Below are 56,033 nucleotides of genomic sequence, written 5' to 3' on the forward strand. Positions count from 1 at the left end.
GGAAAACTGGGATTGATCGCCGGCGGGTACCGCCACGTGGTACCCGCTTGGCACCCAAAAATTTCTCTTCTATCATGTTGCACGTGTGGAGTATTCTTCTAATATTTTACGCATGCTGTTTTATTCTTATTCAAATAGTCTAATGTAGGGCGGTGAAATTAGGCCTCCACAATTAATAGAAGTGTGTGTAAGTTGACTCGGCCCAAACGCACGAGTTATCAAATAATGTAACGTGGACATCCCATGATCATTGTAGAGACACTTCCCGTGACCTTTGTCTACGACAATGCAGTTTAAGAACAAATATTGATGGAAGATTATTACACTGAATACGATTTGTCTCACTACTTATTATTCGATTGTTACTATCAACTCATCTAAAAGCTTAAGCTATTAGAGAGATGGACAACTTTATTATTTATACATTCAACACGTCCACTCATGTGTAAACTTATGTGTAGCAGACTCTCAAACTTATAAGCGGGCTAAACACATGTAAATATTTTGAACACTTATGAACTCTAACTTAATGCCACTATCGGACTTCGAACCACATGGTCACCCTCAACCTCAACCCAAGTCAGATACCCAAACGCCAACGTACCCTCCTTCATTGTTTTCGGTCCTTGAATACTCACCTTGTAGCTCTGCTTCTCGCTCCTCTCTCTAAAAACCAGTTTCTCAGGCACAACCTTAAGTATGAACCCCTCCATTGGTGTCACTTTCGCTATATAATTCGTCATTCCCACTCCAATGTTGGTCACCGTACGAGAAAATTCTTGCACAGTTTCGGGCGCATCTGCGTTGAAAAATGCAATGAAAGAAGGGTAGTTGATGTCCAAAGTCGGGTTTGAACAATTATAAGGAGTCCCCCTCGTGATGGTTTGTATTTGTTTTGCGGTGAAATTTAATCCACAAAGAAGATTCACGTAGTCTGTGATGTTCGCATCGTATATTAGACCGGGGTCTAGCGCCTTGTTTGGGTCAACATGGCCGGACCCGATGGATAAAGGAGTAGCAACTTTGTCGTTATTTCCAAGGTCTTTAATCGGGTTGAAATCGTTGTCGTTCGAATAAGAAGTGGTCATCATGGCGGAACGAATGGCGGCCGAGCCCCAATCAGGCCTAGCCGCCTTGAGAAGCGCTGCGACCCCTGCACCATGAGGGCAGGCCATGGACGTGCCCGACAAGATATTGAACTGACCGAAAAGCGGCCCGGTGGCCAAATCCCCCGTTGGAATATTTGGAGGCCATGCGGCTAGGATCAATGAGCCAGGGGCCATAAGGTCAGGCTTGAGCACAAATGGGCAGCTTGGGGATGGGCCTCTTGAGCTATAGCTAGCCACTTTAGGTGCTGGTTTAGTCCCCAGTCCCGTTTGATGAAAATCGATTTTCGCCGTTGGGTCGTCACCGTTTTTGATGTAGTCCAAAACAATCTCTCCCTTTTCAAGATTGAGAAAAATTGCGGGAAATGTGGTCTGAATGTAGAATTCCAAATCCTTCGTGTTGGTAACGAAGATCGCCATGGTCACACTTGAATTTTGGGCATAGTAAACTTGCTCGCCTAGGGAATCGTCCTTGTCTTGGCACACAATAATCTTGTGCCCAACATTTTTCAATTCCTCGGTATTATTGCAGAAACCCTTGAAAACAAGTGGGAATTGAGATGGATTTGAATTCCCTGGAAAGAGAGAAGAGCCTGAGATTGAAACGTTGTTGCCAAGGGTAATAAGCCCTTGGAATTCCCGGTCCACGGTGCCAGCAGCAACAGTGACGACCCAAGGGGTCCCATTGTGGAGTGACGCAATGTCAGGCCCCTCGTTTCCTGCTGATGTAGAGACAAAAATACCCTTCTCCATAGCTGCAAATGTAGCTATGGCGATGGGGTCTTCGTACAATTCGAGACCGTCCGAGCCAAAGGAGAGGGAGAGAACATCAACGCCATCGATCATCGCCTGATCAATCGCGGCGATGATGTCGGATGAGTACGGACCTTCGTCCCACAAGGCCTTGTACATGGCCACGTGAGCCCTTGGAGCCACGCCTCGGGCAGTTCCCGAAGCATAGCCGAAATACGACGCGCCCTCGACGTAGTTCCCGGCTGCCGTGGAAGAAGTGTGGGTGCCATGCCCGTCGGTGTCCCGTGAGGAGTTCATCGAAAAGGCCAATTTGGGGAATTTTGCATGAAGGCCTCTGTTGAAGAAACGAGCTCCAATAAGCTTCTTGTTGCACATTGATGAGTTGAATTGGGTGCCAGTTTCGCACTCTCCTTTCCACCTTGAGGGCACTTCAGTCATTCCATCGTCGTTGAAGCTCTTGCTCTCTGGCCATATCCCCGTGTCGACCACCCCAATTATGACACCTTTTCCCTGTTCTGCAGCTAGCAGCGTACCCGACTCCGACTTTAGCCCAAGGAATTCGGTCGAGTGAGTTGTGTCGATTTTAACCGGCATATCTCTATAGGAAGAAACATAGCCCGGGGATTGTTTTATCGCTTCGTACTCGGATGGAGAGAGACTAGCACTAAAACCATGGATGGCATTACTGTATCCATAGATGAGCTTAGAGGAGGAGGACAAAGAGGTAGTGGTGGTGGTAGTGGTGGTGGCTCTAGTGTTATCCAGTATGGAAGAAATGGTGGCCAAGTACCAAGTGTGGTGGCTAGAGAAGGCTTTTGGCATGGCTGATAAGTCCATGTGGACAATGTAATTATCTAATTCGGCCAAAGTGGATATGAATTGTGGGATTGTTAAAGAAAGGAGGAAAACATACAAGGGGAAGTGAGGGGCCATTTTCGATATGTGTTGATTGAATTTAGAGTACTTTGATGAAGGCTTATATAGAGAAAACAAGAGGTACGGAAACCCAAGATATTCGCCCTCTTCCAATTTTCCAATCTGTCCATTACTTTGTCCACAGGACTATGATAAGATACTTTTTATTTTTTATTTTAATAATTTGGGTGTTCAGGCCAGCTGAAACGCACCTCAACTAATTCTGGGGACCTATTCTACCGTCTACTTACAAGCTAGGAATGCCAATTAAAGTCCAAGAAAAACTCTGTATGGGTTGATCCAAAGGAGTTGATAGCACCTAAGAGATTTCGAACGTAAAATCTTAGAGAGGAATAAACCCCCAAATCTCAGGGCCTACCCAACCTTATGCCAATGTTGCTAATGATTCGAGTCTCTTTTTTTTTTTCCCCAAACGATTGGAAGTTAGGAGTTGGTTATTAACTTATTACTAGTAGTTACCACGGGAGTTTAGCACCTATTTCATGAGATTTCAAACTCAGGACCTCTCGCTTGATAGGGAGAGTAAGAAACCAACCACACTTTGTAGTGTTCCCATTTTGATCTGTCTTTTGAACCACCAAAAAATTTTAACTTCCAAATGTAATTTTACTGACAAATGGTTTAAAAATGATATTGAAAAACAATCTGATGTATACTACCTCCATAAATTATTCTGGATGGCCAAGGTAGTTACTAGATGGGAACATCTTTTTTATCATTGCGCGCCCTTTAATATTTGTCCTTAATTCAAGTGAATTTACGTTTATTACCCATTCATATATATGCGAAAAAATGAATTGATAGAATCATAGTACGATATATTTAGATGAATAAAGATCTGGAAAAAAGAAAAGAAAAGAAAAGGGTGCTTATGGTGAAAGAGAAAGTACACAACACTTTCAAATTCCTCGAGATGTGTAGAGAAGAATGGCCATAGGTTGTCACTTCAGTTTAGTCCGATAGTTATTGCATTATTGCATGACAGAGATACATAACTTGTACTTAATCGGAGTCCGAACCCGGAACCACATGTATTCTATATTGACAACAGAAAATATATTCGTTAATATATGTTGCTACTTAAAATTTTATACACATGACCAAAAGATTGTAAATAACTTAAAATTTTAGAGGTTTTTTTCACATGTTTACCGAATTGTTAAGAATGTTTTTCACCTAAGGAACTCGAAGGCCACCAATCCCCTATAACTTTCTCAAATTAACATAAAAATATAGTACTATAATTAGTGAAGTATTTAGAGTTTTGTAGGGGCCAGACACCCACCCTGGCATGTGTCTGCCCCCGTTGAGCCATCAAGCCTTTAGTGGAAAATGCACCCATAAATGGAACAGAAACCGATCGAGAACACCATGATGTTAATTCAATAGGTAAATACTAGCACGATTTTGTCGCCCAAAAATTGTTGTTTTAATTTTTGTAGGTACTTAACGAGGATGAATCTTTTTTGTAATTGTAATGCTTGGAGCACATGGTGAAACTCAAACTTCGATCTTGACGTACGTGCAGTAAAAATTTTGTCGATAACTGCTTGTTGCTGAGTTGTATAATCGCTGGCGAGCAAGTGTCGAAAAGAAAGAAGGTCACACTTAAAGACTTGTATCCCCCACCAAAAGTGTTAGAGGACTAACCAAAATGGAGAAAAGAGGAGAATAAAGAAGATATTTGAAGAAAAAAGATGCTGTTGGAACTGCTGGTGGACTAACTCAAAAGTTTATTGCTTCGAGGAAACTGGAGGATCAAGAAAATTCATAATAATATATGAGAGGTGCTCTTTCTTAGTACTTTCCATGTGTTTTGGACAATATTTATGGAAGAAGGATGTTATGAGAAAGACCATTAAACTTGAGAACACTGTTCTCTGGGCCATGGTGCCTAGGAGGGGATCTCATTAAAATTAGGAACTCTTAGGAATGTCAGGACTGCTCCAAAAGGGATACAGCCTTGTTTTGCTGACTTCTATTCGGGGACTCACTTAGTAAACTCTGCTATATCTTGCTACGGTTGGTGTGAAATCTGCTGATATGGTATGGTCTGGGAGCTCATGGCTATCTACCTACAGCATTGAGTGGATTTGGATACTTCATTATAATGACCATGTTACATTAACGGATTGGATTATGCTTCTACATTGTTTGGGAATGGACTATGCAACTATTTGGAAAAGCTGATTGGTGAAGCATCATGCTTCTTTACCTATCTTGGCTGATCCAATTGATAATTGGGAGTTCTTTTAAGTTGTTCTCAGTTTGGATTGATCTCTTGTCAATCCTCAGGATTGAATAGCATACGATTGTCGTGAGATATGGTGCCAACATTATTGCGATATTACTCTCACATTGGAATGCTATCTTTTTGTACTCCAGTATCTCTATCAATAATATTCCTTTTTTCGCCGTTCAAAAAAAAAGGGTCACACTTAAGTCCTAGAAAGAAAAAATAAAGCTTAAAAAATTAGAACGACTAGTGCCAGAGAGGACACAAAACACTATCCCACTGCTTTTCTTTATTTTTTTCTCAGTAAAAGAATTTTATTAATCTCTGAAAGGTACAAAGATTAGAAAGAAGGACAAGGACAGACCGAAAAGGAAAAACTATTGTCTCACCGCTTTCATCTTATTTGGATTGGAATGTTTTTTGATAGAAACAACGAAACAATAAGAATTGGCTAATATAGCAAACATGACGTGGCTAGCTTTAATTGGTCCACACGTTATTGGCCAAGGTTTTTAATCAGGGCAAAACCCTTAGGAAACCACCATGTGCATTCATGGACGTGTAAGAGCTTCTAACTCAATGGAATAAAGAAATTTGAGTTTCTATTTCTGTTATTGAGCACGCACACACAAAAAATTGCTAAATTTTGTGGCACAATATTTCCTAGGCTAACAGTTGTATAGCTAAATCCATCAATGGTGGTGCCATCACAATCGTGATTGTGGTATGATTGGTTGGACTTCCTTTCCCTTTTCCTAATAAAATGTTACTTTTGCCGATAAAAAAATATTATTTATTTTAATTTGGCCAAACCACAATGTTAAACGTTTTAAATCAAAATCCCTTTGATCAACATACAAAGTAATAATTGTTACTATTAATATAAGTGAACCAAAAAACTTTTGACTTATGCTGGTAGAAGAAGAAAGAGGGAACCTTCTTGGAAAAGAAAGATTTGAATTGTTTGGTCATCTGTCGCCCTTGATCAGTCATTTTCTTCCTTGAGCCAAATTTTCCCAGGGGTTTTAATTTAGCATCGTTATGGGTTGCTATTCTAAGTCAATTTATGTTGACTAATCATAGTATATGGGTGTCTTTCTTTCGACTTGGGCATGGAAGAATTAATAATTTGCATACACAAGCATAAAAAGACACATATTGTATGTAAAAGTGATGTAATATATGCTAGCTGCAAAGCAAGCAAGCGGCCGATCTGGCCATTCATCTCGGCAATCGACGGCTCGGACCTTAACAGAGCAATAGATAGTTCAAATTTATATGGGACAATCAGATTCAATCACAGCCGTCCGTGTCGAGATGAACGGTCGGATCGGTCGCTCGGCACCGCTTGCAGAGAGATGCTTTGCAGCATCCCCCTGTCCATTTTGAGGAGGTTTAAGCGAACCACCTGGGGGTTCAAAATATGCACTTAAATTAATTGTATACTCTGCTGTAAATTTTTTATTTTTTTTGTATTGTGGAATTATATTATACTACAAACCTGGAAAAAATAAAAATTCACTTAAATTTGTAAATAAGTAAATCTTATAGCTCAATAAAACATAACAAATTAGGTCTGATAAGTTTTTAACCAAACTAAATATTTATTCTGTAGAGTGTTTTATATACAAAGAAAAATTCTTTACGTTTTTGTCACTCCATAACTAAAATCTTGCATCTGCCTCTTTAGCTTGCATTTTCCCGTCTCTCCCTTTCCACTTCTTCTTCCAGTCCACATTGGAAAATTAGCCAAAGGACCGTCAAATTTGTTTTATTCTTGGAAAACTCAGGAACAGTATGATACCTATGGTCCCTCCTTTCAACCATGTTTGGGCGAAAATTGCGGTTATTGGGAGATTCTAAAGGCACAACAACTAACTCTACTCGACACACACCTTCCAAGGTTATAGATCTGTGGTAACAGAAAGTCGTAGTATATTGCAGAGGACAATGGGAGAGGAGGGTTACGGAAAGGGGCCGGCATACTAGACTGGCAGTGGAGGACCAAAGATGATAGAAGTACCGGCCATGAACGTTAGCCAAAGGGGTGGGAGTGTCGTGTGGAGAGAATGTTTTTTATTCTGACTTTCAAGATTTATGTTCCTAAAAGAAATGCATATTGGAGGGATGTCTTGAGATTAAACAAAACAAAAAAAACAAAACAAAATTGGCGTGCATTTAGGAGGTCCTTGATCATGTAAAGGACGAATTGCTCTGCACCCTATTTTCCTGGTCATCTAGACAATCAAGCAATGATTGGAGGTGCACCCTATTTTCATGGTCATCTAGACAATGAAGCAACGATTGGAGGTGCACCCTATTTTCTTGGTCATCTAGACAATGAAGCAACGATTGGAGGTTTCGGCGCACTGTTTTTAAAAAACAAACAAACAGTTCAGTGTCCCTCAGGCCTAAAATGGTGATAGTTGTTGCTGCCAGCAGGACTCCTTAAGGGGTAATTTATCTCGAAAATTGTTGAGATTCAAAATAGAGGGATCCAAACTCAATTAAGGAGATATACTTTGGAACTTGAAAAGTGGTTAGGCTTATTATGGCCTGATTATCTTTTTAAGTGTAAATATTTGAACTTTTGAAAAATTCTTAGGCTAAATAAAGCCTGATTGTTTTTTCAAATCTAGCAATAAGGACTCGTTTGGTTATGCCAAAAACTGTACTTTGTCCTAATTTACAAGCCTAGATCTTGAACAAGATCATGGCATGGGGGGCATTGTTTACACCCGTTTTTGACACCCAGTCCTGGGCAAGCGTTGGAAGGCCATTTGATTATCTTTTAATTAAATTGGGCCAAAAATAAAGAGGTATTGGGTTAAAATTAATGGGCCAAGACAATATTTATTGGGCCCGATTAATTTTAATTTAATTCGGCCATGGGCTTAGTGTTTCTGGGCCTATTTGCAAAAAAGAATTAGTTGGCCCATGCCCATGGAAGTTAATTATGTGTTTTTGTGGGTTAAACATATTAATAGGCCATTTAATTTAATTAAATGGCCCATTACCCAAGTGGTCCACGAAAGGTGGAAAGGAAAGAGGAAGTTGATTGACTGATGAAAGCCATTTTGACCGAGTCAAATGGCTGGAAGTTTGCTACTCACGGGAAAAGGGATGACATGGCCCATTACTTGCCAAACTGCCCATGAAAATAGGAGGTGGGGGAGAAAGACATGGCCCATTATTCTCTTAACCACCCATGATCAAGATTTCACACATGGGTAATTGATATTCACTTTTATCAACTCCTCTCAACCGCCCATGATCCCATGATGAGAAGATACATGGGACACTTGTCATTACGAGAAGAAAGGGCGGAAAACCCATTCCCATGCAAACTCACAAGAAGCCGTGGCCTATAAATAGAGGAACTCAAGAAGAAAAAAGGGTTCCCACACCAATCAAGCTCAACGCTTAAAACCAAAGCCTTCCCAGCGAAGCAACTATCTCTATTTTCTCACCCTCACTCAATTACTTCACCAAGTAATTCGGGTTTCTATCTCTCTTGTACCCCAACTTTATTATTACGAAACATAATAAAGTTATTCATATCTCTCTTCATCCCTTACTTTATTATTACGATATAGTAAAGTAATTCTACGTTATTACTTTCTTTCCTACACGGTTAGGAAATTATTAAGTCCTCGCACGAAGAGGCAAAACCACGGACCTTCACTGCAATCCAGCCCTTAGGTTGCAGCACTATTGCCCTCTCAGATCTAGAAGTCAGAACAGGGACGCTCAGCCCTTTACGTTAGACGCGACAAGTTTTGGCACGCCCGCTCAGTCCTTGAGCCATTTTGGAGCCGAAACAGGAACACAAATATTTGTGAAATGGAAACATTTACGTCTGAAAGGGTTGAGTTGATTCTTAGATTCTGCATTTTAAACCACAATGCATTCTCAGATTGGCTAGCACTAAACACCCAAAAGCAAAAACTGCACAATCCAGAAGGCAAAAATCAAGCAGCCAAGCAGGCCCTTACTAATTTTAGATTCTAATATTATAGTAATTGGGTTACATAGCAAAAAAGACCAAGAGGATTTTATCAGGGGATGCCAAGAGGTTCTCGAGATCCTCTATCCTTTCTCCTTAGAACCCAAAGATGATGATTTTGCTTGGTCTATCCACTTCAAGCAAAAGATATAATTCAGAGTTTCAAATTCTCTGTCTTATGTACGCATATAAAAAAATCTTGAGAATATATATGAGGCAAGGTGGTGACCTGGTAGAAATGTATATTGTCGGTTGTGACTTGTGATGTTTGATAACCATTTCCTTTTAGTCTTTGTATATGATCCATTCGAAAATTAATAGATTTTCTTAGTTGTTCAAAAATAACAATTTATTACATGCGTATGTAGCTTCATATTGTGTTTGACTATGTACATTTTTTTGGTGTTTGACCTTCCAATTTCAGGAGAATACAACGCCAATCAAGGCTTGGCGTGCATAACAAGATTGAAGAATATTATGCAATTGTGGGCTAAACACATTCGTCCAAATATTTTATCATTAGGTAGAGTTGTGTTCGAACACATGACAGGATCTATACTTATCTGCTCTGATATCAAAGTAGAATAATGTTAACCACCACCTCATCTCGAACCTATTCCATCCACATATGGAAGTGAAACCCAGTATAGTTTCAATTCCTTATCACGGACAATAAAAGGGAAGGGAGAAATGAGGCTGCAGATCGACGAAAATGGTGCTCTGTTCGGCAAGAACTGTTAAACCTCCACTCCAGACTTCTCTCTTCTAAAAGGTGTGCTCACAAAAATGAGGGTAGGGTTTGTAGAGGACAAAATGCGCCGGATATATTGAACGACAAGGGGCAGCCCTTGCTTGAATTGTTGGGGGTATATTCGTCATCCCGGTTGTAAAAATTGAGAGCATGTTTGGATGTTTCTGTTAGCCCAAAGGTTTTTATGAATCCCTTGTTGATTTTGATGATAACAAATATATTTTATTGAAGAAGAAATATAAATTAATATTGTGATATTTGGTACTCATTTGAGTTAATATTTATTTTGTAGGATTTGGTTGAAGTACACATGGACACATTGCTACACCAAATCACTATCTCAATAGTCAAGATAAATTGAAAGGAGGAAGATTAAGGACAAATCTTCTCTTAACTTAATTAGCTAGAGAATGCTTCAAATGAAAGGAATTATTGGTTGCACAATTTGAGAGATTTAACTCCAATGGGTAATGGAAATTCGATCCCATATTACATGGCTTGCAGATTAGTGGCAAAGAAAAGGAAACCAAAGAATTGATTGGCTACTAGAAGATATGCTAACGGCTAGTGGATGGAGAAATGGAATATTGGTTTCAAAGTTGAAGAAGGAAACAATTCAAAGCAAGATTTACGGGCTACACAAATTGCTCCAACGGCTAGTGGAGCTGCCTTCAATTATCTTGTCACTCCAAGCATAAATAGAATCAAAAAGAAAAGAAGAAGTGTGACAGAAAAGTTTGAAGAATAAAATCAGCATTTACCATTTTTTATCTGTCAACTCCGCGTTTACATCTTGAATATTAGTTTGAGTGTTGTTCTTGAGCCAAAAATTGTAAAAGGGATTGTACACCCTTATTCATACTCTTGTGAAAGTTAATCTTTTTGTAAGTGATTTTGGAGAGAAAATCACTTGGAGTTAAGTGTTACTAGCACCGGAGTCAAAACTAGTTGAGTTAGGTGTGACTAACATCGGAGTCAAAAATAGTTGGAGCGATTGGGGATAGGTTGCTCATTGTAAAGGTTGTCTAGCACCCGCAAAACTAGAAGGATTGTAACTATTGGAAACAGTGCAGCAAATCTCAAGTTAGACACTTGGGGAGTGAACTAGGCCGTGAAGTTGCGGATCGAACCACTATAAATCCTTGCATTCGATTCTCTCTTCCCTACTCTCTTTACTTTCCGTCTTGCGTATCAATATTGCATGAGTAGAATAATATATCATTGAAATTGGAATTGTAGTTGAATAGATTGCAATTAGTTTTTTAAAATTCCGCGTTATATTTGAAATACTCAATTCACTCCCCTCTTGGGTTGCTATTTGGACCAAGAGTTTCATTTCTCCCTTTTTAAGTTTTAGGTGTTTGACTCCCTATCCACAAAATGAATTCTTGCAAAGTGCATTTTCATTTGATTATACAGAGGCCAAAAACGAAAAGTAAGCCCATAGAAGCTTATCACTTCTGAGTTAAACAATCTCCTCTTTCTTTTCTTGTTTTGTACAGAATTTTTTTTTATTATTAATCTTTGAATTGTCTATTACAAAGGATAAAAGGGTTTTCAGAAAGCCGGCAACACAACACAAAGAAACTGTCATTACTTTATTCATCTCGCAGATATCGTCAATATTGCTGCAACTTTAACAATTATAATTTTTTCAAACATGCCTTGAGGAAATGGCCATGCCGGCCGGCCGGCTGGTCGTGTTGGTAGGTAAACGATGTCAATACCATTGGCGGGCTTGAGGCAGACCTAAACTTAACTTGACCATTATAGGAGACACAAGACAATAGCAGAAAACATCATCATTAAGAATCGAGACGAACATGTTTTAGCTTTCACTTTACAGAGTGTAAACTCTCGACTTAGAGTGAATTCAAGAAACACAACCTAACTTAATTTTCCTTGGATTGAAATATTATTTTCTTTGCCGATAAAAACACAACTTTATTTTCCTTGGACACATATTGGGACACATTCAAAATCATCGATTGAAGTAAATCCAAGACGGCAATTCCACAAACATCCCTTGGATATTGCAATGCTCACCACACGTTGATTATCGGAGCCACGACGATCGGGCTCCTAACGGTGTGTGCTCCATTTTCTTCAATCCAGATTAGGGAACCAAATGTCACGGTACCATTCTTGTCCCCATTGTAATGTATGGTCATGGAGTATGCCTTCTTCTCATTTGGCTTCAGAAACACCAACGTATCCGGCAAGACCGTAACCCTAGAACCCAGTGGTGCGGTCACCTTAGCCTTATAAGTGGCTGCACCTGCTCCTACATTGGTGACAACCCTTTCAAACCTCTGAAAATGCTTGGTTATCTCAGGTACGAGCGTTGCCTTGTACAAAGCAATGAACGACGGGTAATTGAGATCAGAAGACGAGTTCATGCATTTGTAATTTGATCTTGTTATGGTCAAGACCTGGCTCTTGGTGAAGTTCATGGAGCAGATGAGATTTACGTAGTCTTGTGTAGTAGCATCATATATCAAACCCGGATCAAGTGCCATGTTAGGACGAACCTGACCTGCACCCATAGCAAGCGGCGTAGCGATGTCAAAACCTTGACCAATGTCACGGATTGGATGGAGAGTGTTATCGTTGGGGCTCGCCGTGGTCACCATGGCAGACCGTATAGCAGCGGGACTCCATTTTGGGTGGGCGCCTTTCAATAGCGCAGCTATGCCCGAAGCATGAGGGCAGGCCATGGATGTCCCAGAAATTATATTGTAATCGCTGGACAACGCGAGATTTGACTCGATTCCAGCTGTGACTAAAGTCGGATTCCACGCTGCTAAAACTAGGGTGCCAGGTGCCATCACATCTGGCTTCAGAATACCAGGAAAGCTCGGCGCAGGACCCCTTGAAGTGTACGCAGCAACTGCAGGCGCACCTTTGGTGCCCACAAAAGTCTGTTGGAAACTCATGCTGGCTGTAGAATTAGCACCATTGCTTTCAACATATTTGATCACCGCCGGCCCATCCTTCGAGCTAATAACGACTCCGGGAAAAGGAAAAACATTGAACTCGAATATTCCTAGATCATCTGAGATGAAGATGGCCGCCTCCATATGTGAGTTAGCAAGCACAGAACTTTGCGTAAAAAACGACCCCATATCGTTGCATATGATTATAGAGGATGGGGCTTGAGACAACAATTGAGAGTCAATGCATGCTGATAAAGTCTTGTTGTAGAGGAGAGGGATGTTGTCCACAACAGCACTCGCCGGAAACATGCTCCACCCAGTGATGGCTAAACCATTTCCAAGAATTAACGTCCCGGCAAACCACCGGTCGATCGAGCCCGCTGCAACGGTCAAGACCCACGGAATTCCGTTGTGCAACCGCCCAAGCTCCGGGCCTTCATTTCCAGCTGAGGAAGAAACGAGAACACTCTTTTCCATCGCTCTAAATGAAGCTATGGCAATCGGATCCTCGTAAAGAGGAAAGGAATCGAAACCCAGCGAGATTGATATTACATCTACCCCGTCAGCTACTGCCTTCTCCATCCCAGCGAGAACGTCGGAGGCATAGCCTCCTTCGTCCCAAAGGACTTTGTACATCGCCACCCTAGCACGCGGCGCGACCCCTTTTGCGGTTCCCGAAGCGTAGCCGAAAAATGATGCGTCTTCTACGTAGTTTCCACCAGCAGTCGACGAAGTGTGGGTCCCGTGACCCTCGGTGTCCCTTGCTGAGTTCATACTCAGTTTAATACCAGGATGTGCAGCTCGGAGCCCCTTGTTGAAGTATCTAGCTCCAATAAGCTTCAAATTACACAATGAGGAGTTGAAGTCTTGACCTTCCTCACATGTTCCTTTCCATTTTGATGGGATAGCGGTCATCCCATCGTCTTTAAAGCTCTTGCTCTCCGGCCACACGCCAGTGTCGATCACCCCAATGATAACGTCTTTGCCGTAGTCTGAAACCGGCCATAGTCCGGTGGCGTGACTGAGGCCGAGGAACTCTGTGGTGTGGGTGGTGTCTTTTGTTACCTTCCTGTCAGGGTAAGACGAGACGAACCCCGGTAACTTCTTTAATCTCTCTAGCTCATCTTTCGAGAGGACTGCGCTGAATCCATCCAATGCATTGTCGTAGCTGTAGAGGAGCTGCGACACCGAATGGTGGTCGTCTGATGTTTCTGTCTCCGTTGATTTTACGGAATCAACGGTAGAGGAATGCCAGTTGTGGATGCTAGTGAAAGCGTTGGGCATGAAAGACTTGTCCATGTGGACAATGTGGGTAGACCTCTCGGCCAAAATCAAAGTGCCATGGAGAGAGAAAAGAAACCATGGGCATAAAACCAATAACAGTAGAAGAGAAGACCAATTACTTGGCCTCATGTTTGTAAGAACAAAACACACTTCTACTTGGACACCAGCAGGGTGTGTAACTTAAATAGAAGCACATTTGACTTGCGAGGTTCGCATAGGATTGTGATAAAGAATTGACATGCCAGGTTTTCCCCGTTGTGATGCTGTTTCATTCTCCCATTTCTTTTTTAATCTTTTCGACTCCTTTCCATGATTAATATATGTGGTTGCATTACAAATGCGTCAACTAAATTTTTTCTTTTTTTTGGGTCAGCATCAAATAACTTATTCCATTCAACTCAACAAATTGTCCCCACGTAATTTGATTTCCATGGCCTACAGTCTCCTATCCAATTCACTTTGGTCTTGTTCCATGCCCAAAAATTTTACACCGAAAACAACTGGCAAAAGTAGAATTAGTATACTCTGACGAATATTTCTTCCTAAATATATATCAACATGACGATGCCAAAACCCACGTATGATGTTAGCACGATATTTATAGCTGTATGGTTTATATTTTGGGGTTAAATTGATAAGTGATACATTGATAAATCTGATGAAAGGAGGCCAAGGGAACAATCTTAGATAAGTACAGCCAATTGAAAATTCAAGGGGGATCTGCATACGCGGGCATCTCTAGTGAACAATATTAAGGGTTTAGTTTGCTCAAAATTAGCTGACTTTGGTCAGTTAGTAAACATTTTACACATTTTTGCACTTTAATGGTGTTGTTAAATGCTGAGTTGGCACTAGCCAACATTAACTGCTCCACTAACTGTAGCCGTGTCCTTAACCAACAAAAGAGAGGAGAGAGAGAGAGAGAGGAGAAGAAGAAGAAGAAGAAGAAGAGAGAAGGAGCAAAAGTACTGCTCTGGCATGCCTGCGGGGAGAGAGAGAGAGAGAGAGAAGGGACAGATGAGGAGAGAGAGAGGGGAAAGGATGAATCCACATGAATATGAATATGAATATATATATATATATATATATATATATATATATATATATATATATATATATATATATATATATATATATATATATTTACATCTCTTAACTAATACTATCACACATCTTAACTATATCACTACAACACATATTCATTTCTTAAATTTATACACTCTTCAACAAACAAAAATTGGGACCCACTTTATACACTTTATGTCATATATACTAACACACAATTTTTAACACCACCATGGAGATGCTCTGAAAACTTTCTATTAACCAGTACTTCTCCGCATTGTTGGTCTTTCTCATATTAGCTATATTTCCTAAAGTTTCATTAGGTTTTGCGATTGCTTTGTTTTACTCCCTCCGTCCCAAATTGTTTGTCCGGTCCGCAAAACGAGGACTCAAAAATAATGCACTTATTTCAAGAAGAAATTCAAACTTTTTTCATAAATTAAAAGAACTCGTCGATATCTAGTGAATTGTTGAAAAAAATTTGATTTTTTCTTACAAAAATTGTATTATTTTTACATCCTCGTTTTGCGGACCGGATAAACATTATGGGACGGAGGGAGTAGATTTTAAATTGTTGATTTTACTTCAAATTCTAGATTTTGAAATTCTACCCTAATACTCGTCATTCTTAAAAATTAATCCGGCCGGCAACGGCCCACGACTTCTGAAGAAACAATAGGAAACGGTTATATGATCCAAATCATATCCGATACTGAGTTTTTATATTATACCTCAGATATTACTCTTCTACATAAACGACTTCATTGGTTGTTCTGATAATCCAGAATCTACAAGAGGTATAACAATAAGATACGAAAACATCTCTGTTATTCTTATAAAACTGTTGTATGCCCTCCGTTTCTTTTTAAAAATCTTATTTCGTAAATTAAAATTTATATGAAGACATCTCTAAAACTCCGACATGGAGAATTGGTGTGAAATATTGGAGGGAGATTTTATAATTTATTCCCACTTTTTACATTTTATAAGAGAATCTAGAAAGAACCAATCGTATTATTTAGAGATTTTGTCTTCAAAATGGGAGTAGAGTCTCCATCGTAATTTATTCACATTTTTTGCACTTTACACTCACAACTTTTCGTATTTACCTTCTATATAGACATCATTATTACATTTTGTGGGCACACGCCCCAAAAATTCTCGATTTTGCGCATAAAATTGGGCACCCCCTTTTGGAAAGCGTGGCGAAACACTTACAATTCAAAATCGTCACTCGGGTTTTGCGATAAAACACCTAAGAAACCGAACTTGAAAACGTTTGCTACGTTGTTTGATTTTGAAAAGGCATAGACTAGTCTGTCGTCACCTTCGATATCTGAAGTTCGAGAGCCAGGTTACGAGAGGAGAAGGACCCAATCCGGAGATCAGTCTCTACTCAGGCATTTTATAAAATATTTGCATTTTTCTCTCATTATTCAATCTTTAGCCAGTTAGGGCGGGGAAACAGTTAAGGGGAATTAAAGCTGTAACAAGTTGCATTTATATGGCAAAAGTGATGTAGATGATTGACTTTATTGAAACACATGAAATAGATTGAGAACAAGCACCTGTGAGCGTTTCAAACAGACTAGAACACTCGGATCTGAAAACGACGCACGCAGGAGGAAAACCTGCATGCACTGGCAAGACCATTGCATGCAGAGATAACCAGCGTACATCATTTTCCGACTGGCCTGCGCTGATAAGCCTAAACCCACAGCTTCTATTCTCAACCCTTTGGACTCTGGAAAATGACCAGTGCACACTCAAGACAAACCACACAGCCCGTAATGCAGTTATTAAGCAGTTGCAAATAATCGGAGATAGATCTAAAGAAGCGAAATGATCAGAACACCCCATAAACAATGTGGGGAGCAAAAAAAGGCCAGGACTTAGCTGCCATGCAAGGGCCAGCCACTGGACCAGTCATGACTGCCGTACGCCAGTCAAAGGACCCCGTATGCCAATTAGACTGCCTAGTTAGTGCTTGGCTTTGCATCATCTGGGCTCTGAAACATGACCAGAAGGATTTCAGAGGCCTTTTAAAGCAAATGAAGACTAACATTGAGATGTACAACTAAGCAGTTTTAAAATACGGAAGACAATAAACTGGTTATAAACATGTTGTATGGTGATAAAAGGACAAGAAAACAGAAAATGAGTGATCAAATGATCCCCACGCCAGTCATGCACATACCACCATTACTAGCATACGGCTTAACAATACTAGCGTGCGCCATTTATGATCACATTCGATCCTTTGTTTAACCAGCTTTAGGACCAAGACTGGTATTGATTACCAGTCTGGTCCCTGCCAGCACCCCTCAGGGGTCAGAACAGAGGTATTCACAAAGATGGTATACCTTTGTTTTTGAGGTTGATGGAGTGTTTTTGAGCTTCAATTTTGATGGATGGATGGTGAGTGTAGAGGTGTAGTGGGTGTATGGATGAATGTTTGCTTACTCTTTCAACCGATGAAAGAAGAGAGTAAACAAAATAAGGAGGAAAAGAGAGATGAAAAGAACTTGGGAGCTTTTTATGGGCATTAACCTTATGAACCCCTTGCATATAAATACAAAGGGGGTATTTATAGCCCAGGGGAGGACTGAGGAGGAGCTGATCAGCTGGGGTTAAGGGGTGGTTGAGTTAGAGGAGAGAGACTCCATGCATTAAATGCATGGGACTTGGGTTGAAAGGTGGTGTAGGAGGAAGGGAGAGCTGACTGCACGACTATAATCATCAGGGGACTGTGGACTACGTCAGGGTGGCCACAAAAGCCTTGAGCACATGGTTGAATAGTGATGATTTGACCGACTTTGATTGGCGTACGCCAAATATATACATGCATGCGCCAGTGGCAACTGGGTCAACGGCCGATGACCGACACGTGGCAGTTTACCAGCGCACGCCAGAGTAGCACTGGCGTAAGCAAGTAGGGTTTGGCTGAGGCCTTTTGGTTCTGACTTGAAAGGTTTGAAAGGGGTTCGACAATAGTTTGAATGAGGTTCGGAACTCTCAAAGCTCAAACACACCAACAATCTCGAGATGTTCTTCACCCTAATCATCATCGGAGAATCAAATACCATAAGCAAACTAATCTGGACAGTTCAGAATAAGGTGTCTACACATTTTTACCCCTAACTTTTCAAAATATAATCTACTTTTAAGAGTAAAATAGAAAATGTACTAATTTTTACCCATTAACTTTACAAAATGGACACTTATTAAGGAATAGTCCAAAATGGATTAATAGACTCTTAAAAGGGAACGCATGAAAAATGCAGTACTGGTGGCAACTCAATAATCAATTTATTCATCATCCCACTTCAAACACCTACGGGTAGACTGGTACGAGGAAATGGACAAGCAACTTTGGAGAATGAGATTTAACTCTGCACTAAGAGCATCTCCAATTCATACTCCATTTCTTCATTTTGGAGGAAAATCATTCTCCAATCCATCCTCTAAAACTCTCCTCCATTTGGGAGGATGAACTTTGATCCTCTAAATATAGAGGATGAAGGAAAAAATAGAGGATCTCCTCCAAATATGTGTTGGAGTTGAGAAATAGAGTGTTGGGTTGGAGTTGAGATAAATAGTACAATCCTCTAAATCTACTTTTCAAATAAAATAAATTAATTTGATCCTCTCAAATAGAGATTTGGAGGGTGTTGGATTGGAGATGCTCTAAGAGCATCTCCAATCCACCTCTATTTCTTCAAAATAGAGGATGGATGTGACACATTGAAGGGAGATTTTATAATTTATTCTCTTTTTTCTTCATTTTTTGTAGTTTTTGGGAGAATTTTGGAAGGACCCACCGTCCTTTTTAGAGTTTGGTCCTCCAAAAGTAAATTTGCTCCTCTAAAAATGGAGGACCAAAAGTAAATTTGAAGTACAAAATTCCTCCAAACTCTAAAAAGGACGATGGGTCCCTCAAAGATTTTCCCAAAAAGTACAAAAAGTGAAGAAAAAATGGAATAAATTACAAAATCTCCCCTCAATGTGTTACGTCCATACTCTATTTTGGAGGAAATAGAGATGGATTGGAGATGCTCTAAGGGTTCAAAATATTTTTGTTTGTGCGTACGCCTATTTATTTAGTAGTACATAAGCCGATAAGCGTAATGAATTATTTAGAATATATATTTTTGACGTACAAGAATTACAGGATTACACAAACGGGATTACATGGCCAATAAGATCCTAAAAAAACAAATCAATGTAATTCAAAAAAACCTAAATAGGATAGGCTTATTAACCTTTTTGGTCCCCAAAGTATTAATTTTATCTTATTTTCGTCCTCAATCTAAACATTGCTGACATTTGGTCCCCAACATATTAATTTTGTACCAATCAAGTCCCCATCTCTAATGCGGTGAGCCATGTCCGTCAAAATGAGGGGTATTTTCGTTATTTCGTCCTCTGCCAAGTTTCTGTCAAAGGAAAAACGTAAAAAAGAAGAGAGAAGAATAGAGCACGTTTTGCGGCAGCAGCCATTGGTCGCCGGGTGCCCCCACCGTCCTCCTCCCTCCTATCTTCTTTCTCTTCCCCTATCCTCATCTCCTGTTTGTACTGTTGTGCTGAGAAACTCGCAACTACACATCAAAACCACTCAAAAAAAAAAAAAAGAAACACGGTGGTGGCCATGGCTGGAAAAGAATTTTCCACTTGAATCGGCCATGGTTTTTTTTTTTTTTTAGTTGAAAAAAAGCCACGACAGCGCCCATGGCTGGAAAAGAATAACCCCACATGCTTTTGAATCGAGCTTAAGATCATTCCACTTGAATCGAGCCAAAATCAAAACAAGTTTCAAGACTCGAGAGATCCCCAAATTTCCTCTGTTCCCGCACCAGGACAAAAACAAAAACAAAATCATTTGCCAAAACCCAAATCAAAAGCATATCAACCACAGATGTGCACAAAAATAATTAGCCCATATCTCTAATTAGTAAAAATCCACTAATTGTACTAGTGGAAGTGATAATAAATGTAATAGTCAAATGCTTAATCACAAACCAAACTCAACTCAAATACTCAATTGACCTTTCAAAATAGGTGAGGAACTGAAGATTGTTGCTCAACCCGTTCAGATAGCAAAGAATGCAACCAGTCTAATCTTCCGCACAATTGCGCCCGCCTGTCCCTGTCCTTCTCCTCCGCCGCCGCCGCCGCCACACCGCAATCGTCCCCGTGCGCCGCCGTCACCGGCACAACCTCAACCCTCACCTTCACTTTTTCCGAACCCTTCTCCGTTTTTGTTTCCTTCCCTAAAACCCTCTTGTGCTTCCTCTTCGTTGTTGCTCCGCTATAGAAGGTCCCAATACTCCACCGCTTCGACAACCCCATCGATCTGCTCTTCTTCCACCTCTTTTCTTTTCTTTCTTTCTTTTCTTTTTTTTTTAACGTTTTTTATGTGACAAAAAATTGGCAAATGGACAAAATGACGGGAATGCCCCTCGTTTTGACGGATGGGACTCACGGCGTTAGAGTTGGGGACTTGATTGGTACAAAATTAATATATTGGGGACCAAATGTCAGCAATGTTTAGATTGGGGACGAAAATGAGACGAAGTTAATACTTTAGGGACAAAAAATGTTAATAAGCCGATAGCATAACGCTCTGGATGTGCTCCAAAAGAGGAATCTAGAATCCACATTTACCTTCTCTCCCCGTGGATAATTCATTTTTACTCTCTTCAAAAGTCAAATATATTGATCAATAGCAAAACGAAATCCTGAATAGAAAGGGTGGGCAAAATAGTGCTAGGCCACCATTCGGTTGGGTCAGATTGCAATAGTACACTATCTGTATCGCACAAGTTTGGTCTTACCATGGTACCTAGTGTCAGCAGGTCATACCAAAAGAAGAGGAAGAGTGTAAAGAACAACATTCCAGCATAAAAACAGATAGGCAGGTGGAAGGCTAATTTGTTTTCCTCTACGATGAAATGGAACAAGAGGCTACGAGATCAGATGCTAAAACAAGCAACCGAACAAAATAGAGAAATTTCAAATCTATCGAAACCATAACCATAGCCAGCCAGTAAAAACCTATGTGAGAGAGAGGTTTCTTGGATGTACCTTACATAAAATCAGAAACTCTCAGCTTCAAATCATATTCCCAGAAAATCACCTTAACTAGTGCTTTAAAAGGCCCGAGGCTCATCGAAAACCCCCAAGGGCCTCTGTAGCCTAAGCCATGAAGTGCGAAGCGAGGTGCGCGCCTGAAAACCAAATTACCTAATACAACAAATATCAGCTCTATCAATAACAACACCACAAGTGTATTATAACAGTTACCATACTTTGAAGTCCTAAGAGTTAGAACTCAATCATCCTGCATGGCAAATGTGAAACTGAAAGATACAGATAAAATTACATAATATCCATCCATCCATAAATAGAAGGCTATTCGCAGTCTAATCTAGGGAGTCATGCACACCTAGAAACCATCCAAATCACCAATAGCTTCCTCTTCTCCATCATCATTGCTTTATACCCAACCACATCTTACTCTTCTCCTTCATCTGAATCTCCATTCTCCCACTCAACTTGTTCCCATTCATTATCCTAATCTAATGGAGGAGAAGTCTGATGGAAAGAAGTTGAAGGCTAAATGCAGAACATTTAAGGCGTTGATACAAAAGATTATGGCTTTTAGAAACATAAAAATTCAGATTCGAAGCTATGATCCGGTCCATTGGCCTTCTAGGTGTTTGATAGACTAAGGAATTGGGAGACTATAATTAAATGGAAATATCTTGTCACTGGATATTTCAGCGCGCACTTAATGCGCCTTGGGCTTAGCCCCGAGGTGCACGCTTTATGAGCCTCAACTGTGCTCCGCCACTCTAGCCTCGCTCCCGTATATTGAAGTGATGTACCTGCGCCTCACTTCGCTTTGAGCTTAGGCGCGCTTTTTAAAACATCGAGCTTAAACATGGCCACCTTTTCAAACAGTTTGATCTTGATCTCACACCTTGCACTGTCCTGGCTACTTTTGTTCCTCCTATTGCGATCACTAACGCCTTTGTAGAACCTGAACAACACGCGACATACATCATCCACATGGACCGTTCACCGAAACCAGCAACAGTCTCAACTCATGAGTCATGGCACCGATCTACACCAAAATCATTGTCCTCGTTCCATCAAGATCAATTGCTCTATCCCTATGACCATGCGATCCATGGCTTCAGCATCAAGCTCACACCCTCTCAACTATCTGGAATTGAGAAGCACCCGGCTCACCGTGCAAACAACAGGAGTCCTTCGGCAAGCTGTTCACAACCCACACCACTGAACTCCTTGGCCTAAAACGTAAAAGTGGGATCTGGCCCGCTTCTTCTTTTGGCAAGGACATAATCAGAGGAATAATCGAGATGGGTATTTGGCCAAAGACCGAAAGTTTTCAGGGCGATGGGAGGTCACCAGTGTCAGAGAGATTGAAGGGAAAATGTTGAAATGTCAGAGCTTTTAGGCTTTTAGCCCTTCTTCCTATAAACAGAAAGCTCATTGGAGCCAAGTCTTTTAACAAAGGACTCCTTGCTTCTGGTAGACAAATTTCCAAGGGTAGAGACTTTGAATAAGCTAGAGACTCCGAGGGTCATGGAATCCACTTGGTGTTAGGTACTTCGGCTATGCTAGAGGCAAGTGCATGCATCAACATGTACAAGGTCGCATGGAAAACAAGCATAGATGAACACGACTTTACAGTTCATGACATCCAAACGCCGTGTTAGTAATGTAAACACTTTTCTGGTAAGTGGGATGTTTTTTCCATGGGTAGCCCCATTTCCTAGACTCAGTGTTGCTAACAAACTTCGGTGAACAGTGCCAGTACCCACCGTTGTGATCCAAGGACCAAGCAATTGCCGATGGGATGGACATCATGACTTTGTCTCCAGGCTCTCCACAGAACCTTGGATCACAACAGTGGGTGCTGGCTCTGTTCACCGAAGTTTTGTAGCAACACTGCGCCTAGGAAACGGGCTAACCATGGAAGGAACATAACCGCACGTTATCAATTATGAACCAGCTGTCACCCATGTGTGTCCATGGTTATCTCGCTCCATAACCGCTTCCGGTGACGTCATATCCGCCACTCTGGACAAGGTGGTTACGAGCACGTGGGCTAGCTGACATGGAAAGGGTGGCCGAGCCAAGGAGGGTTATTTTGTATTTGGGTTGAGTTGGCAGCCTTCAGCTGCTACCTCGAGCATTGTCGTTGGGAACCCTACAGCCGAGCCAAGAAGCATAGTTAGAGGTTCAATCGTTCAAGACAAAACGTAGGGGCTGAACCTGGCCTTCTGCAGAGCGTTGTGACCGTACGTGATCTTAAAAATTCAACCCTCTCGTTTGAGTGTTCTTACTCCTAACCCTCAAATCTCTGCATAAACCATATAGATTTTTTGGTACCTGGAGTTTTACTTAATACTCCGTACCCTACATAATGGCTCCCATTCTGTTTAGATACTTGTTTCCAGTCCCACCATATAATACAGCACTAGGGAAAGTTCTAAAACAAAACCTAAAGTTGTTTCACTATTTAATTAATCAACTTTACTTTTTTTTGATAACTCTTTTGGGCTTGTTCGTTTGGGGTACTAAAACCTCTAAGCATACTAAAACCTCTAAGCATGGTTCCTAATAAATTTTCTCTATCTATCTCATTACAATTTAAAACATCCCTCAAAACCCAAACCGAACAAGCCCAAAACAAGCCTCTGGGTCTCCGAGCACCTGGACTAATTTCAAGAACCAAACCAATCGTTCCCTAGCAAGGGTCCATTTGAAGTCGGAGCAAAGCCCCATAAAAAATGACCCCATAAGAGTTGATTTCACATGGAAGGTTTCGACCCAGAGACAAGGTCTTGACCACCAGCCAACCCTTTGGGTTTAAACAACTCTGCTTAAATGCAATGCCTTGTGAAACACATCAACCAAGCATGATACAAATAGTATTAGCACTAGAAATATATATACATATTAAACAATAATTCAGTCGGAATATATGCATATTAATGGGGGATTTAACCAAACAAAATAGATGTAACTATTGCGCAGTATAAATTAACTATTAAGAAGATTCAGTTAGTGCAGAGAGGAATTAAGAATTGATATCGACGTAAAGCGAACCACTTAAAACCATTGAAATCGATGTGTAGCGAATGGAAAAACGGAGTTCTTGAAGGGCATAATAAGAATCAAGGCTTTACCGTTATGAAATAGGGCGCTGAACTGAAGAGAGGGAAACCCTCGGCGACGATACCGATTGCCCTAAACTACCCTTTTCCTTTCCCCCCTTGTTTTGATGTTCCCTTTTTTTCTTTTTCTTTTTTTTTTTTGGTTTTTGCGAATTATTCCTTTATCCTTTTTTGATCTGAACTACTAATAAACTATTACTACTAGTATTATTCTTTATCGATAATTCTCCGAAAGTATAATTAACTACCAAATTTGACTATGAGACCTTCGTGAGTAATTTTCACTTTTTATCTCCTAAAATATTTGAAATCCCACGTCCATTTGGAGACCCAAGTTGCCAATCAGTCCGCACAACTATTTCATTTCCGGTAGCTATGCATTACCTCCATTACTCCCAACTTCCACAAAGGTACCTGCTACAGTTTAGTAATGCACTGAGGATTGGTGGTTTTCGTCACACGGTCCTTCAATTGTATGGCATTATGCAGAGAAGCTCTCTATCTTATGAATGGCCCACAAAAAATGTCCAAGAATTGGAATAAAATCAGTAGTTCCCAATTAATTAGTCATTAATCGTTGTATTCTTTAAAGGGATGTGATTTTGACACTTTACTTTTAATTTTGTTTACTCACATGATCAAGTCACAAAATAAAATGTCAGAAGCTAAAATTAAAATGCCACAATCAATTTCCTTCATTGAATTGCTTGAAAAGAATATCCCAATATCTCTATGGTTGGAGCTTCATGTGTATTTGGTCAAGAGTAAGGCTACAGTTCCCAATCGGGAACTCCCGACCGAAATCCCGGCGCCGCGCCGGGCCCACTCCGGCCACCGGACGGCTGATCGGAGTCGACCAAAAATTTAAAAAAAAAAACCGAAACAAAAAAATGGAGTGTTTGGATCGGCCACCTACACATATCGGATGCCGTTGATTCTCGCGTGGACCCACTTGGTTTTTTTTTTTAAATTTTTGGTCGGCTCCGATCAGCCGTCCGGTGGCCGGAGTGGGCCCGGCGCGGCGTCGGGATTTCGGTCGGGAGTTTCCGTCGGGAAGCTCAGACTTGACAAGTGTTGTTATTGGTCGAAGAAAATCTCTGTTCTAGACTGAAATCTACTGGTAATAGCCGGTGAATCTGGCTTGTCAGCAGTTCAAGTGATCATAATCGTTGAATAATATTTCTAATGATCTAGATTTATTTTTATATTGTTATCAGTAAGAGTATATTTTTACCGATAAAAATTTCAGCAAATTTGAAGTATTGATCATTAAGATAAACGATTCAGATTGAACCGCACACGCTTAAGTGCAGTTAACTACAAAGAAGCCGGGTGAAGTGGGTACGTAGGTGTCAAATGTCAAGGAGAGGAATAGGAATTGGTGTGTAGGTTGTGAGGAGGATGTTCCACGTGGATTTTTATAAATAAAAAATAATTGATTGTAAACTTTAGAAAATTACAAGATTGAGTTTCGGGTGTCTGATAAATAAATAAATAAATAATAAACTACATGTGTATATTATTAGGATTTGTCCGTGCCTGAAGGCACGGCGCAATGTGTTCTAAACACTGTCTAAATGAAGTATCAAACCTCACTTTTATAAAAAAAAAATTCGATATAACGGTTGTTTTTAACTCCATCTCACATGGGGCGAGTTTCGTGTTAGTGTATATCCCACCCCATATGAAATGACGTTACAGATAACCGTTGAATGAAAAATTTTCTATCCTCCCAACAAAATGTACTACTTCTCAAAATTTTATGTTCTAAGAATAAACTTCAAACATGGTCCACCTAACCAAGTTCATAAAATAGTCTAACACAACATATGTTATCAAACCTGTGTAATTCCATTAGTTGCATTCAGACATAGCAAATAAGAACCTTAGTGGAATGAAATCTAACATCAGAGTTTTTCTAAGCTAACATAAACCTAGAATTCTTGCTTAACATAAGAGTTTCCTTAAGCTAACATAACTAAGAATTCTCACTCTCTTGACTGTAACCTTCCGAAACAAATAACCGAGATAGCAAAGAGTTGAAATAGTGAGATGGAGTGGACACATCTCTAATTTGTACTCCAAGTTGCTCACACCTGAAAATGGCACGTGGGACGTAGTTAATTTCTTGCCCAGGTTTCGCTGAAGAATGTGTTGAAAGCATCGTCTCTACATCCAAGTGTTTTGTCACTCGACATTTTGCCCATCAGGCTGCAAAAAACAACAGCCAGGTCATAAGTCACATAAACCCAGCATGGAATAACTTTAAAATAGGAAGAAATGTACAAAAATAACAATGTTCTTTAGTATTCATATGAAATATGGGCACGGCGCAACGTAATCTGAACCCAACCTAAATGACAACCCCTGTTAACCTAACTCGACTAACATAAAAATAAAAATAAATACAACTTTTATTTACGCAGCCAAATTGATGCAACAATAGCTTGGAGTAGAACCAAACTAATTGTCATAGACTTATAGCTATCAACATTCAAAAATGTAAATGCAACCTGTTCCATTTCCTCTTCCTTTCCTTATAAAGTTGTTCATAGGATCATGATAGACCCCAATAAACATGGAAATAACACCGTAATAAGAGTAAATAAATATAAGCTACTGTATTATCTTATTCTCAACTTCCAAATCAAACCTCCATTAATTCCTTGTGATACATGGTGTAGTAACTCCTATCATAAATCTAGTTCAAAAAAAAGAAGACAACATGCCGATATAATTAACTAAACCAGGAGCTTTTCTTGAAAATTTGGTTTTATTTATCTGGTACCTTGGATTAATTGGTGAGGTTTGAGGCAAGCGATTCCCAATGTACCTAGGTTTCAGTGATGTCAGGCATCAAGATCGCATCAGAAGAGTCTTGCAGCCAATCAACACATCAAAGGGCTAGCACCATAACCTAAGTAGAGGTCAAAAAATTGTTTGACAGCAAAATAAAAAGAAAACGATTCTTCAAAATGGATTTCAAAAAATTACGAACTGCTGAAGCGGAAAATTGAAAAACTTTAGACAAAATATGACACTATTGAAGCGGAAAATAGAGCAAAACCAATATATCATTAGGAATCAGAAGCATTATAATGTCTACTTGTCCAGTGATTCGCACCAACATACAGATCAATTAACAACAGGATAAATTGGAAATTTGGAACTAAAAAAATGCAATCATATGTAGCAGTTAATCCATGCAAGATTTGGTGTCCTTCCGCTCCAAGTCCTAGTCAGTCAAAAAAGTTAACACACGTGTTCAGCAAAAAAAACCTGTGGTCGGATTCAGCCTGAGCTCATTTGGTAAGTAGCTCAAATCTGCGTCACTCTACTCAATCAAACTAAAAATGAGCTCAAGCTAAATTGACCAGAGGTCAAACATCAAGCCAGTTTCAAACACTAAGAACCACTATAGAATTGTTATTACCTATCTCATTTTAGTCATCGGATCGAGCCAATTTCATAGAGAAGTCGGATCTCTGCTTGATCAATTGAAGCCTTAATGATCCATTGCTTGTATTTGCATAATCGGGATTCATGTAATTTGCATATTGATACTGCAAGATAAAGAGTAAAAATTTGTACTATATGATTGAGACGCCCCTCCTCCCACTTGAAAACCGACCAACAAATCCTAGAACAAATCAAAGGCAGCATAGCTTGAACCTTAATTGGTGCAGAACACAAATGGGGAGGATAAGTTCTCGGAGTTTCAGGGAGGTAGATGGAGGTGCTGGAAAGAAAATACTAGAACGACCTTACCAGTTAATGAATGAAGAAAATCAATGAAAGAGAAAAACCATTTTTATTTGAAATTTGCTAGTGAAAATACTCCAATCCAGTCATCAATTGATGGGTTCAAAATGCTATATTCCAGTCACCGATTCAGTATTTTGCCCCTGGAAAAGATAAGGAGTGTTGCATCGGTTAGTCATAATCGATTAATTTTAGGTCAATTTAGCACATCTAGGTCATGTTTGATGGAGCGCTAATCCTTTGTACCGAATGAGGTAAAAAGAAAAATCAAACTAATAGGTCAATTTAGCAAATTTAGGTAATGTTTGATGGAATGCAAATCCTTTCTGCTGAATGAGATAAAAAGAAAAATCAGACTAATTAAAACTGAGATGGTCGTAGAGTACCAATAAACTTGATGTAGAATACCAATAAAATATGAAAACCACATTTTTTTGCCAATATTTAGGGGAGACATACATGCTAAGAAATATGAAATGGAAAACCGTGGCCGGAAAATAAAAGACGGTAGAAAATTTTTTAACAATTTTTATTCTCCCACAACATGTCAGTAGTAAAACAATGATAGACTCGAAGTCATCTAGCTTTTCGTATAAGTGAACTGTATCCCCCTAACTACATAAGTCAATTTCTTTTTTGGATTTGTGACGCCACGTCAATATTTTTTTGTCTGGACCCAATTGACTATTGAGAATATTGGTTGCTTTTAGGAAACCATTATCATAGAACCCAAAAGAGCCATACTCCAACTTTTTTTTATGAGAATAATGGTTGCTTTTAGAAAACCATTATCTTATTCAATCGAAAAAAAGTTGGAGTATGGCTCTTCTCGATTTTTCGATTGAGTATTGGTTGCCCATGACAGCCATCACTCTAATTTAAACCGAGCGTAAAAGTAATCGTAAAATTTGGGAGTTGGAGTAAATTGGTCACATGACATACTCAACCCGAAAACTTAATTAATTAAGAAAAAAAAGATGCTAAACACATATGCATACGATGATATTTCACTTAATGCTATTTTATAAACTCCACAGGGTGAACAAAGAGAACTGAAAAAAAAAAAAAAAAAAAGAAGAGAATTCACCATGGATAGAGAACAAAGGACTAATTTTTCGATTCACCGCCGTTTTAAAAAAAAAAAGAGAACAAAATAGCCATACCTGAAGAGAGAGCAAGAGTCAGGGAGACGGAAAAGAGAACTGAAAAAAAAAACGTTTAGAGAGAGAGAGAGAATAAAAAACAAACGATGAAAATAAATCATTTAGCATTCAATGCCAATCCTTGCCAAAAATGCTAAGAATTTCTAGTGAATAGGGAATATCAGTCAGTGTAAATTATGTGTATGTTCAAACACGTAATGCACCCGTATAGAAAGAATATAATTATATTGCTTTGCCTTGCCTTGCCGTTTCAACACCCAATTTCCATATATATTGCTTTGCCGATTCAATACCCATAAGGAATATATATTGGTTTGCCGTTCCCATATATATATTACTTTCCAAAATCTCGTTTGCTTTGCCGTTTCGATCAATTGCTGGAGTCTTAAAATGAAAATAAATAAAGGGTAGAGATTTATGCAGAAAAATGTGTCATAAATCAAACGGCCAAAATTTATGCAGGAAAAATGTGTGGGCCACCACACTGTCGCGATTTGTATTATAGATATAGATATTATTATATACATAACTTTGATTAATTGCTATAAGGAGTAAAATTTTATACTGTGAATAAACTAACTCAAGTTTATTTATAATTGTGAAACGGCCCACCTCTCTCTCTCTGTCCCCCCTCAAAATACCTCCCCTCCTCTCTCTCTCTCTCTCTCTCTCTCTCTCTCTCTCTCTCTCTCTCTCTCTCTCTCTCCATAATTGGGGCACCGTTCCGGAAAGTAAAGTAAGTATTTATTTTTTAAGAAGACAATTTCAAACTCAAAAATAATGTGTTTACGCAAATAATTTTCTTACCAATATAGATCTTATTTAATAGATCTCATCAAGATCTTTGATACGATGCAAAAAAAATTTAAAAAATTATTTTTATTTATATTATTTTTGAGTTTGAAAATGTGAAATAAGCTGCTTATTTTTTAAGAAGGTTTCTGAAACGGGGCCTAAGTATTTAGGATTGTAGAATTAGAGTTTTTCGAGCCCAAAATTAAAAAAAAAGAAAGAAAAAAAGAAGAGAGATCTCTTATAAACTGCTAAGTTGTATTATTTGAAAATTTTAACTTCAAATCTAATGATCCTAATTTCAGAAAAGTAAGATTTTATACTGTGAATAAACTAACTCAAGTTTATTTATAATTGTGAAACGGCCCACCTCTCTCTCTCTGTCCCCCCTCAAAATACCTCCCCTCCTCTCTCTCTCTCTCTCTCTCTCTCTCTCTCTCTCTCTCTCTCTCCATAATTGGGGCACCGTTCCGGAAAGTAAAGTAAGTATTTATTTTTTAAGAAGACAATTTCAAACTCAAAAATAATGTGTTTACGCAAATAATTTTCTTACCAATATAGATCTTATTTAATAGATCTCATCAAGATCTTTGATACGATGCAAAAAAAATTTAAAAAATTATTTTTATTTATATTATTTTTGAGTTTGAAAATGTGAAATAAGCTGCTTATTTTTTAAGAAGGTTTCTGAAACGGGGCCTAAGTATTTAGGATTGTAGAATTAGAGTTTTTCGAGCCCAAAATTAAAAAAAAAGAAAGAAAAAAAGAAGAGAGATCTCTTATAAACTGCTAAGTTGTATTATTTGAAAATTTTAACTCCAAATCTAATGATCCTAATTTCAGAAAAGTAAGATTGCGCAATATTTAATATTTAAAATTTTCGAAAGTTCTCCAAAGGTGAATAACTGGGTCTTAAATATTACAGTAATGTGTTTCTTTTTCCTCTTCTTTTTTACTTTCTGTTTCTCCCATTCATGATTCATCTCCATATTAAATTGTCTCCAATCCTTCCTTCCCCATGATATCTTGTGATTCTTGACAAGGCCTACCTTCGTGCTATTGGAGCAAATTTCATAAGAGGGTGTTGCAAATACAGAAAAGGAAACCGAAACATCTACTTCATATTCCGCTTGAATATTATACCAATGTATAGTTGAGATTTAAACTGTCCCGTCTCGTCCAAAGTCCAAACCTTAGACCATAGAATCCAAACACCCTAGCATCTCACAATTTCTTGTTGCACTAGAAAAGAAAGGAAGAAGCAGAAAGTGACGGTCAATTCCACGGGAATGTGTTTCAATCTCAATGGATCTGCTGCTGTAATTTTTTTGTTCAGCAGAACAACCACCCACAACTGCCCCTAAAAACAGAGGTGGGTCATATTCATCATTGTCAATATCTATTTTTTACAGTACACTAACAAGCCAGCTAGCACTAGTGTGGTAGGCTCTTGTCCCCCTCCGTGAAGGTCAATGTTCGAGCTTCACGAGGGGCAGAGTTTGGAATTTCAGGATTATGAATAATTTTTAAGCTCTCCGTTGACTAACATCTTACTAACCCCCTCTTACTATACATAATAGGAGGAAAAAGAAAAAAAAAACAAGCCAGCCCCACAATTTTAATTGAGATCCAGATTCAAGAATACCCTACGGCCTGCTAGATGTCCCAGACTCCCAATCACTCCCAACCGCCCCATAGCGACCAAAACAGAATGCATGATGTGTACTAGTGAATAGTAATATGGCACCAGAATTAGAAAAGGATAAAAGGAAGAAAAAGAAAAGGCATCCTTGCATCTTCCTACTCGTCTACTAATACAAGATTTGGGGGGTCCAGAGATTCCCAAATGTTTGTATTGTATAGAACATTGTACCATAGACCCAGCTGTAGAATTTCTTCTTCTTTTTTCTAACAGTATAAAGGGTGTCCGAGTCAGTTTACGGGCATTTCGACTATTTTCCTCTCCAGTCCAATCAAAGGCGGAAAAAGAGAATTCACAAGAGATTTCTCTTTCGCGTCATGACCCCAAGAAGTTGTCAAGTTTCGAACTTAAGATGTTTAGATGTACAGCTCAATCCACGTTACTACTTAAGCTACCCTCGCTGTTAAGCTGTAGAATTTCCTAAGTACCAAAAAAACAAAAAAAAAATACCCAGCTGTTCAAAGTGTCTCCATTCACTGCCAATGGTCCCTCTCTCTTACTAATTTTTCTCCACTTACAGAAAACATGTGAAATGTAGGTGAAGGACTCAAATATTGTTCCACTTTACCCCACCTATCTCCAAGCACAATTAATTTAGTCTGTCACATCCCTTAAATCAAGGGAATTTGAACTGAAACATTCTAAACACTAGTGGGACCAGTTTTGATCTCTCCCTTTTTTTGCCCTGTCCTAGTAAACCATCCATTGGAGGTGAAAGTCCTCCAACTCTGTTAACAAATAACCAATTCCTTTCTACAAAATCAGACTCCGTTACGTGGAACTGGGTGGGTGCACTACAAGGAGGTATTAGTGCACAATTTGGGTCATCCATCTTGGTTATCAATGGTTCAAATTTCATATTGGCAATAGATTTGCAAGAGCTGAGAGCGCACCCCCCACTGTTGTGTACAGCCTTTTGAAGTAAACGAGTTCTTTCTTTTGCCAAAGGAAACACATGGTGGTTGGAAAAATCCCTCTCAAGTTCATAAGAATAAAACCAAGAAGAAACAAACAACAGAGTTTAGGAAATATCTAGAAAGCCCAGAAGAAATCATGGTAAAACAGTGATACTCTATTGGTATTAGGACAAGAAGTTGTTCGATACGTTAAATTGACCAGAGCAAAAAATACTCTACAACAAGGTCGGAGTTTATCTTTAGACAGCTATTTTTCCGGGAGTCCCTCAACCGCGTCATACAAAGACTAATTTTCCGCAGGTTCAATCCTTAACTGCATCATACAAATACTAATTTTCCGCAAGTCCAATCCTTAACCATGTCATATTGAGAAGGTACTTACAATTCTAAACAAGTATTCTTGTCAATTAGGAACATCAAAAGAATAAAACAGAATCATTATAGATGGTATCCAACTTAACTATTATCAATGGTGTCCAACTGAGTCATCGCAAAAAAGGCATCTACAACAATAATTAATACAGCCCGTATATACATGTGAAATGAAATATAACAATTAACAAAGGGCCAGCACTGAATGTAATGGGACTCACAGACGCGTGTTAACTCAATGGGCTTGTCGAGATCACTGCTCTTCTTCAGGTTCTTGCTTTCTCCATAACGACCTGCTGGCTTGGGCAGAACTCTCATACCCACTACTGTCACCTGATTCAATCACACTTTTTTCCATCAACCTCTCCTTTATACTGCCATGGTGAAAGTGACCATGTTCTCGTCCAGCTCTTCGCTCCTGAACAACATGTTTCAAAACATAGTAAAAGGAAAATATAGATCGTCTTACTAGAAAAATGAAGCAAGGAGTACAAATATAATGGATATGACTTTTTAAACACAACATTGGAATCATGTGTTTGCATTGACGGCTTTGAAACACAAGGGTCAGCAATATTCTGAGACAAATGATGTCTCAATTGCGTCCTATGGTGGCCAATCAATTCCGCCAAACAGTCACTCGTTAGGTATTGTGAGGGGTATGTTGCAGCCCAAACAAAGGACACACATAAATATTGACGATTAAACCTGTGTTAGTATACATGTCAACATGATCTTGTTTAGTTGTAAAGCTCAAGTTTTTAAGGAAAGTTGTGACAATATGCTAGCGTAAGGTTATTGTCTTGAATTGAAAAAGATATCATATTATGTCAGTGAGATCACATTTTGGCAGAAACCTACAAAAACTATATCATGGAACCAGAGGAATTGAACACTCATTAAACTTACATCTCTGAAGGGAAAATCATCAGCTTCAAGCATGTGTATTACACGACCCATCTTCGGCCTCTTCTGACCATTTGGGTCTACACACCGTAGAGCTACTAAAAGGGCACGCTTCAATGCCCTTGAAGAAGGCTTCTCAGATATTTTAGGATCCAAAACTCCTTCTGCATTCCTGCTGGAAACCATTGCTTTAAGCCACTCGACTAGGTTCACCTGAAAGCTACACACAATCAGAATCAACAAAGAAAAGACAAAAATAGTGGAAGAGGAAAACAAAAAGGTTTTGTTTCATGTTGAAGTGGTTCGAATAAACAAACCTCCCCCTGAGGACGGCTATAATCCACTGGAGTCCTCCCAGAAATTATCTCCATAAGAAGAATCCCAAAACTATAAACGTCACTTCTCTCATTCAACATGCCAGTACTAGCATATTCTGGAGCAACATAACTACAAAACAGAACCAGTTGCCAATCAATCCAATTTCAGCTTGGTCAAGTTTATATGAATACCAGTTACCAAAATGTAAAATACAGAAGTGGTTTAACTGACCCAAAGGTTCCCATTACTCGAGTTGTCACGTAACTCCTCTCTGAGCCCAAGAGCTTAGCTAAGCCAAAGTCTGACACTTTGGCATTCCACTGCTTATCAAGCAAAATGTTGCTTGACTTGATATCCCGGTGAACAACCTTGGGCTCAAGCCCCTCATGAAGATAAGTCAACCTGAAATTGTATAGTTATGGACGAGTTTGAAATAAAATAGGATGGTGATCTAACAAAACAACACCACTTGATCAGAAATTTAAGTACCCTTTTGCAGTTCCAAGTACAACGTTCATGCGGATATCCCACGTAAGAGGGCTGCATGGCCCTACATCTCCGTGTAGCCACTGTTCCAAATTTCCATTGTCTACATACTCATAAACAAGCATCCTAAACAACGCAAACAATTGTATTAGTCCCCCCACGCCACAATTTAAGACATATCTATCATCTTGTTTGAATCTTGGTATTTTTCTTGCAAATGCAGTGTCAAGATTCCACAATAAACTAAGAAACACAAGTTTACTACTGACAAAGTACCTATGAGCACCTTCTGCGCAGTAACCCAGCAACCTCACCAAATTCTTATGCCGAACGCGCCCAATTGCTTCAACTTCAACTTTAAACTCCTTCTCAGCTTGTCCCCTGCAAGGAATTCCATGAAATAACACTAACCATAATGATCCCCCACCACCATATTTTTCACTACTAATGCTACGCAAACACTTCATTAGAAAATATAAGAAGCCTAGGGAATCATCTCCACCACTTACTCAATCTTGACTCAAACTGAAACTTGAGTTAAAATTACCTCCCAGAACACTCTGTACTCCTTTACTTAGAAAGGTATCAAAAAGAATATTAACCATTTTCTATTAAAAAAAATTCAAGACTATTTTGTGGCTTTCAGATTTACTACTGTGCCATTAAATATGAGTTCGTGTCTCAGTTTTTACTACACTTCAAATCAAATGAAGGTTCTACAAACATTCTTACTCAAAATTAGGTTCAAGTTCGAGTGAGGGCTATAGATGACCTTAAATTCTTCAAAAACCAAGATTAGTCATAATTGCACCACAAATGTGACTACTTTTTTAGTAACTCAGTATCCAGCCCAAATGAACCAACTAATGCGTGGACCTAAATGTGACTACCTAAACACATCCTACCAACCTCTACACATACACAAAAAGACTGAAAAGAAAATGAGGGTCAAGTATTGTGAAATTTTTAAGATGACCACCCTTTACGCTTCTGCAGAGAAGTTCAAGAGTCAATCCTTCCAAAAAAGCAAAGATTGATTATTTATTCTCTACAATGAAGATTTTTTGTTTAATTATTCTCTTAAATGAAGAAAATGGGCTTAGTATCATGAATCCCTGCTATCGGAAGCCCACAAGGCTTTCATTAAGCTAAACAAATAACAAAAAAAACACAAACTCCAATATAATTTTTATACTTTTACATACACACTTTTATACATTATTCACACATTTTAATACTCTTTTTTAACCTTCACAAAAGTCCAACGGGTTCTATTTAGCATTTCCCTAGGATGAGGGAGATAAGTTTTGGCTGCCCAGTGGGTACCGGCGGTACCCGTTAGCAATCTGGACCGTCCAAACAAGTTCCGACGGGTACCATGTGGTAACCTACCGGCACCCAAAAACTTCTCCCTCAACTAGTTTCCCGTTTGGTATAATTCAGATCCTTATACTTGTAATCAAGCAAAAAAAAAAAGAAGTAGTAAGAAACTTTCAACACTGCACCTGTTATTGAGCAAATTCTTGACAGCCACACGGGTACTATCTCTCAACACCCCACTGTAAACAATCCCATACCCACCTTCCCCAATCACATTCTCATCACAAAACCCATTAGTCGACTCCTCAAGCTCTCTAAGCGTGTACCAATGCCCCCACCCCAAATGCGACACCTCTGGCCCACACATCCCCACCTGCTCCCCTCCTCCTCCGCCGCCGCAGCCGCGGTCTGGGTAGGAAATCCGGTGGCCCTTCCCAACCTCCACATGAATCCTCTGGTGCCCAATTAACCTCTCGTCTTCTAGTCGTTCGGGTACGTGTACCGGGTCGGGTTCTGTAGCGGGTTTGGGGTTTTCTTGGAAGTGGGTTTGTTGAGGTGGGTTTTCGACGCGGATCTCTTGGATCTCTTTGGAGACGTTCGGGATGGTGGGTTTGAGATGGCGAGTGGTTTTTTTGTTGTTGTGGTGGTTGCGTCTGGAGGTGAAGTAGAGGGAGAGGAGGAAGAGGACGAGGACAATTGCGGCGCCGAAGCATATGCCGAGGACGACCCATAAGCGAAGGCCGAAGATTGAGGTTCGTTGGGAGAGCTGGTCGTTTAGAGACGTGGACATCTCTCTCTCTCTCTCTCTCTCTCTCTCTCTCTCTCTCTGTTGTTAAAAGTCAGAGGTGGGTATGGTATAGGAGAGATTGAAGCAGAGAAGAAACAGAGAGAGGAGAGTGGGATACAGTGGTGGGTGGTTCGAATGACAGTGGAGGGACTTGGGAGTTGAGGCAAACGAGTGGGAACTGTGAAGGGTCTAGAGAGGGGGAGTGGGGTTTAGAGAGAGAGAGAGAGAGAGAGAGAGAGAGCTGTAATGATGGGACTTGGAGACCTGGAGGAACCCCCGCTAATGTGACTTCTTTTTTTTTTTTAAACCCCAAAACTCAGAAAAAGAAGACAATTTTTTGTTTTTTTATAGGGGAAATCGCGGCTCTTTGGTCTACTTTTCTTAAATTCTCTCTCTGGTAGTGTTCTTTCTTTGCCGATCAAATAAAAAAAAGTTTTCTGAAATTATTCGCCAATTGCTTTCGCATTGTGATGTCTCCGTGAATAAAATGACCAACGGTGCTATTGACAGAGACAATGAAAATACAGATACTGAACAGATTTTAATGTGAGATTCACTACGGGTTTTACACAAATAATTTTACTCATTCATTGAATGTAAATCATTTTTTTAAGAGCTCCGGCAAAAAATCAGCTCAATTCAATACCTACAGGTTTTCGATTCAATCATCTAACTTTTCATTTATTTTTTAGGATAATAAAAAGTTATATGATTGGATCGAGCTCCTATAAGTATTAGATTGAGCCGATTTTTTGCTAGAGTCCTTGAAAAAATATTTCACATTTATTAAACAGCTCGAATCATTTGTGTAGAATCTGTAATGATATCCACATTAAAATTTGTGCAGAATTTATGTGTGCATTATTTGTGTGAACAGACTTTTAATAGTTGTAAAATGACATTACACTTTTGCTTTATGCAATAAATTGCATTGCATCATGGATGGAACTACATTGATTTGATTGAGGATAATTGGGCAACGTGATGTCTAAAACATCCTTTTTATTTTGGGAAAACGTAACGACTGCTCTAGGAATAAAAATCATTGCGCCTTAAATAAAAAATTTATTGCACTCTTTATGGATTTTACATTGCACTTGAGTGAAGACAACTGATAGAAAATCAAACCATTTTTTGAGAAATGTTATCAAACAACGTTGCACTGTATATACGGAGTAACTTTCATTGCACCCTTTATGGAATGAAATGACATACACTGTTATAGGTTCCAGGGGCATTATTGTCCGGGTAATTTATGAATACTTGCCCATCGAGCAAATATTATTTACTCTATTCGTCCCAATTTAATAATCCTTTTTGAAAGTTTCGTGTCACTTTTTAATTAATTATATATTGTAATTTATAATATTTTATGTGATTTTAATGACATTATATTATAGAACTAATCGAGATCTATTAAGCAAGATCCATACTGGATATAAAATTCATTATAAATTTAAAGATATAATTAAATTTTTATCCGATTAGAATAAAACGAGAAACTATTAAATTGAGACGGAAAGAGGACTTTCTCAATATTTTTTAGCTTCCCATGAGCTAATTATTCCAAAAAACTTGCCCATCAAGCCGTAATTCTTTACCCATTTTGCCACTAATACACAATTCTTCCTTTTTTTATACTCCACATAAGTCATATAATGCGTATGCGAGAATACAAGCGCTTACGTGAAAGCGTCTTTTAAAAACACCCCAACTCACTACAATTCGCGAGTGCGAAGATTGAGAACGCAAGCGTAGAGCAAGGATTGAAAGTAGGTGCAAAGGTCATTTTCGAATGATTATGTGACTAAACAGCTGACCCTGAAGAGAAGTGTTCTATCCAAAAAAGCAAGAAATTTGAAAGAATTTATTTTCGGGTCCGACTAGAGAGCCCATTGGGCAAGATATAAACACACGCACACAAAAACAGTTAACACTTCAATACAGCTTTCACAAATAACAATGCACTTTGGCTGATATATGCATTTTTTATGGATATCAATACGTCTTTTTGCTATTATTCAAAACCCAATGTGCTTTAGTTAGCATTTTTCTTTACTTAAATCAAGAAAAAGGCAATCTTTCCAAAAAAATTAATAAGAATTTGTTAAAATTTAAAAACTTGGGTCAAATTTGAGAGAAATATATTTTTATGTTCAATCTTTATAAAACACGGAAGTAGTACTTCTGTTATCATTACATGTGAATGTTTAAGCATGTAATTAGCTACAAGTATATTTTTAATTACAAATTTGCGATTTTAATGCACTTTTTTTTTAAACATATTTAAGTCACATTCAGGATGCTTAAATCACCGACCTTAAATCCTGGACAACATTTTAAAAAGAATTTATAGATATGGTTCAATTATGCTTTTTGGATTTTGTTGGGTGGACCTGTTGGATTATCCAAGAATTTTTTTATTCTTAAGTGGGTTTTTTGGAGTATTTTTTTATGACAAGGACGAATGGTGAAGGAGCGTCATGTGCAGAGAGTGATATGCACTGAAACTTATTTTACAGTTGATTTTTATATGATAGATAAGTATAAAAATCAAAAGTAAAACTCGTCAATGAAATAATCTACTGTATATTATAGAGAAGTAAAATACAAGACAGAAATATTGATGAGGTAAATATTTCCAAAAAGGATTACATATTTGCAGATGTGATGACGAATCAAACCAGATCGAAACATTTTTTTAAAACCGTGCAAAAAAAAATGTTTAAAAATGTGAAATAAGCAAATAATTTTCCTATCAATATGGATCTTGTTTGATAAATTTCATTAAGATCTTTAAAACGGTGCAAAAAAAAATTTAAAATTATTTTTCATTTACATTATTTTTTAGTTTGAAAATGTGAAATAAGCTGTTTATTTTTAAGAATGTTTCTGGAACGAAGATTTTGCAAGAAGGAAACTATTTAGGTTAACAAGAAGAGGCAATACAGCTGAAAGTTATTTTCGGTACCACGAGGAGGAGTTCATACTTTACAGTATATAAATAGGATTTTGAAAGAAAAAAACTAAAAACCCCCCTTAAGGAGTTTACACTTTACAGTATATAAATAGGATTTTGAAAGAAAAAAACTAAAAACCCACCCTTAAGTTGCACCAGTGTAAGGGCGGACCTATGCCTGTAACATGGCAGAGTTCAATTCCCCTTGAAGGCACTCAAGATTTAAGTGGGAGGCCATGACAATGGATTGCTGCACTAGTTCCCGAGAGTTTACATTGCATTGGTGGGTAAAAAAAACCACAGTTGTGTTTAGTTTAGTTTAGTTTTGGTAGTGGGTGGAATGAGAAATAAAGTAATGTGAGAAATAAAGTAATGATTGAACATAGGGGTAATGATTGAAGAGAGATGAGAAAGTAATAATTAAAAAAATAAAGTAATGATTGGAGGAAAAATAGAATAATGATTGAAAACAAAATTAAAACTAAAACTAAACGGTTAACCGAACAAAGCCGCACACATAAAAGAAACAGAAAGTCTACACACACATACAATCTGTGCACAGATTGTGCGCAGATTTCGTTATGAGATCCACCACGGATCCTACACAAATCATCTGAGCCGTTCATTAAATGTAAAACATTTTTTCAAGGTTTCCCGTAAAAAATAAGCTCAATCCGATACCTATAGGTGCTCGAGCCAACCATATAAATTTTCATTATCCGGAAATCTGAATGAAAAGTTAGATGGTTGGATGAAACACCTATAGGTATCAGATTGAGCTTATTTTTTACCGGGACCTTTGAAAAAATATTTTACATTTAATAAACAGCTCAGACGATTTGTGTGGAATACATGATGGACCCCACAACAAAATCTGTGCACAAATTGTCTGTGTGTGTAGCAGGGCTCTAAAAGAAATTAACACAGATTATTTCAACCGGTCAACAGACTCTACACAATCATAGATATGATTATATATGTAAAAAAAAAAATTCGGGGCAATTGTTAATTTTAAAAGAAAAATCTTAGACTAAAATGTTTGATAAGAAAAGTCTGAAAAGATGTTGGGCGGCGAACGTTTGTACTAACTTTTTAAAGTTTCTTTTCAAAAAGTTAATCTCACCTTATCTCATTTTTCTCCTTACATGTTTCTCAATACATTTTTCTCTTTATCTTTCTCCAATCATTATTGTTCATTACATCAAAAATAACTTTCAAAAATGCAAACCAAACAAGGTTACTTGAATTCTACAATAAATTAAGTTTGAGTGAATTAGGGGATGGTGTCTGCATAGCACCGTGTTACACATCTCCGAGCCGACGGCTCAGATCACATTTCGACAATGAACAATTTTTCGTCCATGATTTTTGCCTTTTTGGTCTTACGTTAAGCTAGAGATGCTCCTTTAGCCATGTTAGAGGCTTTTATTGGTGCCTTTTTCTTTTTTTTTGGGCAAATGTGAGAAGTTGTATACAATTGTGAAGTGAAAGCCTACTCAATAGAAATGAATTCTATGGGGGCAAATGGACGTCAACAGACCGAACAAACTATTAGAGGGCAATCAGAGCACAGTATGTGCAGCCCTATTTCAAACTCGCCTAACGAGATCAGGTTCACAGAAAATAAAGTTAATATCAAGCACATGACCAACAAAACCACCGGACTAAATTTAGACAAAAACGAAATAAAATAAAAAATACACTCTCCTCCGTCATTGAGCAGCCATTCTCTTGCCTAACCCCCTACCAATCAAGCTACCAAGCCGTCAACCTAAAAAGGCACCGGCAACCACACGACTGCAAACCCAATGGCGGAGTGGTGGCGAACGGCAAGCGGTTTTGGTAGAGAAGGGGAAAGATAAACCATATCTGTAGGCAGGAATTGGTCTCTCTTCTCCCGCCGCCCAAATTAGGGTATAAACCCAAGAGGAAAGGAGAAGAGGAAGTGTGAAGGCTATATTAGAATTAGAGAGAGGTGCTCCCATTTTTAGAGAGAGAATGAACTGTAATTTTACAGCAAAAGATTTGTGCGTGACTTATTGGTGCCTTCTAACCTCATCCGACTGTTCATTTCGGTAATCGACGGCTCGGATTTTTATTGAGCAATCGACAGCTCAGTATGCTTTCACATTCAATTCAAGTCATCCGTGCAGAGATGAACGGCGATTGACACCGCTTAGCGGGGATGCTGCTCGGCTGCATCCCTGGTCCCCTTCTAAGATGGTACTTATTAGTTTTAGTTCAGGGCATTAAAGCCTTTTAAAAATGTTTCATGTTGACGTTTTTGGCTCTTTTGCTAACTTACCTTTTGTCTTCAGTTCCATATCTAGCTGAAATGAAGAGTTGCCAAAACGGTTGTGCAAGAGCCCAAAACACAAACTGCCAAAAACATGGCTGCATCAGTTGAGCTGGGCAATTTTGGACCCAGTCTTGTTTTGTTCCTATCATGTCTTACTCTGTGGGCCTTCCTTTCCCATAGTAGTGGACTGAAAGAGATTGTAAATACCAGATCAAGAATCATTTCACGTGGTCTCCTTACGCACTACAAAATACAATCCATCACGATTTTATTTGACCATCCGTGTCATTCATCTCGCAGATTGATGGGTTTATCATCTATGTGAACAATCAAACAACATAAAGCAATCGTCAAATCATATTTGCCTACAGACAAATGAACGGTTAAAGTCTCACTGTTCATTTCGCCCATGATAAACATGCCTCGTTCAAATGAATACTATACTGATGTCCAATCGACCTAGTTTTATTTTGCATGGACGATTAGTACATCGAATCCTACAAAATGAAATGCGCGGATTGTCAAAAAGGACCGTAACAGACCTTATTTTGTTTCTTTGGTACCACGTGAGGCATGAGAGGATCCCTTATCGTACATTTACTTTAACAAGAGATATGCATAAAATTACTTTAACATGCATGAAAAGGTCTAATACAACTATTAAACATCCTTTAAACCCAAAACATAAACATATAATTGAGGATTTTAAGTATTCTAACATATCTTTTGTCCTCGAAATAATTAGATGAATCCTATAATTAGACACATACCCACAACCGTCATCAATCCCCGACTCCATGTAACATAGACAAGGGGCCTTAATTATTGCAACAAATTAAATAGTTGCTTCAGTATTTGTGGGCCCCAAAGACACCAATCACTATTTATCGCATAGGAGAGAAAACTTTATATACAAGAGTTATTTGTACTGTACTAATGTTCCTTTTAACATCCGGTGGAACCTACACATACCAAGGACCCATACCATGTGAGAAAGCGTTACAAAAATAACCCTCGCATTCAAATTTTTTTCCATGTAGAAGATGTTACAACATTGGGCATGCAATGTGAAAACGAGTTCTGTGTAGAATTTTTAACTCAAAGAAATGGAAGGACACGGATACGTCAAAATGGATCACAAGAACATCAAAACTTCATGCAAGATAAGCATCTAAATAACCGAGAAAGGTTTGTATATAAGCCAAAGGTTTTTCAACATGTTACGTATCCACAAGTCTTTAAACTAGTTTTAAGAATTTGCATAAATAAACTAACACGAAAGGGATGCCACAGACGTTAAGAGCCATTTGCAGTTTCTGAGATGTTTAAAAACAAGGAACAGTCAAATTTGGTTGCCATTTTCATATTTACCAACTCAGTTAAGTCCACTATCATCTTGGTTAAGAAGACACACCAGATGATGAGTTCTTCACAGAGCAACTCATGTCTAATTGCAGTTGTGACAACCCATCTTCATGGCAAAGTTCCTACACATAGGAAGATAAAATGGGGTTACTCCAAAATTCTTGATTAATTAGTTCAAACTTCAAATAATCTTCACCTTTGAATGGTGATGGAAGGGTCCATAGTGGTTCTGCATAGATGGTTCCAATCCAAATGAGGTTTCTGAATTGTTGATGTTTGTCATTGGGACCTGATTTGGAAAATCATAGGCGGCCTGAACTGAAATCTCTTGGTTTCTGGAAAATGTATCTTGCCCTCTGTTTGAATTCAGCACTTCGTTTCCCTCATCGAAGCTTAATACTGGCTGGGGCATTAGTGCCGAATGCAGAGACTCCGGAAAGCAAAGGGGATGCAAACTTAGTCCATTTCTCATAGATAGCATCTGTGAAACCAACCACAATAAAGAAGCATGAGAGAAATGAATAAATGTGCAAAGTTAACTATTGGTTGTTTTACCCGCTGTTCTCTTTTTTGAAGTTCGGGAAAGAGAAATATCTTGAAGATGGGGATAAAAACTGCAACAAGCTATATGTTGCACGGGAATCTTGTGAAAATCACCACGGCAAACTGTCCGATACTAAAAAATCTTCCCAACAACAGAAGTTCAAAGAATGAGCATTTTTAAAAGAAATTGGACTTCTACCCTTGCCACACTTTTTTCTTCTGGTTCTCAGGTTGCACTTAACAACCAATCTTTTATGTGAACAATAATGTCTGAGACTAAAAGATAAACATTCAAGGCAACTAGGTTGCACTGACTTGCCATTCCACATTGGAAACTTACAAAGACGGTATTCTTGCCCCTAAACCAGTAATCAAGTACTAGTATTCATTATGACATGAATCCACGGACCCATTGCTCCATAAGAGTATGGAGTTAAGGGTCAAGCAGGCTAGCCCGCTGTCCACCTACACATGAACTAGTCTCTAATTGTGCAATCTGTAGTTAATTTTGTAAGATGAAATGCTCTTAGTAACATCTGTGTAATGTATTATGATTTCATTACAAGGATCTTATCCTAGTTCACATTCTTTCTCTATTGATAAGTGTTGTTCATAGTTCATTTAGTTACAGTTACATCAACAATCAACAGGTCAACAGACAGTATGTGGGCTTCAACCAATACCAGGGATAATTACCCACTTCTGACTATTAAAGAGATAATTTCTAATTTAAAAAGTAGATGAAACTAAAGAAACGTAAAAATATCAAGCCATATGGGAAATACATTGACTGAGTACAAACAAATAGAAACCAAAGATCTTTAACAATGGGGCTACACCATTACAAGTTCGGAATGAGAGAACGAGCTAATTTAAAAAGGATAATTAAGTTGCGCAAAAATTTCTTAAAAAAGGAAACACATCAGTTTATCATTCCATATCTGGACTCCCAGGGTTGGAAGGAGTAAGTAGATTGTTCCTAGGAAGGGTTGGAAAATGGAAATAGTATGGAAACCCAAGCAAGTTCTGATATATTTCCATTTATGGTGGACCTAAATATACTTCATTTCTAGCATTTACCCTATACTTCCACAAATTATCACACCATGAAGCACAAGAATCTCAAAATTAACCTCATATAATGCTCCCCACAACAATGGTAAATATAACTACTAGCTCAGCTCCAAGATTGCTTTGGTTTCTTATGTCATTCACAAAAAAGATCCAAATGTGTTCTAAGTTATCTTTGTTAGACTTGTCCCACATCGCTCATCTAAGCCACCCAAGCTTGGTTAATAAATTCTAGAGGCTGCATCACCTATTGCCAATTGGTTATAGGTTGGAACCCTCAAAGAAATCTAACATGGTATCGGAGCTATAAGATCTAGGTACTTTGAAAATTTCACTCTCAGCGGGTGGCCTAAGCCGCGCCGCATAGCCCGCAGAATACACAGTTCGCAGTCGCATCAGACCTTCGCATCTCTGTCTCTCTTCTGCATCAGACATTCTTCCTCTCTTCTTTCTCTATCAACGCAGCCGAACACTACCCACATTGATAGCAACCTTCGGCGACCACCCTTTGTCGTCGCCGACCATAGTCACACACTCACAGGTCACCGGTGACCTTCGAAAGCCCCCCAACCAGTCTGGTTTTGCAAGTCTGAAGCTGTTGGACCCCAATCTGTTGATTTCAGCACCAGTGTGATTCCGACCAGCTCCAACCTCCAACGACCCTCTAAACACACTCGCCGGACCTCTGCAATCTCCGGCAACACTCAAAACAGCCTCCTTCAGTACTGGTGACCTCAGTTCTGTAAGACCTTTTGAGTTTCAACACTCACCAGCATATATCCAATCTGGTATTCTGATATTCTGGTACTTTACTTCTGAAATCTGCATCTGAAGTCTGTTCGGCATCTGTTTCGGTATTCTACTGTTGTTTTATTCGCTTTCGCATAATTTCGGGCTACGTTTCTCTGATTTCGCCATTCTGTCTCTTATTTCTAGCTCTGTTTCCCTGGTTTTGCATCTGAATCTATAAGGCACTCTCTCTTTCTTCTCGAACATTATTCGAATCTGCATCTTTTGAATCTGTTCTTCCTCTACTCTGCATCTATTTGGCATCTGAAACTTATTCACTCCTTTACTCTGCATCTTTTGGCATCTTTTCTGATATTTGCATCTGTTCTGCATTTGATATATGTTCGGCTTCTGGACTGTTTGGCACTCTTATTCTTTATTTGGCACTGTTTGCATCTTCCTCTTTGCATCTCCTCCTCCTCCCACCCATTCGATCTTCTCTCACATCACACAACAGCCATTTGTTCACTGCAGCACTGCTCACCACGATCCGTTATAAGCAGCACTTACAGGTTTTTTGCAGAGTTTGGTACTGTTCGGCCCTGTTGGTACTGTTTGGAAACTTTTCAGCACTATCCGGTTTGTTGCGGTTCAGTTTGGAAAAGTTTCAGCTTCTGTTTTGGCACTTTGGCTTGGGGCTACAAAATCTCTCGGTTTTGCAGGTTTTGGCACTTGGTTTTGGACCTCTAATTGGCGCTTTACAGCACTATTTAGCAATGTTTCAGCCCCTATTGCACCAAGACTCACACCACTGCTCGGTTTCGTTACTTTCTTGGCAAACTCATGATGCTCTCTGGGTGAGTTTGGGGGGGGGGCCGTTGAAAGTATTATCTTGTCTCTTAGGCATAGAATCGTATCGTGATAATATCGTAATCATCTCTTTGTGATCTTCTATTTTGTGAAAATATTGTAATCATATCTCTTTGTAATCTTCTATTTTAGGTATAGATTTCTAGGCTTTTCTCTATTTAAGTTTATGTTAGCATTGTAACCATTCACTCTCAATATTCAGTAATACAGATCAGTTCTCTCTCCTTTTGTCACATGGTATCAGAGCTAGGTCTTGGGTGGCCTCACCTCTCGTAGGAAAGTCTCTATCATCTCTGTCGCCCGAGTCAGTCAATCAGTTCCTGATTTGTCACCTGCACGTGCATCCGAGCTGCACGTGAGAAGGAGTGTTAGAATTGTCTCACATCACTCATCTAAGCGACCCAAGCTTGGTTAATAAATTCTAGAGGCTACTCCACCTATTGCCAATTGGTTATAGGTTGGAACCCTCAAAGAAATCTAACAATCTTCTCCTACTAAGCAAATAATTAAGATTACTCCGTTCAAATTCACTTTCATTGAATCAAAGATTGCTTTGGCCATACTATTTTTATGAGGGACATTCAGATTATCTAACTTCTGAGTTTTGGCCAAGAATATTCACATATTGAGGAGAATGCAAAAAAGTTGCATAGAATTTTGTCATTGTCTCGGCATTCCACTCTGTGACAACTACAGTAGATAAGAAAGTGCACTTTAACTCTATCATTACACTTTAACTCTATCATCAAGAAAATTAAATCCAAATTGGTGGGCTGGAAAGAATTTGTTTGTCTCCGGCAGGTAGGGGTAGGGTGACACTTATTAAGGCTGTGAATCAAGCGATTCCAGCTAAGCTTATAATATGTAGTGCAAATTCTTTCCCAAATCTGTGCCTAATACCATTGATAATTTGAAAAGAGATTTGCTTTGGGGGTCTACAGACGCAAATAGAAAATTTGATGCCATTAGTTGGACTAGTGTGACTAAACCCAAACGCATGGGGGGTTTGGATATTCAGAATTCTGAGCTAAATAATAGGGTGGCTATGGCCAAGCTTAATCGGAGATTCCTTATTAAACAAACATCTCTTTGGGCTGAGGTGCTTAAAGAGAAGTATTAAGAGTACTGTGACATGTCCCATTCTAGACCTTCCCTAATTTGGAGAAGCATGAAGAAAGGCTGTGAACTCTTCAAGTCAGGTACCAAAAAAATTGTCAATAATGGCCAATCAACTCCTTCTGGCTTGACAATTGGTGTAGTTTAGGTCCCATTAGGAAACTCATTGAAGGTCTTCTCATTGACAGGGAATGACAATACTTCACAACCTATGCTAATGCTCCGTTGGCACAAAGGGTTATGATTTCATGGAAGCCACCTCACCCTGGCTGGTTGAAATTGAATGCATGTGCTTGCCAGGAAGCACAGGTAAAGCTAGAGCGGGTAGGGATTAATTCGTGATGAAAATGGATCTTCGGTTTTAACAGGTTTATTCGTATAACACCACCACTTGCAGCTGAATTTTGGGCAAAAAGAGATGGTCTTCAAATTGCAGTGAAGTTAAAGATCAATGCAATAGTGGAAACAGATTCCCAACTTGTAGTCCACTTAATGCAGAAACAAAACCATCATTGCCATCTTTCTATTTGGATTTGTGACTGTCGGTTTCTCATGAGCAAGATGGAACAAGTGGAGGTCAATATTCATCGTAAGGCAAAAAGGTGAGCGGATCTTGCAAAATTGGCAAATGAATATGCTCCAGATATTAATATCTTCAATGGTTTGCCTTCTATTACTGCTCTTCAATTACGTGATAACATTGAAGAGGTCTCATACCCCAGAACCTTGATACTTTACTTATATGTTGATTATGTTCCATCTAACACCAAAAAGAAAATGTAAAAGAATAGCTGAATGGTTGGGATGAGTCCACCCATATACGAGTAAAATCAAGGCTCGTGTTTGCTAATTGTTCGGGGGAGTTTCTTTGTGATCATAACGGTAGGTACATTCCTCTCCTTCTTAATTCAGATGCAATGCGCAAAATAAATTCCACCATATCAAAATATCACTATCCTTGTTGATTTACACACATCCCTTGCACGTGTCCCGCTCAATCGGCAGGCATACTCTCCTAATAGACAGCTGGTTAAAGATTAAATTATCCTAATACACATCTCTCTCTTCTTTTTCTTTTTTTTTTCTTTTGCACCAAAATAAAAAAATTAAATTATCCTGGAAAAAATTAAAGAAGGTATTTCTCTGCCAAAACAACTTGCGGGGCAGAAGTAAATGGTAGATATAATGTGCTTGGGTTTGTTGATCCTGTAAGGGAGACTCCTAATAACTATCCTGGCTTGTCAAACCTTAATCAGTCATCAGGTCGTCAAACTTTCATATGGGCTACCGGTGATAATTACAATTTACAGCACAAAATGTATCACACTACTCTACACCATTATAAATGCTGCATTATGGGTCATAGATCATAGTCATACCATGTGGATGACTACAATGTTTTAGGTTCAAATTGTGGCATCTGGTCATTTACTTCACCATCTGTGTCTTTCTTCTTCCCTTTTTGTGGTGGAATGGGTGTTAAGTAAGCGCATGTCAATGTTGTTCCTCCAGGTTTAAATGAAGACACAAGTTTTTAACTAAGCAAAACATACGGCAAAGGAATGAAAATTACACATATTTTCAACCAAAAAAAAAAAACATTATGCCCCTCTAAAGAGAGAACATGTTTAGAGGGCCCTCACCTGTACTTGTAGTTGAAGCTGCTTCAAATATTCAATTACTTCATCCAGCATCGATGCCTTATCAGTCTGCAATACAGAAGAAACCAAAACGTGAAATCAATAAATCAAGTTCAAAAGTCAGAAGCTTAGTCACATAATACTTCAGTAGGGCCCCCCGCACCCGGTCTTAATCCTGGCGCTCCCAATACTCGCTCTTGTAAATTGTAGTACTTTGGAATATTTTTAAAAGACGCACTCGCGCACGCACATTATGTGACTTAAGTCAGAAGTACCGGGATACCTAACCTTATTAGAATTCGGAATTAATTTCTGCAATGCTTTCATCTTCTCATTGATCCTACTCCTCCTCCTCTGTCCACCAAATTAATCACACAAACACACACTTTCATAAGATCAAGAATGACCCAAAAAAGAAAAGAAAAAACACTTTGATATTCCAAAACTGAACCAAGTACCAACCTTTTCGGACAAATTATGAACCTCCGCAGCTCGAGTCCTCTTTGACGAACGCGGAAGAGCTGGATTTACTGGCGCCTCTGATGCTTCAGGTCCCTTGTAATTTCAACATGTATCAAACGAATTTCACAACACACACTAAAATTAAACGTCCTTCGGCCTAAATAAAATTTTCATTCTTAGTTAAAAAGTTTAGGAGCAATCATCCAGCTCAACTACAGGAATCAGAAAAAGAAAAAGAAAAAAAATGAGTCGAATCTGAAAAAAAAAAAAAAAACTCAAATAGAACCAACAGAAAAGACAGTTGTTTCAAAAAATTTCCAGTAAAGTTTTTTTTTCCTTCTGGCCGTACAATTTTTTACTTTCTAGAAATAAGTGAAGACAAGAAAACGAACAGTGAATGACCAATTCAAAAATTATAGTAACGTGAATTTAAGACAAGGAAAAGACCTGCCACGGATGAGTGGCGGCTAGAGGTAGGTTAAGTTTTTGCGAATGGCGCACTAGAAGAAGTGACTGTACTTTTCGAAGCTCTCTCAATTTATTTGTTCTCTTGTTGTATTTGATTTCATCTTTCGATCCTTTACGATAATGAAAATTTTCTTCCCCATTCTAAAAAAAATCAGAAAAATATTGAAACAATAATTTCGGAAGAACACAAGCTCAACCAGAAGTAGTTTCAACAAGTACTACTTAAAAAGCTCTTCAAGTCCACAGGAGGTCCTCTGTACCGAGAAATTTCTCAGACCGTTGGATTGTGTGAGAATTTCTTTCGTTTTTAAAATTTGTATGCGATACAACGATTCCTCGGTACGGAGGATTCTCGGTTCAGAAGATCCTCAATATAGAGGATCAGCGTTCCTTCAGGTCCCTTGTAACTCTGAAACAAAATCAGAACTCATCATATGCAAGATCAACGCAATTACCGTGAAATCAGAGCCAAACTCATCAAAATCACTCTCCTCCGAAAACTTCCTCTTGAACATCGACGTGATCCCGTCAGAATCCCTACCGTACACCACCCTCGCATCCGCCATGAATCCACGGCCGGGATCAGAGAAATTGATCCCAGCAGACGAGTCAACCATCACCGAGTCTCTCTCCCCGAACCGGCCGTCCGAGTCGGCGAAAGCCGGCGACCGGCCGACCAAACCGGTCGCGGCCGGGGGCGGTTGTGGCGGAGACGAGAAGGGTTGCTTGTGGAGGAGGTTGTGGAGAAACGACGTCATTTCTTCGGATTCGAGGGGGGAAGAGTGAAGGTTCGCGTTGTATAGATCCGCCATATCTTTACGTTTCTAATCACAAGACACGATGATTGTGTGCAAGGAGATCGAAGAAGACGAACGGGAAGGATCGCGTCAATTGCTGGGTTTTGTCTGCACGCACTTTCTAAGGAAAGCCACCTCTCTCTCTCTCTCTCTCTCTCTCTCTCTCTCTCTCTCTCTCTAACGTGCTCGCTCTCTCTCTGTCTCTCTCTGGGTGAAGAATGAAGATTTGGAGGGTTAAGGGTGGTTACAGAACAGCTAATGCGTGATCAAATTCGATTTATCTCCCGCCTTAATCATAAATGTGACTAGAAGTTTTTGCAGAAACGGCTCGGGATTCCCCCTTGTTTGCAAAATGACCCCTAATCTTTTGCTATTGGTAGTACATGTTAGTTTTTTGTTTCCTGTCAAATCGATTCACAAACGTTCAAAGTCCAACAGCCATAACGGGCAATCGATTCACAAATGTTCAAAGTCCAACAGCCATAACGCAGGGGGCCCATTATCGGTGACTGCATTTTGATTATTACGTGATATGTTACCATCACATTGATAAAGTAAATGACAAGTGAGATGTACTCTATGATGAATATTAGTTCAGCATATGATATCGAAGATACAGTCATTAGAGATAGTTACCAAAGTAATAGTGTAATGCTAAAGATTGTGAATCTCACGGATGCGTTAGTGTTGGATTTCACTTCCTTTGTTTCAATTCTCTATAATGTTCTAAATATCTATAATGGGGGAAGTTTTTATAATTTATCAATTATTTTTATTAACTTTTTGTACCTTTATGGGAGAAAATCTTGAAGGGATTTATCGTCCTTTTTAAAAATTTGATCTCTAAATTTATTTTTGAGTATTACAAATGGAGACCTTATCTCCATTTTGGAAAATTTGGTTTCGAATAATGACATTGAATGTAGCATCTTTCTAAAACAATGACGACACTGAATCTTTCCAAATATAAAACTTTGAAGCATTATAGAGATTGGTCTGGGTTGATCGAGCATCTTCAACCTATCTCTAAAGTCCAAAATAGAGAATAGATGTTATATATTGGAGGGAGATTTTGTAATTTATTTTTACTTTTTGCACTTTACGAGAGAATATAAGAGGGACCCATCGTACTTTTTAGACATTTGGGTCTCTAAATTGCATTTGGTTCTCCAAACATATAGACCATACTCTCATTTTGGAGACAAAAATTTATAAAAAGTAAAACGGGTTCCTCTTAAATTCTCTCATAAAGTGAAAAAGAAAAAGTGTATAAATTACAAAAAAAATTTCTAACATGTCACATCTATTTTCTATTTTGAACTTTTAAAAATAAGTTGGAGATGCCCCCGAATGATTTTTCCTTGGGATTGATTATGTTGGCCTCCAACTAAAACGGCGTACTCGTACTACAGTACTCCTTACTAGACTTAAAAAGGTCAAAGAGATTATTATGCTAGTAAGAGATTAGCAGTCGTAGGAGTACCCATGAGACGTCACCTTCGTTGTCCCAAAAGTCAGAGATCATGAAGAGAGACAAATTTAAGACCTATTCCCGAGGTCACCTTTTTTGAAACGAGAACTCCTACTACTACTACTTTAGTAAAGACCTCCGCAAAGTTGCGTGCAAAATTTGCCCTACCCCTTGTAGCCCTGGCCCCTAATAGTCCTTCTCTGTTTTTTGGGGGTTTTCAGGATGCCTTCTTAATTATTTTAAAATTTTTAAATTTAAATGTTATGAAAATAAAAAATAATTTTTTGAATTTTTTTGCACTACATACAATATTTTAATAAGATCTATCAAATAAGATACATATTGGTTGAAAAATTATTTGCTTAGGCCCCGTTCCGCAACGCAAAATAAGTACTTATTTTTTAAAAAGACAATTTCAAGCTCAAAAATGATAAATTTATTGAAATATAAAAATATACAATATGGATCTTGTTTGAAAGATCTTATTGAAATTTTTAATACGATGCAAAAAAAATTAAAAATTTATTTTTCATTTGCATTATTTTTGAGTTTGAAAATGTGAAATAAGTACTTATTTTTTAAAAAGGTGTTCTGAAACAGGCTATTAAACACTTAATTTTTGAGCTTGAAATTACTTTCTTTTTCAAAATTTTTTTTTTTTTGAGAATCCAGAACACCTGCTAAATGGGTACACCATCCCGAGCTAACGATTGGAACCATTCATCTGGTAGTATTCGTCAAGTTCTTCGGGCAAGAAAAATTCAAGTTCATTGGATACCGATCGATTATTTATTGGAACAAATTTATGTCAAAACAAATATATTGTGCATATTGAACCGGAACAATTTGTTTCGAGATAAATGTGTTTTGTTAGGTCATTTATTGGTACCAATAAACTTGAAATTTTTTATGCTCTACAAGATTAAAGGTTTCAATCAATGTCGTGAAATCGGAATGGACCCACACAAAAAAAAAAAAACTAGACGGGACTGGACGAAAGCAAACTGGCCAGGAACTGAGTTCCACCCACCCGCACTAGCGGTTTTAGGACGGCAAAACCGGCAACATCTATTCAAACCGGTTAAGTCTTATACGGTTTTTCGCAATTAAAATCTGAACGCACTGAATATCGAGAGTAGTTCATGTATGAGTCAAGAAATCGGACTGGATTTTTGCAGTCAAAGCCTGACAGCAAGAAGCAATCACAACAATCAAGGTCCCGTTTCCCTCTCCGCTAAGATTCGAGACTTGTAATGCACCCCTGAATGCACAAAATATCAGGAGTCGTTCGTGTATGAGTTAAGAAACCGGATGAGTCAAGAAACCGGATCGGGTTTTGCAGTCAAAGCCCAACGGCAAAAAGCAATCACAACAATCAAGGCCCCGTTTCTCTCTCCGCTAAGATTCAAGACTTGTAACGCACCCCTGCACTACACGTAAGTGCACCACGGCCCCGTTTCACCCTTATAGTGAGCGCACCACGGTCCCGTTTCCCGCTCCGCTGAACAAAAAGGGTTGCTAGGGGGCAACCAATTGCTTCTACTCCAACTTTGTGTGAGGTACGCAAAAATGACAATAGTGCTGAAGGACCACTCAACAGTTCTCCTCATCCATAACTACAGCCTTTATAAAAAGAAGTACTTGCATGACCACCTAGCTACGAATTTTTCTGTGACGCCCCATAGCAGTATTGGGGCTTAATGCCCCATAAAATGTCAACCTTTAGATTGAAAAATGAATAAATCTCAGCCATCAAATCAAAATCACACAAAAATAATTGGTTTTATAATTTTTTCGCAGTCCACACTTACCATAATGTATGGCTATACTTACCACTAAGGATGGGACCGGGAGGGTCTAGTGGCGGCGACCGCCACGACAAGAATTTTAGAAAATGTAATTATTATATGTAAAAAAAAAATTTATGCCCAACTTATATAGCCTCACCACCACTAGATTTTTTTAATATATATTTCGCCACTACTATGGTAAAATCCTGGTTCTGTCCTTGTGTGATGCAGGGAGGCGTGTTAAAATAGAAGAACACGCAACAAAGACAATCACGAATAAATTTGAACTAGAGATACTCTCTCTACGAACAAACGATTTTGAGAAACTTCTCAAATTTTCATTAATAATTCATAAAACAACTCATTAGCCCTAAGGTTTACAACCTTATTTATACTAATAGAATTCCTAAACCTAGCTTTTCTTAAAATCTAAAAAGGAAAATAAATATAGAAAAATAAAATCAATCCTAATTTTCCTTGACCAAGAAACCTATTCAAAATAGGAAAACTAGATCAAATCAAATTAGAAAAAATACTTAATAAATTATCTTGACTTAAATAAAGCATTCCTACTAAAATGCTAAACTCAAAATAATAAATCAAGATTCCTATATTTCTAGAATAATCAAAATTTCAGCCTGCATCATCCTCCCCTCTTGAAGAAACTCGTCCTCGAGTTTCGATTGTTTCAAATAATTGCGTTTGCGTTTGCCTTTGTTGGTCTGCATCCACCTTGTATTTCAAATTAATTTTTTCGAACCGAAATTTCAAAGAACAGTCTTCAAAAATAACTGGAACAATATCCTTAGATAATTCTACTAGGTCTTCACCGGAAGACAAAATCAACTCTCATGCTTTAGAATAAAAAAACCACAATTTCTTATTTGTTAAGTCTTCCACAAATTCCCAAAAAGGGTCCACAAATTTTCCTTGTATCACCAGTGTAGTCTTCAAAAGGATTAATAACTTGTCCTTGTCATGAATTTTGCAAAAGAACTTTGCATTGATTTCATTGGTGGACTTTACGCTGAGATCTTCCATATATGACGGATTAATATTTTCACCAACCAAAGTAGAAGATAATCCTTTGTTGCACCTAAACCTCGCATTAACACCACCAGGTTCAAGACCAACAATTGTTTTCGCTTGGGAAATATTTCCAGACACTTAGAACAATATTTTCCTCTGCAATAATTTCTTTTACCCGTTCTTCGTCAAAAATTGGTGGTTTATTCCAATCCACTAATGGATCCAGAATAATTTTGGATGTAAAGGGCCACTCACCAATAGCATCAACCTCTAGGATTTTTTCTGGCGCCATACCTCCTTAGAACTCAAGAAAGTTGATCTTTGAACCAGATTCCCAAAGTCGCGAATCACGATTAACAACCTTGACCACCCTTGTCCTTCCCGTTGACTAATGGTTACAAGCCAAAGGTTTGGTGATAGAAACATCATCCGAAACCTCCTCCTCTTTCGAAAACCGAGATTGAACCGGACGATGGCGAAGTGGGTTTCCCCCAACAGCCATGACAGCCACCGGATCGATTAGGACACCAATCGCATCCATCACACGCTGCTCAAGTTGTTGGAACCGCGCCTTCATTCGTGCTTCTCGTTCAACTTTACTTCGTTCATACACATCT

The 56,033-nt window shown here is 38.7% G+C and overlaps 4 protein-coding genes and 2 long non-coding RNA genes across 7 annotated transcripts; all 6 read right to left on the bottom strand.

Moving 5' to 3' along the window:
* Positions 1-292: 292 nt before the first annotated feature.
* Positions 293-2,854, bottom strand: LOC131331225 (subtilisin-like protease SBT3). Its single transcript, XM_058365110.1, has one exon. The coding sequence runs from the start codon at positions 2,790-2,792 to the stop codon at positions 522-524; it is 2,271 nt and encodes a 756-aa protein (XP_058221093.1). The 5' UTR covers positions 2,793-2,854; the 3' UTR covers positions 293-521.
* An 8,721-nt stretch (positions 2,855-11,575) lies between these two features.
* LOC131331226 (subtilisin-like protease SBT3) lies at positions 11,576-14,611 on the bottom strand. Its single transcript, XM_058365111.1, has one exon. It carries the CDS (start codon positions 14,135-14,137, stop codon positions 11,831-11,833), a length of 2,307 nt encoding a protein of 768 aa, XP_058221094.1. The 5' UTR covers positions 14,138-14,611; the 3' UTR covers positions 11,576-11,830.
* A 5,030-nt stretch (positions 14,612-19,641) lies between these two features.
* Positions 19,642-24,394, bottom strand: LOC131331227 (uncharacterized). The gene is made up of 3 exons (XR_009201336.1): positions 24,295-24,394; positions 21,158-21,316; positions 19,642-20,915 (listed from the first exon to the last, which is right to left on the bottom strand). It is a non-coding gene; the product is annotated as an uncharacterized LOC131331227 (long non-coding RNA).
* A 1,643-nt stretch (positions 24,395-26,037) lies between these two features.
* LOC131331228 (uncharacterized) lies at positions 26,038-28,280 on the bottom strand. The gene is made up of 3 exons (XR_009201337.1): positions 27,955-28,280; positions 27,716-27,845; positions 26,038-26,493 (listed from the first exon to the last, which is right to left on the bottom strand). It is a non-coding gene; the product is annotated as an uncharacterized LOC131331228 (long non-coding RNA).
* Positions 28,281-33,056: 4,776 nt separating this feature from the next.
* LOC131331230 (probable serine/threonine-protein kinase At1g01540) lies at positions 33,057-37,085 on the bottom strand. The gene is made up of 7 exons (XM_058365112.1): positions 36,206-37,085; positions 34,977-35,081; positions 34,704-34,826; positions 34,446-34,616; positions 34,214-34,343; positions 33,900-34,109; positions 33,057-33,408 (listed from the first exon to the last, which is right to left on the bottom strand). The coding sequence occupies exons 1-7, from the start codon at positions 36,808-36,810 to the stop codon at positions 33,244-33,246; spliced, it is 1,509 nt and encodes a 502-aa protein (XP_058221095.1). The 5' UTR covers positions 36,811-37,085; the 3' UTR covers positions 33,057-33,243.
* Positions 37,086-43,237: 6,152 nt separating this feature from the next.
* On the bottom strand, positions 43,238-51,347 carry LOC131331231 (transcription factor SPATULA-like). Of its 2 annotated transcripts, XM_058365113.1 has the most exons (6): positions 50,785-51,347; positions 49,862-49,954; positions 49,688-49,753; positions 49,403-49,468; positions 43,627-43,911; positions 43,238-43,552 (listed from the first exon to the last, which is right to left on the bottom strand). In XM_058365113.1, the coding sequence occupies exons 1-6, from the start codon at positions 51,139-51,141 to the stop codon at positions 43,466-43,468; spliced, it is 954 nt and encodes a 317-aa protein (XP_058221096.1). In that variant the 5' UTR covers positions 51,142-51,347; the 3' UTR covers positions 43,238-43,465. The 2 variants fall into 2 exon arrangements, with proteins under 2 accessions (XP_058221096.1, XP_058221097.1); XM_058365114.1 differs by lacking the exon at positions 49,688-49,753 and having other exon boundaries at positions 50,785-51,337.
* Positions 51,348-56,033: the final 4,686 nt, after the last annotated feature.

This window comes from Rhododendron vialii, chromosome 6a (genome assembly GCF_030253575.1).
Source record: "Rhododendron vialii isolate Sample 1 chromosome 6a, ASM3025357v1".
NCBI classification, from domain to species: Eukaryota; Viridiplantae; Streptophyta; class Magnoliopsida; order Ericales; family Ericaceae; genus Rhododendron; species Rhododendron vialii.

Excerpts from the sequence above, each read along its gene's own strand:
- LOC131331231 (XM_058365113.1), bottom strand. The coding sequence starts at position 51,141 with ATGGCGGATCTATACAACGCGAACCTTCACTCTTCCCCCCTCGAATCC. Across the intron at positions 49,754-49,861 it reads TTCATAATTTGTCCGAAAAG|AGGAGGAGGAGTAGGATCAA; the intron begins GTTGGTACTTGG and ends TTTGGTGGACAG. Across the intron at positions 43,912-49,402 it reads AGCTTCAACTACAAGTACAG|ATGCTATCTATGAGAAATGG; the intron begins GTGAGGGCCCTC and ends TTGGTTTCACAG.
- LOC131331230 (XM_058365112.1), bottom strand. The coding sequence starts at position 36,810 with ATGTCCACGTCTCTAAACGACCAGCTCTCCCAACGAACCTCAATCTTC. Across the intron at positions 35,082-36,205 it reads AAGAATTTGCTCAATAACAG|GGGACAAGCTGAGAAGGAGT; the intron begins GTGCAGTGTTGA and ends AATTCCTTGCAG. Across the intron at positions 34,344-34,445 it reads CGAGTAATGGGAACCTTTGG|TTATGTTGCTCCAGAATATG; the intron begins GTCAGTTAAACC and ends TCTGTTTTGTAG.
- LOC131331225 (XM_058365110.1), bottom strand. The coding sequence starts at position 2,792 with ATGGCCCCTCACTTCCCCTTGTATGTTTTCCTCCTTTCTTTAACAATC.
- LOC131331226 (XM_058365111.1), bottom strand. The coding sequence starts at position 14,137 with ATGAGGCCAAGTAATTGGTCTTCTCTTCTACTGTTATTGGTTTTATGC.